The 60948-nt window shown below is 52.1% G+C and overlaps 1 protein-coding gene across 1 annotated transcript; it reads right to left on the bottom strand.

Moving 5' to 3' along the window:
- Positions 1-4427: 4427 nt before the first annotated feature.
- COL1A1 (collagen type I alpha 1 chain) lies at positions 4428-20294 on the bottom strand (the record flags this gene model as incomplete). Its single annotated transcript, XM_084237965.1, has 50 exons — positions 4428-5203; positions 5321-5563; positions 5843-6033; positions 6131-6413; positions 6506-6613; positions 6849-6902; positions 7244-7351; positions 7463-7516; positions 7910-8017; positions 8112-8165; positions 8294-8401; positions 8512-8619; positions 8705-8866; positions 9003-9056; positions 9161-9214; positions 9300-9407; positions 9603-9656; positions 9876-9929; positions 10131-10238; positions 10697-10804; positions 11060-11150; positions 11239-11283; positions 11675-11728; positions 11826-11879; positions 11992-12045; positions 12246-12299; positions 12873-12932; positions 13245-13343; positions 13587-13640; positions 13718-13920; positions 13968-14021; positions 14072-14251; positions 14342-14386; positions 14472-14570; positions 14829-14882; positions 15027-15071; positions 15185-15238; positions 15354-15398; positions 15483-15536; positions 15848-15901; positions 16010-16063; positions 16563-16616; positions 16791-16844; positions 17004-17048; positions 17305-17376; positions 18109-18210; positions 18309-18344; positions 18438-18472; positions 18555-18749; positions 20204-20294. The coding sequence occupies 50 exons, from the start codon at positions 20292-20294 to the stop codon at positions 5057-5059; spliced, it is 4458 nt and encodes a 1485-aa protein (XP_084094091.1). The 3' UTR covers positions 4428-5056.
- Positions 20295-60948: the final 40654 nt, after the last annotated feature.

The raw sequence follows: 60948 nt of genomic DNA, 5'->3' as shown, positions 1-60948 counted from the left end.
CCGCTCCAGCTCCATCCAAACCCAGAACAGGCCCCACTTCCATTGGCCCCCTTCCCGCGGTGCCCGCAGGACCTCCTGGCCCATCCAGCCTCTGTGGGCACAGCCGCGTTCTCCAGAGGCCTGGAGGGGTTGTCCCATGACAGGGAAGTCACCCAGAACTGGAGCACGTGGCCTCCTTGTTCTGATAGGTGCTTTGTTCCCGCTGCACCCCGTCTTCCTCTCCCCCCACTGTCTCACGCAGAGAAAACCCCACACTCTCCAGCACCGGTGGGCACCGAACTCATCTCCCTCGGGCCTTGCCACGCACATCCTCTGCAGAGCATCGAAATCTCCACGCCTGTAAGGGCCGTCACCACCACAGACAAGGGCTTTTCCCTCTGATATCTTTCCTCCTGGATGCAGGAGGCTCTCAGCCCTCCGGGCCTCACACCAGGAAGGGGACACAGAGACACAGCCCCTTCCCAACGCTAGGGCGCCATGGCCCTGGGGCTTTAGGACCATGGTCTCCAGATTTCCCCACAGCTTCCCTGCTCCTCCTGCCCCTACTCACCCTCATTCACAGGAACAGACCCTCCCATGCCCGCTGCCTCCCCATCGTGCCCACAAACATGTATCCCAAATGCTGCAACGTGGCATCTCCCAGCTGCCCTGTGTATGGAAGTTGTCCCCTCTGCCTGCACCCCCACCCCCACACGTGTGCAGGGCCCCTGTCTTCAGGCGTGGGTGAACACACATTCCTCTCACTGGGACAGCTCGCTCACTCACACAGCCCCCCTATGTGTGGCCACCAGGCAGCCCCTCCTGTGGACCCCAGCTCTGCAGCAGCCCCCTGCCCGCCGCCCTGCAGCCGACGTGGCCTTCCCACAGGCTCCAGGCTGCAGCTAGAAGTTCCTCTCTGCTCCCCACTGCTCCCCTCTGCTCTGCTCTCCCCAATCTCACCCTGCTCAGTCTGGGAAGGCCTTGGAGGCATCTGGAAACTTGATAGTTAAGGAGCTGTGGGGAAAAAGGAGGAAAAATCCTCTATATTTTGGTCATGGAAAATCCTGTCAGATGGACTTATCCCACAACAGCAACCCAAGATTCTGAGAGCAACATAAATAAAAGATCCAAAAAGCCTCCTTCCTTGCTAGAGTTTTCTGTCTGGAATGGCTGAAAAATCACTCACAAGAGCGTGGTCAAATGGCTCTGAGAGGACAAAGGTGAGTCCAGAGGAGCAGCGCCAGGCGGCAGGCAGGTCCAGACCACCAAGCTGGGCAGCGGGTGTGGGGATGCAGGCCCGGCAGGCGTTTTTAGGGCAGCTGTGATGTCAGCGGAAGGGAGGGCTTGAGTGGGGACTGCGGTACAATGGCCCCTTTGTCCCCCTCCCCTGCTTTGTGGCACATGCTGAAGCCACGCTCCCGGCCCACCACGTGACTCAGGCCAGGAGCTGCACCTGGGGCACAGCCACTCCAGGCCACCCCCACCGCCCGGTGCGCGTGTCCGTCCCCTCAGGTGTCTCCCATGTGCACCCACGCACCCACATGTGGATGTGGCCCATGCAGTGAGAAGGACGGTCACACCTCTGCCTGCAGCTTGGCCCAGTACCGCAGCCACTAGCCACCTGTGGCTAGTAAAATTCATTGCAATTAGATGCAATTAAAACTGGTGCTGCTCCCCTGCATGGTGGGGCCTCTTGTAGAAAGTGGGGAAGGAAGAGAGGCCACTTTCGTGTGGCAGAAACGTGGGCCTCCAGCCTTCTGAGCCTGCAGCCCCATACCTGGACTGACACTTGTCATTCCTGTTCACGAGCTGCACACTTGCACCCAGGAGGCTGCCTCTCCCTTGCACTCTCTTCAGCCTCCCCTGTACCCAGCCCTGCATTGCAGCCTCAGGCCTTAGCGGCTCTGCTGGCCGGGGAGAATGGCAGGGTGGAGACAGCAAAAATGGCAGCAGTGGCGGGGATTAAGGGCTAGGATGAATTTTGTAGCCTGGGAGAGCTTTGGAAATGACACCACGATTGGGCAGAAGAATGAGAGACCCCATGAGACATTTGGCCTGGTGGGGGCACGCCAGCCGCAGGAAGAGGCACAAAGGCTTGCAGGTGTGGGGGAGTGTGGGCCTCTGCAGGAAATGCGGTCACCCTGTGGGAACGGCAGGTGTGGCCTGGGGAGGCGCACTGAGAGCGGGCAGGTGGAAGTGGCCCACCAGGTCCAGCTTTGGTTGCAGGCTCAAGATGCTTCTGGATTGCCCCTGGGGGGCAAAGAGGGGTTGGGCTCAGACACCCACAGCCAAGCACACCCTGCAGCCAACCCCTGGGAGCTATCTAGGTTGGCATCACCAATCAATCAGCGGCTCTCCTCGTCCCCCGTCACCTAACTTCGGGTGATCTGCCTATGAATAAATCTTCCATCACTCTCTCTAGATTAATTCCCTTTCCACACTGTCCTGAGTGTTAGGATTGCTAGTGAAGTATTAAAGACCCTAATTAATAACCAGAATTGCCTAAGAACAGCCCCTGCGGTAGTGCTGCAGGTGACCTGGCAGACTCATCCATCTCTCCGCAGGCCCCGGGGCAGCCACAGGCCTTTCCTGCCTTGGAGGTTTCGGCCCGAGGTGGGTGGGGAGAGAGCTGCCAACTTCTCCCCATCTCCTGGTCTCTGAGACCGGGTCCACTCCAGGCTCTGGCTCTTTAAATCCTGTGTCCCCACTGACCATATACTACTGCTCCCCTTCCCTGACGTGAGGGGACTGACCAGTCACATGCCCTCTGGGGGCTTCAGGTGGGAGAGCAGGAGTCAGAGAGTGAGAGGAAATGGAAGGGAGAAGAAGGAGGAAGAGGATACAGATTTTTTTTTAAGGATAAGGAATGGCAGAAAGCAGGGGCTGGGCAAAATGCCCTCTGCAGTTCACCCCACACCCAGGGAGTCTCGAGTACTGGGTACTTAGAAGGCCCAAGTGACCCCAGTGGCTTCTCAGCAGGGTCAGGGCACCCCAGTCTTCCTGACAGACATCAGCTGTAAGAACCTTAACTGCCCAGGGCCCCTGAAGGAACTCCCTCCTCTGGAGGCCCCAGAGATTGAGCAGAGGCCTCTTCCTGGTCTCCTCTCAGGCCCCTAAGGAAGGCCCAGTGGCCCCTCCTCCTGTGCAGTGGAGCTCAGAGCGGGCATGGAGGGTGCAGAGGCCAGACCACCTGCAAATCTGCCCAGGAAGAGGCCGGTGCCTCACTAGTCCCACCTCCCCCACCGGGTGGGCCTCCCAGAGTCCCCAACCCCCTGTTGTGCCCCCTGGGTGCCCACAGCGGTAGAGAGAGCAGTGAGAGTTGATGGTGGTGATTTGAGAGTGGGCTTGAGGTTGGGCAGCCTGGGACCTGAAGGGAAGTGTGTGCGTGGGGGTGTATGTGTGGGTGTATGGGGGGGTGTGTGTTGCTGGAAGTCTGGGTTCTCTACCGCACCACAGGGCTCAGGAAACCAGCAAGGAGGACTGCAAGAGGGAGAAAAATCAAAGAGGAAAGAGAAGGGATGGAGGCACGAGAAAGTCAGAGGAAGGAGGGACCATGGGGCGCTAGTGGAAAGCAGGTGGTGTGCAGGAAGGAGACCCCACCCCCCACCCCAAAACTCCCTCCCCCAGCTCTCCCTCCCTCGACTCCAGGAAGGAAATTAGGAGGCCACTGCAGATAAATTTGGGTCATTTCCACATGCTTTATTCCAGCAATCAAAATAATTAAAAACATCTCAAATTATTATACACATACAAAATAGGTACAGAGTCTCTTGCTTCCTCCCACCCTGAGGGGGAAAACTGCTTTGTGCTTTGGGAAGTTGTACTGGGAAACCTGGTGAGAGAGCGGACACAGGACAGACTGAGACAGAGGAGGTGAGGAGGGAGCAGCTGAGGAGGGGGGTTCTGAGGAGGGAGAGTGGGGGGGAGAGGGGCATGAGAAGGCCGAGGGCGTGAGGTGGTGGAGGGGCGGAGGGTAGAAAGTGGGGGTGCTGTCTGGAGCTGCGGACTCTCTCCCCCCCATGTTAAATAGCACCTTTAGAAAATTCACATGAGTCCCCATCCACAAGAAAAAAAACAAAGAATAAAAAGACTTTGAACAAAAAGGAACATTTGTTGGCCTTGGGGGGGGGCATCTCGACTTCCATAGCACCAGTAATTCCCTCCCCACCCCGCCCCATCACAGAGATGTAGCACCTTTGATATAAAATGGGGAGCCCCTGCCCCCCTGCCCCAGCCCCGCCCCCACACAGTTGCCCCGGTGACATAAAGACAAGAACGAGGTAGTCTTTCAGCAACACAATTACATACGCAACAGAGCATCTCTCCCGCCCAGCCCAGTCCTGCGGGAGGGACGCGTGTCCCGAGTCCGGTGTCTCTGGCGTGGCCCCTCCTGACTCTCCTCCAAACCTGGCTGGCTGGCGAGGGGCCCGTGGCGTGGCCCCTGGTGTACCCCCCTCAAAAACGAAGAGGGGCATGTTGCAGGGGCCACGGGGATGCCCGATGGCAAGGCTTCTTTGGCAGTCTGAGAACCCCAGGTCCCCCCAGGACTTGGGGGTGCTGGGTGAGGGGAGTGGGCTGGGAGTATGGGGGCCTCTTGGGTGTGTTAGCATTGCCTTTGGTTGCTGGGCAGACAATGCATTGTTTCCTGTGTCTTTTGGGGAGACTTAGATTTGGGGAGCAATGGAGGCGAGGCCCCAAGGAGGGGTGGAGAAAAGAGCAGAGAGGGCAGCATTGGGGTATCATTAGCCCAATGGGCAGAAAGGGACTTACCCCCACATGGGTCTTCAAGCAAGTGGACCAAGTTTCCTTTTTTAAAAAGTTATTTATTTATTCTTTTTTTTTTTTTTTTTTTGGTAAGGTTGAATGCATTTTTGGTTTTTGGTCATGTTCGGTTGGTCAAAGATAAAAACTAAGGTGGAGAGATGAATGCAAAGGAAAAAAAAATTTTCCAAAGTCCATGTGAAATTGTCTCCCATTTTTTGGCTTTTTGGGGGGTTCACTTTGGGTCGTTTGTCTGTTTCCAGGGTCAGGAGAAGGTGGGTTGGGTGGGAGGGAGCCAGAGAGGGGTGGAGGGAGTTTACAGGAAGCAGACTGGGCCAACGTCGAAGCCGAATTCCTGGTCTGGGGCGCCAACGTCCAAGGGGGCCACATCGATGATGGGCAAACGAGAGGTCTTGGTGGTTTTGTATTCGATCACTGTCTTGCCCCAGGCTCCAGTGTGACTCTGGAGTGAAGGGGAGACAATGGGAGAGGAGCATGATCAAGTGGGAGTGATGGCGTGAGGGGGCGGAAGCCTGCTGGGGGGAAAGCCACAGCCCAGAGTGGGGGCCCCAACACTCACCGTGCAGCCGTCGAAGGTGACGCTGTAGGTGAAGCGGCTGTTGCCCTCGGCCCGGATCTCGATCTCGTTGGAGCCCTGGAGGAGCAGGGCCTTCTTGAGGTTGCCGGTCTGCTGGTCCATATAGGCCACGCTGTTCTTGCAGTGGTAGGTGATGTTCTGGGAGGCCTCGGTGGACATCAGGCGCAGGAAGGTCAGCTGGATGGCCACGTCGGCAGGGTCGGAGCCCTGGCTGCCATACTCGAACTGGAGGGGACAGGGAAGCCAGGAGTGAGGACCCATTGGAGCCTCCAGTCTTGGTCCCCTTCCCAGGAGTCCGCTGAGAGCACCCTTGTCAATCCCAATGTCACAGGGCCATTAGCTACCCCAGGTACCCCATGGCAGCCAGACCCCTGCCTCCCAGCCCAGCTCTGTCCTTCCCACCTAGCAGAAGTCTGGTCTACGCTACACGGCCTCTACTCTACTCTACTCCAGCCCTGGGCCAGCCTGTCTCTTGAGAGCAGCTGCAGAGACCAGCTCCCGAACCTGGAATCCATCGGTCATGCTCTCGCCGAACCAGACGTGTCTCTTGTCCTTGGGGTTCTTGCTGGTGTACCAGTTCTTCTGAGGCACGCTGGGCTGAGTGGGGTACACGCAGGTCTCTCCCGTTTCCATGTTGCAGAAAACCTTGATGGCATCCAGGTTGCAGCCTTGGTTGGGGTCAATCCAGTATTCTCCTGCAGTGGGGTGGGGCAACATGGCGTCAAGGAGGGGGGGTTGGTGCCTGTGGGTGTGGGACGCTACCTGAGAGCAGGAGGAGGAAGTGGGGCTCACCGCTCTTCCAGTCTGAGTGGCACATCTTGAGGTCACGGCAGGTGCGGGCGGGGTTCTTGCGGCTGCCTTCGGGGCTCCGGATGTTCTCGATCTGCTGGCTCAGGCTCTTGAGGGTGGTGTCCACCTCGAGGTCACGGTCACGGACCACGTTGGCATCGTCAGCCCGGTAGTAGCGACCACCATCGTGAGATTTCTCTTGAGGTGGCTGGGGCAGGAAGCTGAAGTCGAAACCACCACTGGGAGGACCAGGGGGACCAGGGGGTCCGGGAGGGCCTGGGGGACCCTGTGCAGAGAGGGAGGAAAGTGAGGATTATGGGGTCCAAGTGCTCTTGGGGCCTGGAGGGCCATGGGCAGACAGGATTGAGGGCTACGTACAACGGGGCCAGCGTCACCAGTGCGACCACGGGGACCAGGGGGGCCGATGGGGCCAGGGAGACCGTTGAGACCATCTTTGCCAGCAGCACCAGCAGACCCGGGAGGCCCCTGCAGGGAGAAAGCTGGTCAGAGGAAGCCCAGTAGGAAACAGCTCTGGTGGAGCAGCCCATCCCCCTCTCCACCCCGCTCTGTCTGGGTAAGACTGTCCAGGGCTCTCCTCTCTCATCCCCTGTCCCTGGACCCTTCTCCAGAGAGGCGAGGGACACCTGTGTCCCTGGCAAAGGGCCCTGAAGTGAGCCTGGGCCTGAGGCCCAGGAAGAGGAGAGACAGAAGGTCGACTTACTCGGGGACCAGCAGGACCAGAAGCTCCAGAGGGCCCTTGTTCACCAGGAGAGCCCTGAGGACAGAAGAGAAGACAATTCAGGCCCACTGTGGGGTGAACGTGGCAGCAACCTGCTCCCCTCATTCTTGTGGAAATCTAGCCCCAGGTGTCCATAGGCTGAGATCCTTTCCACAATTCCTCTTTGCACACCCCTCACCTCTTAGAAGCTCTTTAGAAATGCCCATAAATATTCATAAATGCCCATAAATCCCCAGTTTCCCCCAGGGAGTAGCGAGAAAGACTATCCAGGGGAGGAAACTGAGGCAAACTGTCCCCCCATCATTAAAAGGGCATGGGGAGAGGATGAGAAAAGGCTCAGTGGCAGCAGGGGTTGGGGAGGGGCTGAGCATACTTACAGGGGGGCCAGGGGGACCCTGGAGACCAGAGAAGCCACGGTGACCCTTCATGCCTCTGTCACCCTGTTCACCTGTCTCACCCTTGTCACCACGGGGGCCTTGGGGACCCTAGAAGAGAAGAGGACACAGTTGTCAGATGGAAGGTCATTAGCACTGAGCGGGGTGCAGCCCCCATCTGGACATGTGTGTGGAGGACACGGGCCAGAGCAGGGCACTTACAGCAGGGCCACGGGCACCAGCGGGGCCGGCGGGACCAGCAGGACCAGCAGGACCCTGGGGAAGACCAGAGAGAGCATTAGACCCTGTTAGGGAGGCCTTGGCTGAGGTTTGGCACACCTGCGCTGCAGGATGAAACCACCAGATCCCCCACATCCTTTCCCACCAAGTCCATCTCTCCTGAGCCCTGGATGGACCCTCCACCCCGACCCCGGTCCAGGCTTTATCCGAGCTAGGGCCACATGACAACCCCCTTTCTTGGGGGTATCTGGGTACTATCATCAAGAGGAGCCTCGAGGTTGAGCTACGGCTGTTTCCTAGGGACGCCAAGGGCTCTGGACAGCTTGCAGGACTCCTCTGGGTGAGACCGATGTCCACCTGCAGGCCCTTTGTTGGGCCTGGGACGCCCCCGGCCTGGGTAGAAGATGCAAGCCGAGCCTAGCTACTTACAGTCTCACCACGGTCACCAGCCTTGCCAGCAGGGCCGACGGGGCCAGGGGCACCAGGAGCACCAGGGGCACCAGGGGGTCCAGCAGGGCCAGTCTCACCACGGTCACCCTAGGTGGGGGGAAGGGTGGAATGGGTCAGCTCCAGCTGAAGGGGCAGATGGGAGAGCAGCAGGCAGGACTGGACTGGGGTGCAGCTGTCTTACCTTGGGGCCAGGAGCACCATCTCTTCCAGGGGAGCCTTCAGCACCAGGAGATCCCTGCAGAGAGAGGGTTAGAGGGGAGTCAGTGGCTGGGGGTGGGGGCATGGGGAGGAGAGAGGCTCAGGCAAAGGCCAAAACGGACATGCTGGGGACACTGGCATGGGGCTGGTGATTGCTTTGCTCACCTCACGTCCAGACTCGCCAGGGGGTCCAGCCAATCCAGGGGGGCCCATGGGACCAGGGGGGCCACGTTCACCACTTGCTCCAGAAGGACCTTGTTTTCCAGGTTCACCCTGAGGAAGAAGAAAGCGTCAGGCCTGGGAAGGTGGGGGAGGGCCCTAGGCCCCCAGGGCATGTACCATGGGGTCCCTTCTCAAGGACCCCACAGTGAAGAGGCACTCACAGAGGGGCCAGGAAGACCAGGGAAGCCTCTTTCTCCTCGCTGACCAGGCAGGCCAACCACACCACGCTGTCCAGCAATGCCCTGAGGCCCAGGAGTACCGGGAGAGCCCTGTGGAAGGCAGATGGGGGTGAGATGCCTTACAGTCGTTGGGGACCACATCCCCGCCCTGAACCCCTCTGGAGTTTGCTCTTACAGCAGGGCCGTCAGCACCAGGGGATCCTTTTTCACCAGAGGGGCCAGGGGGACCAGGAGGACCAACTTCGCCAGGACGTCCAGCAGGGCCAGTCTCACCACGGGGGCCTTTGCCACCTTCTTTGCCAACGGGGCCAGGAGGGCCAGGAGGTCCAGCATTTCCCTGGACAGGAAGAGGAAGGGCTGTTAGGTTCTAGTGGATTCAGGAAAGCACTGAGGCCTCAACTGGACCCACCACGCTCCTGACAGCTTGCACCCCCATCTCCCTGAGCAGTGGGGTCTCCCCCATAGATACTTACAGAGGGGCCGGGGGGACCGACTCGGCCAGCAGCACCAGGGAAACCAGTAGCACCCTGGCAGGAGACAAAGAAGCAGTCAGAAAGAGAACAGCCACTCAGCTGGCCCAGCTATTCCCACCTCCAAACGCAGATGGGTGCAGAGACGAGGTGGGACTCACAGGGGGACCAGCACTGCCGCGAGCACCTTTGGGTCCAGGAGCACCAACATTACCCTGAAGAAGAGCAGAGAGGTGTCAGGCTGGGCCAGGCCTGGGGCCAGGTCCTCCAGCAGCGGGGCACAGAGGGGAAGGTGCTCACCATGGGGCCAGGGGGGCCAGCAGGACCAGCAGGGCCAGGGGCACCAGCATCGCCTTTAGCACCAGCATCACCGGGTTCGCCTTTAGCACCAGGTTGGCCATCTGCACCCTGGGGGAGGAGGGAGCACGGTGAGCAGACGGAGTCAGGAGGGAGTCCCAGGGAGTTGGGGATGGAGAAGTGACTCCCAAGGAAGAAGTTTGGCCTTAGCCTTGAGGCCAAGGCTAAAGCCTCAGTTCTCAGTCAGTCACCCAAGGTCTGGGATCCTCCTTGGTAATGGGAAATGAAGGGGGTCTTGGTACTTACAGGGGGGCCAGCGAAGCCAGCAGGGCCGGGGGGACCAGGCTCACCACGGTCTCCCTACAAGAAAAGGAGGCAAACTGGAGAGATGCTCTGAGTGGGGGAGGGAGGGGGAGGCTGGAGTGAGGGGAGGGCCTGCACATTCCCCAGTTTCCCAGGACAGTGGGGGTTGGGGGTTGGAAGTGAAGGCAGAGGAGGGAGGACAGAAGGAGACGGGGGTAGGGCATGAAGGGACAGGAGGACTGAGTCTGGGGCCTCAGCCCTGTCTTCTGTACTTACGGGGGCACCACGAGCTCCAGTGGGACCAGCAGGGCCGCTAGGACCACTTTCACCCTGAGAGGGAAGCACAAGAAGCTCAGGGTCAAGGGCATGTCCTGAATTCTCCTGACAAATGACCCCAGGAGAGCCTCCCCTCCCTCATGGCCCCCCACCTATTCCAGGGGCCAGCCAGGGATGGGCGGCAGGATCTGCTCCCCCAGGGCCATGCCTCGATTTGGCTGTGTTAGGTAAGAAGGTGGGAAGAGAGCCATTTACCTTGTCACCAGGGGCACCTGCGGGGCCAGGAGGACCGATGGGGCCAGTCAGACCACGGACGCCGTCTTTGCCAGGAGAACCATCAGCACCTTTGGGACCAGCATCACCCTAAAGACATGGGAGAGCCTGAGACTTCCAGTGTGGGGACAGGGGGTGACAGCTGGGAGTGGACCACTGTGTCTGGGGCCCTCCCCAGCTCCGCCCGGTGCTGAGCTGAGGATTCAAGATCTTTCTGGGGAAAGGGTGTCTGCCAGGGGATCTGAGGGAACCTCCTTAAGAGGTCCAGACTGTATAGAGGGATGAATAAGCGCCGCCCCCCCCCACCAAGAGCAGGCTCACCTCTTGTTGCCATGGGAACTCATGGGGGAAGAAGGGCCTGCATGCAGGTAGGTAGTGGATGCATCAGCAGAAGCCAGAGGGGAAGAAGGGAGGATTAAGCAGATGGGGGAGAGGTTCCAGGGTGAGGGTAAAGGGACTGATGGATGGAAAGCAGAGAGAGAGAGAGAGAGAGAGAACACACGCGCCCGAGCATACTGCACAGGTTCAGGGGAGGAGGTCAAACTCACTCTGTCACCCTTAGGACCTGGAAGTCCAGCTGCACCTCGTTCACCAGGCATTCCCTGAAGACCAGGGGCACCCTGGCTCCCGGGGGCTCCAGGGGCACCAGCATCACCCTATAGGCAACCAGGAGAACCAGAGTGAGGCTGCAGGTCCCAGGAGTGGCTCACGGTTCTGAGTCCCCTCTTAGTACCCCCAGGCTTGGTTCTGAGGCCAAAGGCAGGTGCCAGCTGAGCAGAAAACTCACAGCCCAGAACCTCGGCTGTGCCTGGGCCCTGCCCCTCCCCACACATAGGTGATTCTGGTCACAGCCAGGAGTCCCCTGCCCCAGGAAGGGCACAGCCTGGTCCAAGCCGCCCTCACCTTAGCACCATCGTTGCCAGGAGCACCATTAGACCCGCGGGGGCCAGCAGGACCGGGGGGCCCTTGCACACCACGCTCGCCGGGGAAACCTCGCTCGCCCTGGAAGGGAAGGACAGGGCATGTGACGCTGCTCCAGAGACAGGCTAGGTGCAGGCAGGCCACGGGGACAGCGGAAGGTTCGACTTACTCTTGCTCCAGAGGGACCAGGGGCACCAAGATCGCCAGGAGCACCCTGCAGGGAGGGAGAGACGGTGAGCAAAACGCAGCAGGACCCTCTGGACTACAGTCCTCCTCATGGGGACCGCCCACAGGCTCTGGGATTAGAACTGGGATTAGCTCTTAACTCCTCCCCTGTGATGTGTCAAACACCACTCCTGCCCCAACTTTGGGCTGGGAGTAAGTCAGAGTATCTCAGCAGCTTGAAAAAGAAGCCATTCAGGCTAGCAGGCCTATAGTTTCTTCCAGATCCTGTGTCCACCTATGTCACTCCCCTCCCAATGGGAAGTTCTTCCTGGTGTCTAGCCTTCATCCCTCTAGCTGCTGGTCATTGATTAGCTAGGCAAGGTGGTCTCTCTCCGTGTCACCTGCATTCCCCACCTCTCTGGTCAGCTGCTACTTCTTACCTGTTCACCAGGTTTGCCTGCTTCACCAGGAGGGCCAGCGGGGCCAGGGAGACCCTGTGGGTGGGAAATGGGGTAGGGAAGGAGGATTTAGAATCTGGAGGTGATCACAGGGTTTGCCCCACAACCCTCCCTCAACACCCAGAGGCCTCACCTGGAATCCGGGAGAGCCAGCGGGGCCTTGTTCGCCCCTCTCACCAGCGGGGCCCTGGCATGAAAGAGAGCTGTGGTCAGGGGGTGGCCAGGAGAGGAAGGTTGGGAGGGGCACCTCCCCATCTCCCCTGGCATCTCCCCCAGGCCCCCCTGTCAGGACCACTTACAGCAGGGCCAGGGGGTCCCTGAGCTCCAGCTTCTCCGTCTTTGCCAGCAGCGCCCTGTTGGGGAGAGAACAAAGCACTCAGGGTGGCGAGAAAGAGGCAGGTGAGGGGCCAGGGGCCAGGGGCCAGGGACAGAGCAGGCCCTGCTGGGGCTCCTGCTGCAGGCCCTGCCCACTCCCTCAGGGCGGGGAGTGCGTCATAGGCGTCCTGGGCAAGGGCAGGAAGGGGACAGGGGCCAAGAGAAGAGGGATACTTACAACAGCACCAGGGGGTCCAGGGACACCTCGCTCTCCAGCTTTGCCAGGCTCTCCCTGGGGGAGAAAGAGTTTGGGTTGGAAGACAGAGCCTCCCGGGTCCCCCCTGTTGACTTTGAGCAGACTTTTTCTTAAGGGGCTTTCTTAGCCCAGCTCCTGCCAGCCCTGGCCCTGGGGAAATGCCCTAGCCCCTCCGGGAGCCCTCGCTCCCCCTCCCCAGACCTTCTCTGTCTACCTCAGCCCCCCTCCCAGCCAGATGCCTGCAATGACCTGAGCTGCAGAAGGCTTCCCTCTCCTCTAGTGTCTCCTTTTGAACCTCAAAAAACCCACCAAGCGTTGGGGGTGATTATCGCATTAAAAGCCTATCCTATCCACACACGTGTGTGTGGGTGGCACCAACGATACTTATTTCTAGGATAGAGCAACGGCAGTAAAGCCAGTCTCTCATTTTATGGACAGGGAGACTGAGGCCCAGAAAGGGCCATTAAGTGGCCTGAGGTCACGCAGCCAGTGAGAGGCAGGCAGGACGTGGAACCCCAGATTCTGGCATGCCCATTCCTGGCTTCATGTGGGCCCTCACTTAATACTCACAGCAGCACCTTTAGGACCAGGGAATCCCATCACACCAGCCTGACCACGGGCACCAGGGGGGCCTGGAGGTCCGGGGCGACCGTCTTGACCAGCGGGACCCTAAGGGTGGCAGGCACAAAAGTGGAGGTGAGGACAGAGGCTGGAAGGTGGGGGGAGTATGAGGGGGCCGGGCAGTGATACTTACAGGGGGGCCAGTTTTGCCATCAGGACCGGGGCTGCCAGGGCTTCCAGTCAGACCCTAAGGGGAAGCAGAGAGGGGTGAGTGGGGTGGGGGAGCAGGGTGTGGAAGAGAAGGAGGCGTGGCGCCCTGGGGTAAAGGGGCTCCCTGGAGGGCCGGTCCTGCTCCAGAGAGCCTTCGCCAGAACCTACACAGGCTGGGCCAGGTCAAGCTGCAGAGGGCTGAAGTCTCACCTTGGCGCCGGGCAGGCCAGCTTCACCGGGGCGACCGGCTTCACCAGGAGAACCTTTGGGGCCAGCGGGGCCAGGAGAACCACGTTCACCAGCGGGACCCTAGTTGCGGGGAATCACAGGAAAGTTAGGATCCCAAGTCTGGGTCTCTTACTCTGGCCAGCATCGTGCTCCAGGTTGGGCTGGGGGCAGGAAGGTCAGGGTGAGGCCCATGTGAAGAGTCAATCTGCAGTCGCAGCAGCTCTAGCGACTGGGGGCGGGGCGGGGGGTGGGGCTGACTGCACATGGAAGAGCATGGGCACTCAGAGGGCAGTGGCACCAACCCCAGCCATGAAGAGGGGTTACCTTGGGGCCAGCAGCACCATCTGCACCAGGGAAACCACGGCTACCAGGTCCCCCCTGTAGGAGAAGAGGAGGCCAGTGAGCTCAGACACAGGCACCAGGCTGGCGCTGGGGGCAGAGCAGGGGGCACTTACACGCTCGCCAGGGGGTCCGGGCAGGCCAGTGGGTCCGGGTTCACCTCGGGCTCCTCGCTTTCCTTCTTCCCCAGCAGGGCCAGGGGGGCCTTGAACGCCAGTGGGGCCCTGGAGTGGGCAGAGAGGAAGGGGCCGCCTGTAGGGGTGCTGCCTGGGGCCAGCTCCAGAACCACCTTGAGTCCGGCTCGTCCCTCCCGGATCTCCTGCAAGAGGCTCCTGGGCAGACAGACTGAGCTGCGGGGGTACTTACGGGCTCTCCCTTGGCGCCAGTGTCTCCTTTGTTGCCAGGAGCGCCAGGTTCACCCTGTGTGGGGGAAAGAGAGGGTGAGCGTAGAGGTGAGGGTGCTCAGCCGCCTGGGTCTGCATGCTCCCCAGACCAGGCTCTCCCTGGGGCCAGCGCCTGGGGTGGGGCGTAAGTGGGAGAGCAGTACTTACACTGTTACCCTTGGGGCCAGGGGGGCCGCTGGGACCCTGGGGTCCAGAGGGGCCTCGGGCACCAGGGAAGCCGGGAGCGCCAGCAATACCAGGAGCACCCTGTGGGAGGCAGAAAAGGTTAACCCCAGGGGAGGTGCAGGGCGAGGCGGGGGCAGGCAGGGGCAGCGCGGGCACCTGCAGGATACTTACATTGGCACCCTTAGCACCAGGCTGTCCATCAGCACCAGGGTTTCCCTGCGGCACAGAGAGAAGAGGGTGAGTGACGGGCAAGGACTCTGAGTTGGGGAGCAGCACAGGAGCACGGAGGGGTGAGACTTACAGCAGGGCCAGCAGCGCCAGCAGGGCCGGGTGGGCCGGGCTCACCACGCACACCCTGGGGACCTTCAGAGCCTCGGGCTCCTTGGGGACCAGCTTCACCCTGGATGAGAAGAAAGGATGCATCAGAGGCCATGCTAGGAGTCCAGGATGGAGTGTGTGTGTGTGTGCGTGTGTGTGTGTGTGTGCGTGCTCAAAGGGCAGGGAGTTGTGGCCAAGAATCGGGGCTCCAAGATCAGAGGAGACTGAGGTCGTGGGTGATGAGGGAATGGGTTTCTCTCTTGCCATTCTGGTTTGGAGAACAGGGAGACCCACACTTTGGCCTGTGGGAGCTGTGCTCAGAGGAGGGTGGGGGTCTCACCTTAGCACCAACAGCACCGGGGAATCCAGGAGGACCAGCGGGACCAGTGGGACCCTGTGAATGCAGTGAAGACATTAGCAAGAAAGAAGGTGGAAGCTGCAGAAGCTGTCCTGGGGTTCAGGCCAACGTGGCCTACCCCCTGTGTTAGGGACTCTCCCCACCCCCACCGCAGGCACCAGGTCTAGGGGCCACACTCACAGGGGGTCCAGCAGCACCAGTAGCACCATCATTTCCACGAGCACCCTGCAAGAGAGAGGGGATACAGCCTATGTCCACTGAGCACACGCCAGTCCAGACAGGTCTTGAGGAACACCCTCCAGAATCCAGGGATTCCCCCAAGGGACCAGGATACTCACAGCAGGGCCAGAGGGTCCAGGGCGACCTCTCTCACCAGGCAGACCACGGGGGCCCTGAAAAGAAGACCCGAAGAAGTCAAATGTGCGACAAGACAGAGACCCTTCCCCCAAGCTCCCGCCTCGATGGCCACCCTGCTGCCCGCCTCCCCATGGAACTGGCCACACTCACCATCTGACCAGGAGCTCCATTTTCACCAGGGCTACCAGGCTCACCCTAGAGGGCAGAGACTAGAGTCAGGAACTTATTCCCAGTGGGATGAAGTGGGGGGGAGGACCACAACCTCACACGGCCTCTTACCCTGGGACCAGCAGGGCCAGCATCTCCCTTGGCACCATCCAGACCACTGAAACCCTAGGAAGGAGGGACTCGGTGAGGCCCCGTGGAGCAGATGGGCTGTCTGATACCTACCAGACCTGCCAAGTAGCCTCAGGAGGTCACTACAGATGCCCCCTGCCTCTGAGCTTGGCTAACCCCCCACTGGGCCAGGATCTCACCCAATCCCTTCATTGGGGTTTCTCTCCCCTGGAGAGAAGTTGTTTGGGAGGTCTACACTCTAGCCCTCCGACTTCAGAGCTGCCTCCCCTTCCAAGCATCCCATACTCCTTTGGGGAAGGGGCTGGAATACAGGGCTTTGAGAGTGTAGTGACTTGAAGGGGACTCACTCTGTGCCCTTTCATTCCAGGGAGGCCAGCTGTTCCAGGCAATCCCCGAGCACCCTGGAGAGAAAAGAAAGGGAGGGTCAAGGCCACGAGAACATAGGACTAGGCTGGACACAGCCCCCAGGAGCAGCGAAGCCCTGGGCCGGGCCTCACACTCCTGCTCACCTGAGGTCCAGGAGGTCCACGCTCACCGGGGCGACCAGGCTTTCCAGCTTCACCCTGAGAGGGAGAGAAGAGGCTGTCGTGACTCTGGCCCCAAGAGCCTGGAAAGCGGAAGTCAGGTTCAGGGCCCATCATCTTATTTCTGAATTTAGAGTTCAGCTTAGCTCTACCGTGAAACCCTTGCTGGCGAGTTCTGATTCCTTCCAGAGGAAGGAATCTGTTTATTCTGTCACCAGCACTTTAAATTTACTATATGGAGCACGTCAGAGGTGCTCAGAGAGGTTAAGCCAGAGGAAGCCATTCACCCCGAGGGATGGGGTGGAGACTGCTGTACAGTGGCCGGGGTGAAGGAGGGACAGTTACCCCTGTTGGGAAGGTGGAGAAACATCCCAGACGGGAAAAGTCACTGCACAAGAGCAAGCTCATGCATCAGAGGGGGCCTCCTTTTCTGGGTATCACCCCCAAAGATAGGGGGATACTGGGGTGGAGATTACAGATGCCTTGCCCATGGAGGCAAGTGGGGGTTGAATGGTATCTCATCACCAGGACTACTCACGTCATCTCCGTTCTTGCCAGGGGGACCAGGGGGACCACGGGGACCCATGGGACCCTAGAGAAAGAGGAAAAGAGATGGTTAGAATCCTCAAGGGAAGGAATAAAGGAGGGGGAGGCTGGGATTGAAGGCAGGAGGCGAGGAAGAGCCCAGGCACGGCCTTCAGTAGGAGAACCCGCGCATCTGGAGAGGGAGCATGTCTGTGTAGAGTGCACAGTTGGAGGCACTTACTGAGGCTCCAGGCTCGCCAGGCTCACCAGGGGGACCTTGGAAACCTTGGGGACCCTGGAGGACAAGGAGAAAGGGGTGGGGTTATAAGACAGTTCCCAGTCAACCTTTCCCCAACCCCCTAAGAGATCTCTGAGCACCTTCCCTACCCTCATCCCAAGCCTCCCTCCAAAAGATCAAAGCCCAAGTGGTGTATGAAGACTCCTGAATACTCACGGGGGCACCAGGGGGGCCAGGGAGACCACGAGGACCAGAAGGACCCTACAGAAGGAAAAGAAAGGGAGGTCACAGTGATCCTCTGTAGGGAAGAGCAGCGTGGGTATCCTCTTGCTATCTCCCATTGGTTTCCACTGGGGCCTCCCACTTGTCCTCCAACTTCTTTGGACTCGGAGATCCCAAAGGTGCTCTTGACTTCTCAAGTCATCGAAGCCACCCTCACAAATGCCTTCATGGGCCCAGCTTGTCTCCAGCCCAATGGCTCCTCTTGTGTCATCTCTACCTCCCCCTGGTGGCTCACCATGGGGCCAGGCACGGAAATTCCTCCAGCTGATTTCTCATCATAACCATAGGACATCTGGGGAGCAAAGTTCTAGAAAAAACAAGAGTGAGTGCATGAGAAAGTGCGATCAGGACAGGGGGTTGAAAGGCAGAAGACATCACCGATAACGGGACAAACTGACATCCTGTGCCTCCCTCCGGAGGGGATGCAACTAAAGACAACATCACTCAGGAGACAGACCTGCCAAAATGCACCCCTTGGATGCGATGCGTTCAACTCAGAGCAGACTCATTGAAGGACAAAATAACCAGCATTTCCAAAAAATGTCAGTGTTGAAAAAGAGAAGGAAAATCTGGGGAATGTTCCAGATAAAGGAAACTAAGGACATGACAGTCCAACACATTTCATGATCCTGGATTGGATCTGAATCAGGGGGATTAAAAACTGGAGTCTGGGCTGCAAATAAGATAACAGTGCTGCAGCAACGCCCCACTTCCGAGTGGGGCCCCCGTGCCTGGGTCCTGTCAGGGAATGCCCTAGTCCGGAGGAAAACCGCACTGAGGAATCTTCCAGCAAAGGGACACAAGAGCTGCCACTGAACCTGCAATGGCTCAGGGAGAGCCGTTATCGCAGGGACACTAGGCAGAGGCTGATGGAGCGACCGTGAAGGGTTCTATGAGCCTCCCTTGCACGCTTCTTGCAACTTTTCACTAGTAAATTATGTCAAACTCTAACACATGCCATCTGCCAAAACTAACAAACAAAAACACGGAGGTGGGGGGGGCACGCCGCGCCCCGGGAGTGTGACGGCTCTCCACTTACTCCTCCGAGGCCAGGGGGTCCGGGGGGGCCTGGGGGTCCGGGGGGTCCGGGAAGTCCAGGCTGTCCGGGGATGCCATCTCGGCCAGGGGTGCCGGGTGGTCCCTGGGTGTGGGGGGAGAGGGCGGGGCCCGTGAGCGCAGGCCGGGGCCGCGCTCCCCTCCTCGCCCCCCCCCGCCCCCCAGCCCGTGAGCGGGGCTTACCTTGGGGCCCCGGGGGCCGGTGTCTCCTTTGGGTCCCTGTGGGGTGGGGGAGAAACAAATCAAGCCGGGTTAGAGAAGGGAGGCGCGCGAGGAGAGGCGGGCGGGGTGGGGAAAGGAGGCAGAGGTTACCTCGACTCCGGTGGCTTCTAGGAACAGAGATGACTCTGGGGGAGAAGAGAGCGGGTTAGACGCCGGGGCGCCGGGTGTCCCGGCCGCAGAGCCGCCCCCGCCCAGCCCGGGCCGTACCGTCGCCGTCGGGGCAGACGGGGCAGCACTCGCCCGGCGGGACCTGGGCGCCGGGGCAGTCCTGGGTGTTCTCGCACATGACGTCATCGCAGAGCACGCTGCCGTTGTCGCACACGCAGATCTGGCAGGGTTCGGGCTTCCATACCTCCCGGTCCAGGTACCTGTTGCCGTTCTGTATGCATGTGACGGGCGGGACTGGGGGGGGGGTGGGAGGGGGCGGTCAGCGGTGCCCGAGCGCCCCCCGCCTCGGGGCGCCAAGGACCCCAAGCCCGTGCGTCCTGCCCCTCGGTCTCAGAGGCGCGTTCAGATTTTCCAATTCCCGCCTCTTCCTTTTTTTTTTTTTTTTTTCCCCTTTTCCTTTCCCCAAATCCCTAAATCTCATCTGCTCCTCATCAGCGCCAGTGACAGCGCCGCGGCGCCCGGCCAGGGCGGCTATAACTCTTTCCAGTTCCCAGGAATTTAAACAAAGCTTTAGGATGGAGTTGCTTCCAATTCTAACCTCAGCCCATGGGCGCGGAAGCCAAGTGAAATAAAAGGCCGTTGGGTGGGGGAGCGGGGCGCGAGGGGCGGGGAGGAGAGAAAGGAGGGGCCCGCAGGAGGAGGGGCTGGAGGAGAGCTGGGGAGCCCGGCCCCCTCTCGGCTCCAATCTCGGGGCAGGTGGGATGGCGTGGGCGGGACTAAGAGGACGGGGCGGGGCCGACGGGCCCGGGGGTCCCTCCCCGAGGCTTGAAAAGTAACCCAAAGACAGGACGCGCTCAGACAGCTCAAAAACCCGCTTTCGGGGACGACCCCCTTCCCCAAAGCCAGCCAGGGCCCCCGGGTCACTCCTTAGCCAAAAGAACCCAAAAGTCCGCAGAGTCGTGCTGGTTCCCCACGCCCACCGCGCCCGCGTCCGCCCGACGGTCATTAGGCGGCGGGCAGTGCTAAGCAGCGGGGAGCCGGCGAGGCCAATTTCTCCAGACTAGCCCCTTCTTTTGGCGACGGGGGCTACCCCATCCCCGGTTTTATTTCCAAGGTCCGGAGGGGGGGTCTGCCCCCAGCCAGAGCCCGCGTCTAGCTTCTCGGGCCGCGCGGGGCAGGGGTGCGGCGCCGGGCGCGGGCAGCAGAGGGCGCAAGGACCCCGCCCTGCCCGGGGCTCGCCAAAGTTTCTCAGGCTCATCCCGCCCACTCTCCGCGCCCCCTCCCCCCTCAGACCAGCACCCCCGCGGCCCCAGAACAGTCTAGCCTGCAGAGAGGGCAAACAATCCTTCCTTATGAATCATCCCGCAGCCCTCCTGATCTCTTTTACATCTTGGACTCCAAATTCCCCGCTCGGAGCCCCCATCCCATCCTTGACGTACTTCCTCCCGACCCGGCTCCAGACGCCCACCTCCCCCGCGGTGCCGCGCAGGGACCGCTCGCGACTCCGGCCGCGGCGCCCTCGCGTCACGCCCCACCCTCCCCACCCACTCCTGGGGGTCGCTCATCTCCCGCACCCCCCAATTTGCGCTTCCTTCTCTCCCAGGGCGCCGAGCAAGAGCCCTGCCATCTCCCTCCCAGCCCTGGGGGTCTGCGGCACCCCGAGTCTCAGCGTAAGTCGCGGACGCCGGGGCCCGAACGCAGGGCGCGATACCAAACAGTCCTGGGCTCCCCAAAAGTTTGGCACTTACTGTCTTCTTCTTGGCCCTGCTCTTGGCCGTGCGTCAGGAGGGCGGTGGCCGCTAAGAGGAGCAGGAGCCGGAGGTCCACAAAGCTGAACATGTCTAGACCCTAGACATGTAGACTCTTTGCGGCTGGGGGGGGTTAGCGTCCGCTCATGCGTGGCCTCTCACTCCGCGTGCCTCCTGCTCTGACCCGGAGGAGAAACTCCCGTCTGCTCCGACGGCTGGACCGGGCCCCTTTTATACTATCCCAATGGAGAGCGGGGAGGAACCCTGCCCCTTGGCGAGGGGGAGCCGGCCACCCGGCCCCCAGCCAATCAGAGCTGCCTGGCCCGGCCCCCAATTTGGGAGTTGGAACAGCCAGGGGGAGGAGGAGGGAAGGAAGGGAAGGGAGTCCACCGCATAGCTCCCCCTTGCTAGCTCTGCCTCCCCAGCCCCCCAGCCCAGCCCGGGCCAGAGATGCTGCCGCTGGGTCCTCAACGTAGCCTGGGCTAAAAGAGTGGGTACGGGCACCCCTTGGGCTTTCTTACTGGGAGCCCCAATCGGGAGCAACTGGATTTGGGGTGCTGGGTGGAGACCTTCAAAGATAGAAAAAGGGGGGTGATTGGGAGAGGGTCCTTCTGACCGCTCCTCATTCACCCTCCTGGCATTCTTGGCGGGAGCTGCAGGATGGGCATGAAGAGGCCAGCTAGGGACCCTCGACCACAGGAGAAACGGGGGATTGGAAAGATGGTTGAGATGGTTGAGAGGTGTCTTCTGGTGTGGCTGAGATATGGGGTTTAGGGATATTTGGGGAACAGGTTAGCGTTTCATTTGCAGACATAGGACTCAGACACTTGGGATGATACTGGCAAGAGAGATTTTATTTTGAGGATGTCAGTGCTTCTGCCACACCCGAGACTCCAGCACAGCTCCGATGCTCTCCCCTGTCCCCAGGCATGATCGGCAGAGAGGAGAAGGGAGGCAGAGGCATTACGTGAGAAATTTGACCATGTGGTTCCTTGAGAAGAAAGTTCTGGTTGAGGGATGGGATGACAGGGTGGTGGAGGGGGGTGGGTTGCCAGGACTCTTCCACCCAAGCGGCAGTGTTTGCAGGGGGAGAGCTGTGGAGGGGTCTTGTGTTAGAGACCCAGCACGGTCAAGCCAGAGAGAGTGCAGGTGGAGGGCACTTGAGCAGAGAGGGCAGTCCTCCAGGAGCCCTATGCAATCCCCTTTCTAGTTATACCTGGACTGAGTTAGGTTAGGGGTGGCAGGGGAATCTGGGTGTCTGGGGGTTACTTGCCTTTGGGGAGTTGGGATGGAGTCGTAGAGGAGCATGGGGTGACCTTATTTTCACGGCTGTTTCCCACTGCCACAACTCTTTCCTAAAAACCCATTGCTCTCTGCCCCTGGAACTGAGAATCATCTGTATCCTGAAAAGGGATCAAGACCCCAGGAACAACAGGCTGTATCTGGAGGTGATTGATAACTCCGGAAGGCAGCGTCCATCCTTCCTCAAGTTCCAACCTCCCAACCGTGCGTTCTCCACCGCCATCCCGGCCTATCCAGTCCCCCATACTGCCAAAGTCAGGGGTCCCAAGAGAAGGTAGTGGGGGGTCCCTTTGCAGGGCCCTGTCCACACCAGTCCCTCCTGTACAGTCCCCCACCCCCATCACTCCAGAGCTGCAAACGTGGAAGCGGGGAGTCCCGCCTCCCCCAAACCATCCAAGATTCCATTGCCCCCCCCACCCTGCCCCTCTCCACACCCTCCCCCAGCTGGTTCTGTGCAACGAAGGCAAAGGAAAAAAAAGACGAGGGAATAGAAGGGGAAGGAGCCACGTCGTCTGCCGTGGGCAGCCAGGATGAGCATGCGGGTGGGGCCGCAGAGGAGCCTGCAGGGGCTATAATTAAAGAGAAAATATAGAGTTTCTAGAGGCAGGGCTGGAGACAGCAATGGAGGGACAGGCCTTCATCAATTATCCCCACTATGTGGCAGCAGCTTGTGGCCCAGGATCTGCCCCCGCCTAGTGCCTGCGATTGCAGGGCAGGGCGTGCTGAGATGGCAGTTCCCGCACCTTCTGCAGGGGGTGGGGGACAAAGGGTGCCCCTTCCTCACACGGAGAAGGTCCCTGTTCCTCAGAGCAGAGTGGGTGTCACGGGCTTGGGGGGAGGATTGGCATGATCTACCCCCCACTGACGGACCCCTGCTGGCAGCCCCTGCCTCGTGGCTGTCCAGGCTGCCACTGGCCACCTTAGAGAACAGATGCAGTCTCAGAGGTGGGGGTCGGCCCCTTGTTCCCTCAGGGGCTTGGGGTTCTGAGGGATGTTTGGGCACCCCTGGGACTGGGGTCGGCTGTGTGTGTGGTGTGTGTGATGGCCACTGCCCTGCCGCCTGGTTTCAGACCTCCCTCCCTGTGGCAGTGGCTTCCGAGCATCCTTTCCACGTGGCACGGAGCTGAGGCCCAGGGCCTCCTCTGCCACTTTTCCGACTTGAAACGCTTGGCGGACGCCCAGCCCAAAGATGTGTCTTTAATTTCTGCAGCATGACAGTGAGAGGAAGAATGTGCTTGGGGTCTCCTCCCAGGCTGGCTGGGCCTCCTTGGCCAGGACTGAGGGCTTGAGACTTGGGGGGGGAGGGGAGGAGAGGGAGCTGGGGCTGGAGAGGGGAGGAGACGCCACCTCATCTTTAGGAAACTCTGAAGCTTGGCTTCTTGTGGAATGTAAAACTGTGTCCGGCTCTTGGAGTGGGGGGAGCAAAAGCCAAAATCTCCTCCTTCCACCCCCAAGAAATGGTAAAGTCATCAGCACTTAGGGAAAAAAATTCCTCAAGAAGAAAAACAGAAAGGAAAGTGCTGAGCTCTGAGCTCTCTCCTCCAAATTTCCCCAAGTGCCCTCTTTCCATGAAGGGGGGCAGCCTATGTTCTCTAGCTCCCCCCTTCCTCTGGAGCCCCTTTAGCCCCCAATCTGGACCCTGTGGTGTGGGGCCAGGGAGAGGTATGCGTGTACCTGGTGGGCAGGTGGGGCAGGCCTCTCCCTCACGCAGTGCCCTGGCCCCCTGCTGAGGCTCCAGTGCCCTCCTCCCAGACCTGACTCTCCAGAGTGCTTCCCTGCCCCACCTGGTGGAGACAGGTAAGGGCTGAGGAGTGAGGAGGGCTGGCCTAAGGGTGAGGGTGCGTGTCCCCATCATGGATTCCGCGTGGTTCCTGTGAGATGCCCTAGGGGCACAGTCCAGGAATTGACCCAGGTGTGTAGGGGTGGTGGTTGGGGGTCGCTCTTTTTCCTTGGCTCAGCATTGCACCATCTGGGCCCTTTGGGTCTTAACTAGGTCCCTTAACTTTCAAGCACAGCTCAGCCCTTTCTGTGCCTCGGCCTTAACCCCAAGTCTCTTGGCCCCAGGCTCACCCCACCATCCTCTCCAGGTGTGCAGGGAAGATGGTGAGCTGTGTGTCTGTGTTGAATGTTTAGTGGCTGTGACACCTCAGGCCAGACACCCTTAGGTGCCTGGCAGTGAAGTTCAGAGAGGCAGATGTGGGACCTCGCAGGATGATGGGATGGATGGTCTTTGAGAAAGCATGGAGGGAGGAGAAGCTTTAAGGGTGGACAGCAGGGAGGAGGCTACACGGAACTCGTGGGAGAAGCAGAAGGGCAAGGAGGAGGCAGGGCAGGTATGTGGAGGGAAGACGGTGCTAGAAGGAGGGAGCAGTATATGCTGCAGAGAGAATTCCTAGGGTGAGGAGTAGAATGGTCACTGAATTTAGCACCGTGGTCACTCGATGCCCTAAGTGTGAGCTGACTTGGCGTGAGGGGCAAGGAGGCAGAGTGGAGAAAGCTGAGGAGTGAGTGGGAGGCCAGGGAATGGGTCAGAGGGCAGACAACTCAGGGGAGGCTTTTGCTTCCAAGGGAAGAGAGTAGAAACCTCACCTTCCCTCCTCTCCTGCCCATCTTTCCTTACACTACCCGCTCCAGGCTTTCTACTCCAGGCCTCCCTCCTCCTGTCTTCCATGGAACTCTGCTTACTCCTCCATTCTTCCTCTCTCTGGAGCTCTCTTCCTGGGCCCCATTTTAGGTGACCTACACCCTCAAATATCCACATCCATGTCCAACCTCCCCCTCATTCTTTCGTAGAGTGAACCCCCGGGTTCTGGAAGAGAAGGCTTTCTAATCCTAGCAGATCCCACCCCACCCCCTGGAACACCCCACCCAATGTCCAAAGGGGAAACTTGGCGGGGGGTGGGGGATTGCGAGGCATGCAGGCAGGAGCTGGGATGAGAGCTGGAGAGAAATGCTTTGGGGCACTGTCCGTAGGTGACACTGGACTATCCTGCTAGTGCTGCTCCCTGGGACTCCCCGTCCAGGCCAGACCTATGGGCTCCAGTCCTTGCTTCGGATCTGCAGCTCACAAGCCAGGCGCAGGCGTTTCCCTGGGGAAGGCTCCCCAGCCCCCCTCCCAGCACGGGGAGGCAGAGCAGATTCTCCTCAAAGGCTGGGCGAGGGAATTAAGTGACCTGTTATTTACCCCTTTGTGGTTTGGTTCACTTTTGTAGTGTTTGACCCCATTCCCCACTTCTTTCCTGTTCTCCTGCCTTTTTATCTCTCCTCCCAACCTTTTCCTCTTTGTGCATTTTTCTTGCTTTTCTTACTTCTTTCCCTTTCTTTCTCTACCTCTGGCTCGTTGTCCCACCCCCTCCACCCATTCATTCCTTCTCCCTCTTTTTCTTTCGCATGGCTTTTGGTATCTCTGGCACCTTGTCCAGGCCTGGGGCCCTCTGCCAGCGGGCTCCTGAAGCATTACTTGTGAGCAGCCTGGGGCGGGCCGAGGGCAAGGCTTGCCTCACGACCAGATGTCTGGTTGAAGTGTTTAGGAGACAGATGCCTAAACATGAGGCTGCCTTTGAAATCTGGATTAACAAACAGGGTGCAGGCAGCCTCTGTAGGCAGTAGCACCTGCCCAGACCCTGATCATCTCCTTTGCCCCCACCCCAGGCCCTTGCAGGTAAGCCTCCACCACAGGCATCTAGGGGCTGAGCTTCCACTTCTGTGTTAGCCACCCCTCGAGATTTCTCCTGACAAATCTAGGTTGCTGGGAACCGGTGATTCCACTTTGCTCAGTTTCACCAGTCCTAGACAGGTGACCCTTTGGGCAGAGTCTGGCCTGGACACAGAAAGGATTCAGAGTTATTCCTTCAACAATATTTATGTGCCAATTCCTGTGCTGGGCACTGGGTAGCACAGGGCCCGTGCCTGCCGTCACGGAGCTTGCGTCCCATGAAGGGAAAGACATGAATAACATCACACACGCAAATGTGCCACTGCAGTGGCAACGGCCAGAAGGCAAGCACAGAGCTCTGAGTGGCAGGCGTCTCAGGGCATAGGCCAACCTGGGAGGCCATGAGACTGCGCTGAATAGGTGGACAGAGGAGAAATAACTTATATAAGGAATTGGTAGCAGGACAGGGGTATGAGGTGGATGTGTGGGTACCACATAAGCAAAGGCACTGCAGCTAGAGAGGTTATGGCAAGCTCTAGATGCCCAGGACTCCAGAGAGGCCAGGATGGCTGGAGCACAGGATGTAAGGCCACGCAGTTCAGAGAACCCACATCAGATGCTTTAGTGTTTCCCCCAGCGCCTTGGGCCCCGGTAGAGGGTGTGAAGCAGGATAGTCACAGCTGGGTCTGCGTTGGTCACAGATCACTACAGTCACATGCTGGAGCAGGTACCGGTAACGGCTACTTTGTATGGTGGCTGCTGTGGGTGTCCAGGTGAGAGCTGATGAGAGCCTGGACCAGGAATGGAAACAAGAAGAGGATGGACTCAAAGCCTTCTGGGAAGCAAATTTACAAGTGCTGGGGTTGGCTCAGATGTGGGAGAGTGATGGTGAGGAGCCTGGATGGCACCTGGTCATCCGACCAGAGAGCCTGGATGGTGTGGCACCAGACATTGGGCACAGACATTGTTTGGGGAAGAAGATCCTGAGTCTGCTGCTTCCCAAACACTAATCAATTCCACTCAATGAATAGTTCCTCGTCATCTCTTGGGGATAGCTCTGCGCTGGGGACATGGGGGTGGCTCTAAGGACAACAGTTCCTGCCCTCAGAGAGTAGGAAGTTGGGAAGGGGAATGAAATAAACACAAAATGTCTCTCACCGTTGTGTGGTTTTGAGTAAGTTGCTTCATGTCTCTCATTTCCCCAGTCTGTGAAATGGAGTAGTAATATGTTATGTTCAATAATTGGGAACTTCCAGATGCAAGGGTAGGGGAGATTGCTAACAGGTCGCTTCACGGATGAGGTTTCTTTTGAGCTGGGGCTAGGAGGGCTGGTGATGTGGTTTGAATGCACGTTGGACTGGGAGGGAGGGCACCACCAAATCTGAGAAAACACACATACACACAGAGAGTGAGTATGTGGCAGAGAGAGTGAGGGAAGGAGGGCGGGAAGGAAGAAGAGAAGGTTTGGGGCAGAGGAGGGTATGTGGAAGATTAGGCTGGGAAGGTAGGCTGGGACCAACTTCTGGAGGCCTGGAATTCTAGAAGAGGAATTTATCATCTCTTTGGCTGTCATCGGAAGCCAGTGGCTGCTTTGGATAAGGCTTGATGTGATCTTTTTGCCAAGGACATGCCCAGAGAACCTTTGCCTCAGTAAGAGCAGAACTCTAGTTGAAAAGTTGGGGCCCTGTGGGGTGAGGAAGATGCAAAGAGAATGGGTGGGACTTGTGTAACTCAGGATCTAGGGGAGGGTACAAAGAGGTAGACCAGATGGCCCCTCCAAATCACGCGTTCAATCTTTACTAGATTTCAGAACTTTACAATTTCGAGGTGAGAGTATCATAGGAAAGGTGTGCAGGTGGAAGGGGGTGTTGAGCTCATTCTTCCCTCCCTTCCTTGCCCCATAAGAAAACCAAGGCTGGGAGAAGAGAAGTGACCTGCCTGAGGTCACCCAGCTGGGACTGAGGGGTGAGAGCAGTTCTGTGCTTCTTTGAGCGGTGGGGGTTGGGCAGCTGGAGAGGCCAGGGAAACAACTGGGAATGGGGGGGCTCACATAACATAGGGATCCCACCTATACCAGTCCAGGCCTGGGGGGACCCGTGAGAGTTGTTCCCCATCTCCCAGCTGAGCCATATGGCCTGGGGGAAGGGAGCCTGGTGGGCAGGGTGGAACTGCCACATGGAAGAGGCTTGATGTGAACCAGCTGGCCTGGGAGGCTGTGGGCTGCAGGGAGGGGAGGAGCAGGAGACGGGAAAGAGGCCATGGTGGGCGGGTGGATGGCGGGTTGGGGCTGGGAGTGGCCTGGCCTGGAGGCCCCTACCTTCCAGACTGCTGCAGCCCAGATGCCTTCACAGCCACCGCCAGGCCCATCCAACCCGCTGACCTCATTCCCAGCTTTCCTCCCTCGCCGGCCCCCCTCTCCCTGCCACGTAGACTGCAGGCTTGAGCTGCATCATCTGTGGGGGGTGGGAGGAAGAGCAGAAGGACACAGGCTGCCCGAGCCCAGTGCCCTGCCATGTTAGGCAGACCCAGGGGGTGCTGTGACCCCTAAGCCCCCAGACCACTCTGGGCCTCAGTTTCCCCTTCCCAAACATGAGATCCAGTGAAGGAAGGGGACTGGGCCATAGGAGGTACGTGACCGTGAAGCAAGCTGGAGTGTGCAAGAACCTAAGGGAGGTCTTGGGAGTCGCCCCCCGGCCCCCTCAGGGCAGGAGGGGGCTATTCTCAGGTCCAGGAAGTGTCTGTAAACCATTGTTTGCAGGAAAGGGAGTTCTGTGAAGGGGCCTGTGAAGGGAGTTCCATTACATCCACCTTCATGGCTCTGCTGCATTGAGGGTGTGACTGGGCTCATGGAAGTGCATGTGTGAGTTGGGGGGTTACATCCCCCCCAACCCTCAAACACCTCTTAGTGACCTTCCCTTCATTTGTCTGTGCTTCCCTGGGCTCTGCTTCTTGACCTTCTGCCTTCCCCTCACCTCCCTGCCCCCTAAGTTCTGGGTCTTCTCTGCTGGGGCAGCCTGAATGGGAAGCGGCCCCATCACCTCCCAATGCATGGGGGCTGGGGGGCTGTGAGTCATCAGGAATGTCTGCTTTGGTTGCAGCTTCCCTCCCCAAGCTGGGGGACCCTCTTTTCCCTCCTCCCCCAAGCTAAAGCAGAGGGTGCCCGCCCAAGTGCCTGTAGAGGAAGGGGAGGGAAGCCCTATGCAAGATTGCAGTGAGGACTTGCTCCCTGACACAGTGAGGTGGGGGCTTGGACGACCCCCCCCCCCACCTTGTCCATTTGTCCTCTACCCTGTGTCCCAGGTGGAGAAACCTACGCGTGGTGAGGAGGGGAAGGACAGAACTTTGGTGGGCTCAGACTCCTCCCCCTTCACTTTAGGGCTCAGCTTAGCCAAGCTGGGAACCTGCCCACGCCTCTTTCTGAGGGCCCTCCCCACATTCTAGGCTGGGTCTGGCAGGAAAGCTGGCACGAGGCCACAGCTACTGCCACAACTCCAAGGATGACACGTCCAGGCTGGGTGGGGAGCCCACGTCTGCAGGAATGGGAGGCCGGGTGCCTGGACCCTGCCCACTGCAGGCTTCTCCCACCCCCGCCCCCTCTCCTGCCTCCCGCGGCCTGGACACTCAGCCCGGGCTGGAGGAGAGATTGAGGAGACAGGAGTCAGGAGCGGGTCCCAAGCCTCTCCTCCCCAGTGTGCCTCCCGTCCCCAGCTCCCATCCCCCCACCCTGCAGTCCCAGATTCCTTGCTAGAGACCCGGAGTCTGGTACCCGACTTGTCTAGTGGCTTCGGGCATTTCACTTCCCAGCTCTGAGCCTCTGTTTCCTCCTCTGTAAAATAGGAGTCTGGCCAGAAAGTGATTCTGTCACTTAGGATTCTCTTCCCAGTCAGACTGACAGACACTCGGGCTCTAGGCCCCACCCTCACTCCCACCACTGACTCACACACTCCCGCATCCACTCACGCTGTGACACTCTCACACGACGTTTGCATGTGCCGTGGCGCTCTGCTCCCATGCAGCAGACTCCCCCGATTTCTGTTTCCCTCTTTCTGACAGCCCCCATTTCTTCGCTCACTCTATCACTTTCCTCCCCCCATCCCCCACAACTGCTCTACATTTTCCTGCTCCTGGTTTTTCCCCCCAAGGTCACTGGCAGGGCAAGGGCAAGGAGGAACAGTGGATGTGACCGTTGAGCCCCACATCTGAGCCTGCTCAAGACCTCTCCCACCACCCTGCCCCCTTGGTTCTTTGTGATGGGGGAGAAGGAAGAGAGCAGAGCAGGCTTGCTCTTCTCCACTCAGCTGCGGACCTGCAGAAGCCAGGCCTTCCACTTCCCTAACCTGAAATTCCTTAGCCTCCACCTTCAAAAGTCTCTCTCACCAGCCTCCTGAGACTGCCATTATGCTAGCGGCTTCCCCGGGCCGCATCGGCCCAGGGCCGGCTTCGAGGAACTTTCTCCTACCCGAGGGAGCTGGAGCTTGCTCCCAGCTCAGAAAGAACTAGTCCAGGGGATGAGCTATCTGTTGGCCACCACAGGGTGGGAACTGGGCAGCAGAGCTCACCCCTCAGACCCAGCCTGAGCGGGAATAACAACAAACATCTGTAGCAGAGCTTGCTACTCCTCACAAGCTCTCCGAGGCTCTTGCTCTTTCTGTCTCTGATTTCTAAGAGGAAAGAGAGGCACAGAGAAGTGAAGTCAGCTGCCAGCAGTCACACAGCTAGGAACCCACACAACTGAGAGTTGAAGCCAGGCTTTTACTGTCATTCAGCCAGTCAGCAACCACTACTGACTGCCTGGTGGTGCCCAGCTCTGTGCCACCCGGGCAGCCAGCGGAAAACCAAGCACAGGTTCTCCCTGCCTCTTCCACCTGCCGTGCCTGTGCGCCCTCACCTTCCTTCCCATAGCGTTTCTCCCTCAGCCAGCTAGGATTGTGGATCTTGGCTCTGGTTCTCTTTTGACACCTAGTGAGAAAAAATATTGAGCCGGTGCCAAAGACTGAAGGGAGGCATAGGGGCACGGAGATGCCAATGGGCTGGGTCGGCAGAGGGGCTCAAGGAGGCAGGGCTGGGTCAGCTGGGGTCCAGGGCTGGGGTGGGGGCATCTCTCTGCTCCTGCCTCCACTTTGGTCCACCCTCATGTCTACTCTGCATCTCCCCTTTGTTGGGAGCCTGCTGACCTAAAGGGAGCTGGAGTTTTTGGAGAATACCTGCTTACTCTGCATACGGAATTCCAAGACGTTAGTTCTGCAAACAGAACTTCTTCCCAGAATTGACTCCTGTTCTCTGAGGACCTGCTGGCTTCTGCGCATGCTCCTTACTAACCAGAAAAACTTGTTTTCAGCAGTAACTTATTAATCTGTATAAGAAAAAACATAATGCGTGCTATTTTCTTGTTCCTTTGTTCATATCTTCAATAAAAGCTTGGGGGTCTCCCCTTTGGTGCAGTGGTTGAGCGCTGGGTTGCAAAGCTGCCCATAACCTCTGCAGTGCCAGTTCGATCCCCGGCCGCCGGGCAAGGGTCCCACATGGCGCGCAGACCTCTCCTGCCGGCCCGCTGCTCCCCTCAGCAGTGAAGTTCATCAGTCTGCCTGCTCTGCTCTCCCCTCTGGCTCTGGTGAATTCTCTCACCCTCCTGCGCTTCTGTCTGTACCCAGTGCTTGTATAAATAAATAAATAAATCTTTAAAAAAAAATAAAAATAAAAAAATAAAAGCTTGGGCTGAGGGAGTGAAAGGCAGAGCTGCTCTCGATGGCACTGTCCCCAGCCTCCCCCCATTTAGACTCAGAGTCTTCATTAATGGCAGAAAACTTCATCGGCCGTCCTGTCTGCAGCACCCCGTCTTGGTTCTCCTGGCATCTCTGGCTGATTCTCTCCGTATCCATCTCTTGTGATGTAGCCATCTGACTCCGACTCCGTCTTTCTCTGACCCTTCCTTCACTGCTTACCGGGTGCTCTCAGCCCCTGTGGGGACATGGGGCAGAGGCCTGGTCACCCATCATCAGAATGAAAGTCTGTGTTGGGGTAGGGGCCACTCCCGGGGAACCCATTTGTTCTGTCCCAGGACCCTTCTTACTGGCCCTCACCCTCTACCCAGGCCACAGTCGTCTCCTCCTCAAGCCTTCTTCCCAGGTACCCCCACCCCTGAATATCAGTGCCTGAAAGTCAGTCTAGAATCACCCATCTGCCTATCTGGGATATGTCTGCCTCCCCCTTCAGACAGGGGACTCCAAGGGCAAGAATTATTTCTACACCATCAGACTGAAAGCTCCCTGGGGCAGGAACTGTGTCTCCTCCACAGTGTGGGGTTCTGTGAGGGTATAGCCTGGGCTTCCCGTTGGCCCAGGCAGGGCCTGTGTCTCCTCCTTCCTCTGGATGTTTCTTATCTGCAGCTGGCTTTGCCTCGGGAAGCACATAGCAGGGATCAAGGGACTGAAGCCACCCCACCCTTCAGATAGCCCCCTGAAGCCTGTGCAAAGTCTCTTTCAGTCCAGGGAATCCAGCTTCAATCTCCTCCTTCCCAGATGGGTCCTTACTTCCCTGGGTAAGGGCCCTGGGTAAGCTGCAGATAAGGAAGGGCAGAGATAGGAACACCCAAGAGTCCATAAAGAAATGTGGGCAGGGCATTGTCCAGTCACCCATACTGAGAAGCTGTCATGGACTAGAAGAGAACATGGAGATGTGCTGACCCAACACATCTCAGTCCTACCCCAGACCCTGCTGAGCTACCCCGGACCTACCCCAGACCCTGCTCAGCTACCCAGGACCTACCCCAGACCCTGATCAGCTACCCCGGACCTACCCCAGATCCTGCTCATCTTCCTCCCGGAAAATTTCCTAGACCCACCTGACTTTCTCCTCAGCGCTGGAAGTATTTACAACTCATCTGCCTGAGGCTTTTCTAATGCTGTTTTCTAAACTAATCTTTTAATTTTGGAAAGTTTTCAGACTTATAAAAAATTTCCAAAGAGTCCAGGAAGTTCCTCAAATTCCCTCTCGTCCAATTCCCCTCATGTTAACTTCCTGTATCACCTGGAGACATTTGCCAAAATGAAGACGCCGACATGGACACATTACCACGAGCTATAAACTCTCCAGACTTTATTCCGATCTCACACATTTTTCTAGCAGTGTCGCTTTTCTGTTCCAGGACCCCATCCAGGGTATCACTTTGCCTTTGGACATCGTGTCTCCTTGTTCTTTTCTGGTTTATGACAGTTTCTCAATATTTACTTGCTTTTTACAACTTTGGTAGTTTTGAGGAGTACTGGTCAGGGATCCTGCAGATATTTCCTGAATGTTATTTTACAGCAGAAAAACCCTTTCTTCAAACAAAAGCCTCTTCAGAGTGCTGGTAGGTGAACAGAGAAGAGGGGAGTTGCTCCTGTCACAGCAGTGACAGGAGGCATGACAGGAGACTCAGTATGAGTCTCTAGAAACCTGTCACAGAACCCAGTTTGAAAACCATTAATTTAGGGCTAGGTCTTCTCAGTGTGTGTTTTGTTTATAAAACACAGGACAGAGGTAAGTGTAGACTCATACTTCCAGTGACAGAACCATCACTACTTTTTGAGAAAGCTGCTCTGATGACTGGAAAGGTCTTTGAAATCGGCCTTTCCCCAGCCTCCATTGTAAGCACACTTGAGGGGTGCTGTCCAGGTACCCCCTGTAAGACTGAGATACCCATTTCACCAGCTGATAGTGTTATGGAGCAGCCCCGATATGAAACAGGTTACCTGGCTGTGGGTCCTTTATGGTGACCAATGCAAGGAAAATTACTTTGGGCTGGTCAACCATGGGTGTAGCTTGGAAACCACATTGGGCGCCAAATTGTTACGGAGCAGCCCCAATATAAAACAGGTTGCCTGGCTGTGGGTCCTCACCCGCGCGCTTATAAGGGACTTATTAATATTCCACTACAGGCACACACAAAAGGTTAATAAAAGGTTTATTTACAAGGGAAAGGGAATTGAGGAAATGTACAACTTGGGGAGAAAATAGGGAAATAAAGTCTTTAATGCGTCCTACCTGATCCGCCGACCTGGAAACCCAAAGGCACTCTCAGAGCTGGCCGGACACTGTGAGCTGGCGGAGAGCCAAAAAGGGAACCCCCAAAGCCCACGTGTCTGGTTTTATATCAAACCTGGCTGCTTAGCACCACCCTCAGTTTCCAGCAACCTTCCCTTTGGTGGTGATGGGATTTGTAGTTCCCAGTGTCTTTTGGCTTTGATCTGGAGCAGGGGTGGAGTCCACAAAGCCTGTATGGAATTAGCTTTAGGACATCCTTTTCCCCCTAACAATAGGAATGAGGGGGCTGCAGGCTCCCTATCCCTCTCCAAGCATCACTCTCAGTCAAAGGGAGTATCTTGGCCCAAGATCAAGCTTGGAGTCAGGAGCAGTCCTCCTGTACTGGTTGCTGTGAAAGTACAAATTCCTTACCCCTTGTCTCAAGGGAGTCAACTCCAAAGAGCTTCCTCAGCTCCCTAGCTCCTCTGGGATGGACAGAGGCCTGTGCTGTGAGTGCATTGCGGATGAGTGCATTGCGGTTACTCCTCGACTTCATTCACTCCCTAACAAATTCCTGCACACACATGTCCATTTCAGAGTCTATTTCCTGGGGACCTGTCCCAAGAGAGTTGATGCCAGGAGTGGTCCAAGGAAGTCAGCCCTACAATAAGAATATGGACCTGAATCACCCACTGATGACCAGCTTTGCATTAAGTAAAGTAGGAATGCTAGAAGTGTCATGGTAGGTGGTAGGAGAAGGGATGGGACCAAAAAGCTTGGGGAGGTGGGAAGTCTAGAGGGGCTATATTATATAAAAACCAAAATTCTCCAGATAACTCCTAGAGGATGACTATGGCCACAAGACCCAGTACTACCCCCATTGTATCAGCTGGGCCAGTAGGAATATCTTTAATAAAACAGATTAACATAGCCAGGTGCTTAGTAAGCAGCTACTGGTCTAGTAAATGAGGTTTTTTTCACCTCTATCAGGAAGGAGGAGCAAAACAAACAATTTGCATTCACTTGAGATGGATGCAGTATGCATTTAAGGTCTTTTCCAAAGACATATTAACTATTCTACTCCCTGTCATAATATAGGAACCTGGATGATCTTGAAATCTGTGGAATATCAGATTGACATATTCTTTTGATGATCTGTAATTCACGTGTATGTTGGGCAAGAGAGTTGAAAGTGGTAGCAGCTTTAGTAAGACGCATGTATCCTAGAGGGTGGGAAGTAGACAGTTTGCAAAGATCTAGGGGTTCATAACATTACTGGAGGTTTTAGGAGTTTAGTTGTCTAGAGCATGCCTTGATATCCCTCCAAAGAAATAGAGAGATTATTGCAATCATCCTGTACCTCCTACCACAAATAAAAAGACATCTGGTAGACCTCTTCTAGCTCCAGAGAAAACAGCCTGCACTTGGGAATTCGGCTCTGACCCATTTACAGGTGATGTGAAAGAACAGAAAATTTGAGTGATGCCTTGAGCAAGAAAGAGCTCTGCAAAAATTTCAGGATTGGCCATTTGCACCATAGGACCCACAGACCTTCTGGTATTAGAGGTGCTATGACACCCTTACAGGAAAATCACAAAGTAGACCCCTAGGGTTTTATAGAAAGACTTTGCCATATATGCATGTATATAGTATACACTCCTTGCATGCTACAGGGCCCTGGTAGAGGCAGGGGTCACCAAATGACCATGTGGCTGGACCTAACCATCATGAACTGGGTTCTAATAAGCCTAGATCTCTCTTGAATGTCTCCTATGTGTCTGTAAATATTACTCCCACTTAACATGTGACTCAGCCAAGAATGTTCTCTTCCAACTGGAGGTGGCCAGTGTCCAGAGTAAGGACACTCCTACTTGCCACTGCATGACTCAGACAGCAGACTTATTGGCTATAGAAGTGTTTCTGAAGAGTGATTCACAGACCTTTGGGGGCCCCTCAAATCCTGCAAGTAGTCCACAGGTGTTGGTGGTAACCAAGGAAAAAAGAATGGATTATTTTACACATAAACTTGAAATTCAAAATTGATTATGATTTTCACAGCGATCCCGTCATGGTCTTAATAACGGTCACATTTGTGGCCTTCCTGATGGCACAAGGGGTTAAGGGTCAGCAGTCAGCACTATGAAGCAATCTGCAGCTACTGCAGCACGAGTTTGATCCCTGGCCAGGGAGGTGACCCACATGGCACAGCACACCTCTTTTCTCTCTCCTGCTGCTCCCATCAGCAGTGTATTTCAGTCAATGCGCCTGTTCTGCTCCCCACTCTGTCTCTGGTGAATCCTCTCACTACCCACACCTCTGGCCTACACCTCAGCTCTTGTAGGCATAAATAAATAAAATCTTTTAAAAAGAACAATTTTTGAATTTGGTTAGTCTATCTTGGCGTCTGTCTTGGGTGACATAATTACCTGTCATTTATGGCATTTTGGTTATTATTTTTGTGACGTGTAATATTCTTAATTCAAATAAGAAGTCAATAGCTCAAAAGTGGCCCATTAAAGCTTAAGAAGTATGATGAAAATAGTAACCCAAATACTCAATTGAAAACAGTGTTAGAAAAGTAAATAGTGAACAAGCATTGTGTTCAAAAAAATGTAAATCTCTAAGAACTGGGACATGTATGATGATTTCACACAAGCAGCTGAAAAAGGAAAGTGTAAATAATGAGTCTGATAGTTAATATCCAACACTGGATTTCATTGGACTGACTATCCATCCCATCGGAATCCCCAGTGTGTTGTGTGTTAAGAAACTTTGTCAAACAGTGGCATAAAGCCATGGAGACTTTCACATCATTTTCAAACAAAGCACACTGACCTTCTGGTAAACCATTAGAATCTTTGTTTTTTTCCCAGAACAAGAGTAAAATAAGCTTTCCAGGACAAAATTGATGGTTTTTTACCCCTCAGTAAAGGCAGGGGAAAAAGCAAAACTACTCCTCTTAGTAAAACACAGACACAAGTAACACTGTCTGAGAAGACTGTAGAATAGCTGTGTTATTGATGACACAGATTTTTCTTGGAGAGAAATTTGCCAGCTCATGGCAAACTTTCTTTATTGAGTGACTGTGATGTGGGCTTCACATAGTATTGAATGTCTTGGCCTCTGAGTAAGCTGTTTAAAGTCTTAAAATTGGTCTCAGGTGGATTAATCAATGACCTGAAGAAATAGTTTTATCTCATCTCTCTTTTGAAAAATTGATGTGATTCCTTATGTGAAGTTGGTTAAAATCAGTGTGGTTCAGAGAAAAACATTCAATAACTTTTCACTTTATCACTAAAAATCTGAGCTCCAGGAAGAAAAGATTCTTTGCTTAAGTGATTATTTTGTGAATTATGATATGAATCAAAAAGATGGTTTGGCAATCACTGCAGAAGCACCAGGAAGAGTGCTTGCCCAAGGAGGAAAGATGTGCCTGAAAGTCAATTCCTATTTACTTCCTCATCTTTTCTTAGCATGTTGGGAGTGTCAACTATTGTCCCCCAATAGCCCTTCTCTCTCATAGAAAACATAGTATTCCTGGGGACTCCCTGGTGGTCTAGGGGTTAAATCTCAGTGTTATCACTGAGAAGGCCTGAATTCAATCCCAGACCAGGGAGTTAACCTACATATGGCCCAGCAGACCTCCCCTGTCTCGCCTGCTGCTCCCCTCAGCAGTGTATTTCAGGAAATCCTCCTGTTCTGCTCTCACCCTGTCTCTGGTGGATCCTCTCACCATCCTCACCCCCACACTTCTGGCCTATACCTTAGTTCTTCTATGCAAAAATATTTTTTTTTTAAAAAAAGAAATCATAGTATTCCCAATTCTTAGTTGCACACATGATCATTCCAAATAAAAACTATATTTCCCACCCCCCTCTCAGCTAAATGTGGTCATATGACAATGTTCTGGCCAGTGGGATGTGAACTGAAGTAGGTAAATGAACTGAAGTATGTAAATGAAGTACACCAGGTCTAATAGGAAGGGCATCAGCCCCATTTTCATCCAATGACTACTTGGAATCTCATGTCATGGTGAACCAGCTTGCAGCATGACAATGAAGACAAGGTCTAAAGGTAGCAGAACAAGAAGATAGAAGGAACCTGGGTCTCTGGACAAACTAATGGAGAACAATCCCTTTTCCAGCCCTTGACTACCTGTCTTTGGGCTATTTGATGAAAGAGAAATAAATTGCTCTCTTGTCTAAATCATGGTTATTTTGGATGTCTGCAATGAATGACCAAACCTAAATCCTACCTAATATAGAATTGCAGAAAATAGTGAAAATTTCCTTCACTGTGATCCAATGGTGACTATGATCCAGTCTCATTCACTGACCATACCTTTCAGCATCTTTTACAAAGATAAGCGCAGCAAGTTCAAGTCCACTTTTCCACCCTGAGATATTATAGCTCTGGAGGGAAAAGTTTCCTACAAGGAGTTTTAAAAAGGAGAACAAGATAAAACAGTTTTTTTCGTGTCATTGATAATGCCCCTCAAGAACACTTCTTAGATGTTAAGCAGCCAGCTCGGATGGCGATATGTTCAATGTCTGTATCGCCCTGATAGCACGAATCTGTCAGGATGCTTACTGTTGTTTATCAACTTAGCAGAACTTCTTGTAACCTTACCATGGTGTGACTGATCCTTTATGAGAGCTTGATTCTTCCTCAACACTGGTGATTTTTGTTTCTGAGCAGGAGAAAGGAATCGATGACATATTATTAAGGTTGTTTTAAAACCACATCCAAGTATTACATCAGAACTTAAAGAATTCTTTCCAGAGTCAGAGTCAACCAGAGTGAGGATTATGGCTCCTTCCTCTCTCTTCCCCCCCACTCTCTGAAATACTCAGCCTTCTAACTTTTGGAAGCTTTGTACCTGTTGATCTAGTGTCCAAAATATTGGAAAACAGTCTTCAGGGAGAAACAGGATTCTTCTTTGGTCTGAATCCATAAGCACCTGACAGAGCCACCAAACATTTGCTGCCATTTCTAATGACCTGTAATTGTGGTTTAGGATTTTCTAATTTAGTGCAAATAAGGAGTAAGAAAAGAAACTGACAGTATACGAAAACTTGATGGCTCCTTATGGGCAAGCAGGGCATAGAAATACTGGTGAAACTTCCAGATACTATCATGTCCCTCGCTGATATGAAACAATTATCCTTCACATTGCTTTTATAAAGTTGCATTTTTATTATTTTAAAGTATAATATTCTTTTTAAATCTGCTTACACTTAATGATTGGTGTGTGAACTCAGTGCCCATTTATTGATGCTAAGTGTGTGAAACATTCTTTGCTGCTGCCTACCATGGCTGCATTCCACAGCAGATAAAGAAATCCCTAAAGGGAATCCAGGGAGGCCCCTAAGATCCTGCAGCCTACGTGTCCAGGGCAAGGCTTGCTCCCCATGCGCCAGTTGGCTGATCCTCCATCGCAACATCTCAGAGCAGATCACGAGCTCCTGCTCATACAATGTCACATCTGCTCCCCTCCAAGTCCGGCGTGGGAGGCATTGGTGTTCTCTTTATACAGATGGGGCCCCAGGGAGCTTCTTCCCAAAGCCACCCAGCTTGTGGAGGTGGGGCTAGGACAAGAGGTCAAGACTTTAATGCCCCCCAAAAGGCTCTTTTCCCCCACACTTAAATGTCTGCAGAACAACTTAAACTACAGAATAGGGAGCCTTATGGTGCATTCCAGACTCACTGAGGACGCTGCCTCACCCTTCACAACAGACATGAAATATACAGACCATTTGTTCCACTTTACAGAGGAGAACACAGAGGCTCAGAGAGGTTAAGTGACTTGCCCTTTGTTGTGCACAGCTGGGAGTGGCTAACTGCCAGCCTGACAGTCAAGAGCTGGCTTTAAAAAAAAAAAAAAAAAAAAACCTTAAAATCTTTAAAGATTTAAAATCTTTTTTTAAATCTTTAAAAAAAAAAAGATTTAGAGGCACGGGAGGGTGGGAGAATTCACCAGAGCCAGAGCGGAGAGTAGAACAGGCAGAGTGACAAAGTACACTGCTGAGGGGAGCAGCAGGCGGCAGGAGAGGCCTGCACGGCATGTGGGACCCTAGCCCAGCAGCCAGGAATCAAACTGGTGCTGCAGAGACTGTGGGCAGCTTCGCAACCCAGCACTCAACCACTGCACCACCGGGGAGGCCCAAGAGCTGGCTTTTAATCCCACCACAAGTGGCTGTCCCACGCACTGGCTGGGAGTATGCCTGTCACATCCCTTATTTTATGGTGTCAGCTCCCAGAAATCTTGCCTCCTGCTGCCCCATTCCCACTCTCCTTAAGTGACTCTGACCCCTTGTCACCTGGCAAAAGCTCACTTGGCAAAGGCTCACTTGGGAACCACCAGTAGGAAGCCTACCCCTTTCAGGCCTCTCCCACAGGGCCTAAACATCTCTCCTGGAGCCCAAGTTGCCTCACTGCTCAGCCTTTCCCTCGTCACCCTCCAGGGGGCAGCTCTGGGAGGACTGGGGTTTTCTGTCAGGCTCACCCTGCCTCCTCCTACAGTGCTTGGCACATAGTGGATCCCCAGGAAAACTGGTAGGAGTGGGGAGCTTCTGAGGACTTGGGCTCTGCACTCACTTCCAACAGTTCAAATCCCAGGCCTTCCTTTTCGAGGTTGTGTGACTTCCAGCAACGTACTTCCCTACGCTGAGTCTCAGTTTCCTCTTTTCTAAAATGGGAATAGCAGGAGATCTGTTTCACAGGGCTGTTGTAAGAACGCAGGACACATAGGACAGCGTTTGACGCGGTGAGCTTGCGCTATGTATTTGGAGATGTGGGTTATTGTTAATCTCGTTTGTGCTGTTACTGTGTGCCATGCCTGCCTCTTCCACTGAACAGCAGGCCCCTGAGATGTGGGGTCTAACCTAACTCTCCCTCAACTCCTGGCTCCCCAGGGCCCTGCCCACAGTGCAGGTCAGGCTGTCTCCTTGGTCCGCCCCTGGAGCGGAGCACTCTTTGGTGGAGCTGGCCCAATCAGCATCCTGGGCCCTGAACGTGTCCCAGCCTTGCTCCTGTCCCAAGGGCTCCTGTGCCTCGAATGCCTGGCCCTCCTCGCCCCACCCAATCAAGGGTAGTCCCAAATCCAAGGGCAAAGGTCCTGTCCTCCACCACACCTCTCCTATCAGGGCAGATGGGCGCCTCGCAGCCCTTTCTCAGAAATTCCAAGACTCTGAGAGCACTAGAAAGACTTCTGGACTGGAGAGAGGAGCTCTGTCTCCCAGTCCTGCTTTGGCAATTCACAGCTGCGTGACTCTTGTCAGATCCTTACTTCCATGCCTGTAAGATGGGAATAATTCCAGCCCCCCTCTGTGATGTTTAACTGCACACAACAGAGACCAGCGGTGCTTTGGAAGCGGAGGCCGTGGGAAGAAACGCAAGGTGTGGCTACCGTGGAGATGGGAGCAGGGCTGGAGATCCGGCCCAGGCGTCTCTGATCAGGCCTGTGCCCAGGGTCCCCACTGTGCTGGGCAGCAAGCCCCTACATGGCGGGGCAGATTGAGGATCAGCCTAAACCCAAACATTGTCCAAAGCCACCCAAGGATTTCTGCTTGCTCAGTTTCTTTGCCACCTGCCCTTATCACTTTTCCTACAGCGCCTTCAAATGCCTCTGAGGGCCCCAAGACTGAAGCCTACTGCCCAGGGCGCTGCCAAGTCTGGCTGTGCGCCAGCTCTCTCCTTCACCCCCCTTGAACTCCAGCCCAGCTGAATCAGGAATTTCCTACCATTAGTCATGTCCTTTCAGTACTAAGTGGCAACTGCCTAACTCTAAGTGGCTTAAGCAGAAAATTAAACATATTTGGCTTATTTAAACCAAAAGTCCAAGCACAGCTAGATCCATGGGCTAAAATGGTAGCAAGAAGGCTCAGTTTCTTTCTTATTTTCATTGTTCTCTGAAATGTCTCTCTCCATGCCCTAAAAGTCTGGCTCCATGCGGTGGTCTCAGGCAGCTCAGGGTTTATTTTCTAAAAGCTAAGCAACCCCAGGAGAAAAACAGAACCTCTTTCACAATAGTTTCAGAAAAAAAAAACTCCCAATGTTGACCTATATTGGGCTAACTTGAGGCCTTCCCTAAAGCAATAACCATGGCCAGACGGATGAAATACGCTGGTTGATCTGGGCACAAGTCCACACTAGTGACACATGGACCAGGAGTGAGGGAGGGACAGTTCCCCAAAATAAAATCTGGATGCTGTTTCTGGAAGAAGGAGGAATGAACCCTGGGGAAAGCAAAACAATGGATGTCAAAATATTCCACCCCTTGACTGCCAGAGGAGGCACACACACACTTTCCCCATATGCTCAAGCCCTATAAGATATTTTGTTGCCATTTTTCTTTTAATATGGAAATAACTTCATGTTTGCAGAAAAATTCCAAGGATGGTGCAAATAACTGTTTTCCCCCTGAAGACTTGAGAGTACATTGCCAACATGTTGTGCCATCACTCCGAATACTTCAGTATAAATCCTCCAATGACATTCTCTCAAATAACCACAACACAACCATCCAAATTATAGATACACGTGTATACTTTATTCATGTTTTAGCATTTGTCCTAAAATATTCTTTGTAGCAAAAAGACCCAGTAACTGTACTGCATTTGGTTGCCACACCTCTTTTTCCATGTGGAACAGATTCTCTGTCTTTCCTTGATGTTTGTGACTTTGTATATTTGGAAGATTTTAGGCCAGGGACTGTGAGAGTGTCCTTTAATTTGGACTTGTCTGATATTTCTTCATGACTGGATTTAAGTAGTTCATTTTGGGTGGGAATAGCACGGAGATGGTGCTGTGTTCTGACTCTTAGCGGGTGGTGTGGGATTTTGACTTGTCTCACCTTCACCATGGGACCTATCTTGCTCTGGCCTACCTAATGACTATAGAGATGAATTGTTTAGGTAAGAAGAAACAGGAAGGGAAAAGGAGAGAAAAGGGGAATTTTTTAAATTGAGGTATAGCAGTTACTATAAAGTGAACAAATCCTAAGCCTTAGTGAACTTGTACAGAGGAGAATATTGCCAGCATCTCAGTAGTCGCCCTCATGCTTTGTCCAGTTATTACCTAGATCGATTAGAAGAAAATCAACTTTTATCACTGTGGAATAATTTTGCTTATTTTTTAACTTAATGTACAGGGAAATATATAGTACATTCTTATGTATGTGACTGACTTATTTGATTCATCTCTGTTAGAGCATGCAGAGATAGTTTGTCCTTTGTCATTGTTGTACGGTATTTCACTGAATGGATATACCACAGTTTATCCACCCATTCTATTACTGATGGTCACTTGGATTCTTCCTCACTTTTTACCATTGTGAGTAACCATGGCTACCAACAAATTTGCAGTTCCTCTTTGGTACATATATATGCACACTTTTCTGTTGGATATTTATTCAAGAGTAGAACTGCTCAGTTTTAGTAGTCATCACCAGATTATTTTTTTTTTAAAGCAATCATACATTTATACTGCTCCCAAGTCTTAGTTTTAGTTTGGTGAATGTCATTATGGAATTAATTTGCATTTTTCTGAACTATGTTGAATACTTTGCCATGTATTAATCAGCTATTTGGATATCCCTTTTTATGAAAACCATGTGAAAAACATTTTAAATTTGCCTAGTTAAAAAAAACCTGAATTGTCTATATTTTCCTCTTATTCTGCGGGATGATTTTAATATTTTCTGGATACAAGCCCTTTGCCAGATACATATATTAAAAATATCTTTCATGCTATGATTTTGTTTTTGTTTTTCTTTTTTTTTAAAGATTTATTTATTTATGCATACAAGAGCTGGGGTACAGGCCAGAGGTGTGGGGGGTGAGAGGATTCACCAGAGACAGAGTGGGGAACAGAACAGGCAGATTGATCTAAGTACACTGCTGAGGGGAGCAGCAGGTGAGTCAGGAAAGGTCTGCTGCGCAATGTGGGTAGCTCCCTGGCTGGCTGGGTATTGAACTCATGATGCAGAGGTTGCGGATTGTTTCATAGGTTGCGTCTTAACCCCTTGAACCACCAGGCAGGCTCCTGATTTGCTCTTTCATTCAATAATGTTTTTTGATAAATAGAATTTTTTAACTTTATCGAAACATGATTTAGTCAGCTTTTCTTCATGACTAGTTGTATGTGTTGTTTAAAGAATTCTTTGCCCAATCCTAAGATCATGGCTTCATTGTCTTTTGTTATTCTTTATTGTTTTCTTCTAGGAGCTTTTTTTTCTGTTACTATTCATGATCTTTTTTTTTTTTTTTTTTTTTTTTTTTGCATAGAAGAGCTAGGGTGCAGGCCAGAGGTACAGGGGGTGAGAGATTTCACCAGAGACAGACTGGGGAGCAGAACAGGCAAAGAGGCAAAGCTACTGAAATACACTGCTGAGGGGAGCAGTGGGCGAGACAGGAAAGGTCTGCTGTGCCATGTGGGTTAGCTCCCTGGTGGGGAGAATGGAACTCAGGCCACTGAGCTGATAGCACTGAGTCTTCACCCTTAGGCCACCAGAGAGGCCCACGATTCATGTTTTTTTAGATGTAAGTTTAAATTTTATCAAAGATATCTAAATACATGGTTTAAGAGACAAAGGAAATCTACAGGGAACATAGAAAAAAGCAGCATCCTCAACCCCTTCATACTTATTTCCTTCTCTCTAGAGTCATTGATTTTCAACTCAATCAACTAAGTTTTGGGAGAGCCTCCCCATTTCCAAGCTTTCATTTTCAATTTATTATTTTTTGTTGTTGCAATCCTTTTCTTTTGACTTCCCAGTGTGGAAGAGGAAGATTTAATTCCTTTCAACTCCTCACCTCTACTACACTCAGTCACATTTCCAGCCCCACCAGCCCCTCAATATGGCTACATGGTAATTTTGGTTAGGCCAATATTCAGTGTTTACCTTAATATGACTATAATTGTTATTTGTGTCTGCGATGGGTAGGGTGCTATGATCATGTTTTCTTTCTGTTCTCCTGGAGTTAATAATTATCTTATTTTTGTTGTTGCTGATGTTAATTTAATTTTCTGTGTAACAACCACTATTTCCACCCCAACTTTCCAAATCCTCCTTCAAGATGTTCTGTCAGTTTCCTCTCCTTGAAACCATTTCTTAAGAAGACTCTGATCTACCCAGATATCGACTAATTGCTTTCTAGTTCTGGTGAACAGCTCTCCTGCTGGAATCTCTTTTACCAACCTCCTTAGAGTTCCCTTTGCCTCTTCCTCACATCTGATACCCATTTACTGAAACCCAACTCTCCATCTTACTTGTTTTACCCTCTTGTTTCCTAGGAGCACATCTTTTGATAGGTTCTTGAGGAGTTATGAAAAGGGAGTGTCACTTCTGAAACACTGAGCATCTGAGAAGATCTTTTACTTATATAAATTTTTGCATAGGAGAACCGGGGTATAGGCCAGAGCCATTGGGGTAAGTGGGTAAGACAGAATGGGGAGCAGAACAGGCAAAGAGGCAAAGTTACTGAAATACACTGCTGAGGGGAGCAGCAGGAGAGAGAAAAGAGGTGTGCTGTGCCGTGTGGGTCAGCTCCCTGGCCAGGGATAGGACTCAGGCCCTAGGGGTAATAATAATGCTGAGACTTAACCTCTAGGCCACCAGAAAGGCCCTGAAAATATCTTTAATATACCCTCACACTTGACTGATAATTTTAGAGTTACAGGTGACAAATATTTTTCTTTCAGAATTTCAAAGGCATATTTCTATTTCCCTTCACATTTGGATTAATGATCCATGAAAACTAATTTTTCTGTCCAATATGGCATAGACACAGTCAAAGTTCATTTTTTCCTACATGGATATTCAGTTTTTCCAGTGTCATTTATTAAAAAAATCACTCTTTCCCCATATCCCCATACTGGGTCATGCAGGTGTGACATGTCTGTTTCTGGACTCTATTGTATTCCATAGTCTATTTGTCTGTAAGTTTGCCAATGCTGTTCTAATGACTGTAATTTTATAATAAGTCTTCCTAACAGGTAGTTTAAGTCCTTCTAACTTTTCACTTCTTTTAGATCTTTATTATTCTTGACTTTTTGTATTTTCATATAATCTTACAATCAACTTGTTATTTTCCACCAAAAAATACTCTAGGAATTTGGGCCTTCCTGGTGGTGCAAGGGGTTGAGTCTCAGCATATGAAGCTATCTGCAGCCACTGCAGACACTGCAGCACAAGTTTGATCCCAGCCAGGGAGCTGGCCCACATAGTGCAGCAGACTTTTCCTGTCTGCCTGCTGTTCCCCTCAGCAGTGGATTTCAGTAGATCCACTGTCTCTGGTGGAAGCCTCTCACCCCTCCCCCTCGAACCTCTGGCCTGCACCCCAGCTCTTGTATGCATAAAATAAATAAATAAACAAACAAATAAATAAATAAATACTCCAGGAATTTTCTACTGAGGTTTAAAAAATAAAAACTTTGAAATTTAACTTATATACCATGCAAATCATCCATTTTAATAATTTTATATTTCAGTAGATTTTAGCATAATCACAGACTTGTGCAAGTATCAGCACAATCAACTTCAGAAACTCTCACCACTCGTCAAGAAAAATACCATTAACAGTTAATGCCCATTAACAGTCATTCTCCATCCTCACCTTCCAACCCTGTTTTTTCATCTTTATTTGCCTATTCTGGACATTTCCTATGAATGGGATCAGACACTATAAGGTCTTCTTTTTTTTTTTTTAAATGACTATTTTTTTTTTTTTAAGATTTATTTATTTATTCATACAAGCACTGGGTACAGTCAGAAGTGCGGGAGGGTGAGAGAATTCACCAGAGCCAGAGCGGGGAGCAGAGCAGGCAGAAGGGCCGAAGTACACTGCTGAGGGGAGCAGCGGGCGGCAGGAGAGGTCTGCGCGCCATGTGGGACCCTCCTCTGGTGGCCGGGGAGCAGCCGGGGATCGAACCGGCACTGTAGAGGCTGCGGGCAGCTTCGCAACCCAGCGCTCAACCGCTGCGCTATCAGGGAGGCCCAAGACACTATAAGGTCTTTATGACTTGCTTCTTTCACTTAGCATGTCTGCAAGGTTCATCCTCATTGTAACTTTAATTCCTTCTGTGACTGAATAATATTCCATTGTGTATATATATATATATATATACACCACATTTTGTTTTTCTAGTCATTAGTTGATGATCATGTGACATGTCCATATTTTGGATATTATGAATAATGCCACCATGAACATTCATGTGCAATTTTTTGTATGGACATTTGTTTTCACTTTTCTTGGGTATACACCTGAGAGTGGCATTACAGGTTCCCATGGGAACATCATATTTATCCTTTGGAAGAACTGCCAAATTATTTTTCAAAAACGTTGTTCCATTTTCCATTTCCACCACAATATGTGAGATTTTATTGAGACCAAATTGAATAGTAAATCAGTTTGGGGGAGAACTGATCACTTTGTGGTATGGGCACTAGCAATGTCTGAACACAGTGTATTCTTTTTCCCTCTCAATAATATTCTGTCATTTTCTGTGATTTATGAATATATTTTGTCATATTTATTCCTAAGTCCTTTTAATTAAAAATTCTATTGTTGGGCCTCCCTGGTGGCGCAAGGGGTTAAGATGCAGACTATGAAACTATCCACAGCCACTGCAGAATGAGTCCAATCCCCGGTCAGGGAGGTGACCCACATGTCGCAGCAGACCTCTCCTGTCTTGCCAGCTGCTCCCCTCAGCAGTGTATTTCATTACCTCTGCTTGTTCTGGTCCCCATTCTGTCTCTGGTGAATCCTCTCACCCCCACACCTCTGGCTTGTACCCCAGTTCTTATATGCATAAATAAATCTTTAAAAAAATTCTATTGTTGATGAGATTTTTTTTCATTTCCTAATTGCTTATTGTCAGCTTGTAGAATATAATTGATTTATATATATTGATCTTGTTTCTAAATACTTACTAATACTTTCTAAATTTACTAATTTCTCTTTTTTTACATTTTTAAAAGGACAGTTTATTAGGAAAAGGAGAAAGAAAATGAGAGGCACCTGCATAATCACAGGCTGGCAGAAGAGCTGCCCTAAATTCATTAATTTTTATAGACCATCTGCAGAGTTACAAAATATTCCAACATACATAATCATGCCATTGATAAATAGCCAGTTTTTTTTTACTTTTCAAATCGTACATCTTTATTTATATTTCTTGCCTTATTGCACCATCCAGGTCTTCCCATGTGATGTTAAATAGTAGTGATGAAGGTAAACATCTTCAATTTATTACAGTCTTAAAAGGCATAGCTTTCAATATTTACCATTAAGTGATAATTGCTGTAGGTTTTTCTTTAAAGAGTTTTATTTTTTTATTTTAAAGATTTATTTTATTCATGCATATAAGAACTGGGGTACAGGCCAGAGGTGCAGTGGGGGGGATGTCTGTGTGAGAGAGGATTCACCAGAGACAGAGTGGGGAACAGAACAGGCAGACTGACTGAAATACACTGCTGAGGGGAGCAGCGGACGAGTCAGGAGAGGTCTGCTGCACGATGTGGGTCATCTCCCTGGCCAGGGATCAAACTCGCACTGCAGTGGCTGTGGATAGCTTCATAGGTTTTGTCTTAACCCCTTGTGCCACCAAGGATGCCCTGCAGTAGGTTTTTTTGGGGAAAAAATCAAAACAAAATAAAACTCTCACCATCTTTTATTATACCCCCCTCTGTCCTTACTCTCACCCTCACATCTGGGAACCTCAGTTCAATTGCCAAGATCCACTAGTTTATCTTTATGTTGTTTTGTTCATTCATCCAATTTTTAAAAAGATTTATTTATTTATACAAGAGCTGGGGTGCAGGCCAGAGATGCAGGAGGGTGAGCGAATTCACTAGAGACAGAGTGGGGAGCAGAACAGGCAGGCGGACCAAAAACACTGCTGAGGGGAGCAGCGGGAGAGCCAGGAGAGGTCTGCCGTGCCATGTGGGTATCTCCCTGGCCAGCCAGGAATCGAATGCATGCTGCAGAGGCTGTGGACAGCTCCACAATGCTATGCTCAACCCGCTGCACACGGAGGAGGCATGAAATTATCCAATTTTTGTCTTTATCATTCTGACTAATTTTGCTTTGCATAATCCACTCAATCTCCTTAATTATATCTGTCCCTACAGCCATGTGGTAATTTTTTTTGTTTGATATAATCAGACTAAGAGAATTCCCTTTTACTCCTAGTTTGCAAAGAATTTTATCAGTTCTATCAAATGATTTTTTCACATGTATTAAACATGACTTCATTCCTTTATACTTTTAAGACAGTGGATTACATAATTGGTTTTCAAATGTGAAGCTAACCTCATATTCCTGGAGTGAATTCAAATTTGTAATGATGCATTATCATCTTTATATAAGACTGTATTGAATTACTATTATTTTTGTTTAGAATCAAAACCAATGCTTTTTCAGAAATTATCATAATTATTCTTTCTTGTAACATCCACATTCAGTTTTAATATCAAGGTTATGCTGCCCTCATCCAAAAAGTTAGGAAGTGTTCTTTTTTCCCTTCTATTCTCTGTTAGAGTTTATTTAAAACTAGCATTATTTCTTTCTCTAAAGTTTGGAAGAATTCAGCAGTGAAGTCATCTGGACTTGGAATTTTCTTTTTGGGGAGATAGTTTAATTACTGACAAAATTTTCCAATAAACATGGGCTATTCTCTATATTGTCTTCTCTGTGATTTGGTAAGTTATGCTTTTCAAAGAATTTTCCCACTTCATCAATATTTTCAATTTTATTTGTATAGAATAATTATAACACCCTCAAAACATTTTAATTGTATGTAGGTTTAACAGTGATGATCTTTCTTTCCTGATGTTGGTAATCGGTGTCCTTACTTCTTTCCCATCTTTATTCCTTCTTTCTTTTCTCTCTTTCTCCCTTTCCTTCTTTTTTCTTTCATTCTTATCATTCTAATCTTTATTATTTATTTTATTTTATTGGGTTTATTTTGCTCTTCTTTACTGATTTCCAACCTTTCTTACTTTCTACGCTATGTGTAGATATTTATAAATTTCCCTCTAAGCATTGTTTAAGTTACTTCTCAAGGTTTTGAATGTATGTCATTAACATTAATTTAAAATATTTTCTTGGGCCTCCCCGGTGGCACAGCGGTTGAGCGCTGGGTTGCGAAGCTGCCCACAGCCTCTGCAGCACCAGTTCGATCCCCGGCTGTTCCCCGGCCACCGGAGGAGGGTCCCACATGGCGCGCAGACCTCTCCTGCCGCCTGCTGCTCCCCTCAGCAGTGTACTTCGGTCCTTCTGCCTGCTCTGCTCCCCGCTCTGGCTCTGGTTAATTCTCTCCCCCTCCCGCGCTTCTGACTGTACCCAGTGCTTGTACAAATAAATAAAATAAAAATAAATAAATAAATAAAAATAAAAAATAAATCTTTAAAAAAATAAAATAAAATAAAAATAAATAAATAAAACGTGGGGTGATTCCAGCCAGGCAAATTTATAGAAGCAGAAAGATGAGTGTTAGCCTAGGGCCAGAGAGGGAATGGGATAGGGAAGGGCTGCAGAGGAATAGGGGTTTGTTTACGGGATTAGAAAATGCTCTAAACTGATTAACATGCACAATTGAATATTATAAAAACCTCTGTATTGTACACATTAAATGAGTGAATTATATGGTATGTAAATGTTATCTCTATAACTTCTTAAATATAAAGGTTAGGTGACATCCTTAAGAATGGCAGAGTAGGCTGCCTGCTCTGCTCCCTGCTCTGGCTCTGGTGAATTCTCTCACCCTCCCGCGCTTCTGACTGTACCCAGTGCTTGTATAAACAAACAAATAAATAAATAAATCTTAAAAAAAATATTTTCTTACTTTGGTGTGATTTCTTCTTTGAACAAGGAGTTATTTAGACATATATTGTTTAGAGTTGAAATATTTGGAGTTTTTCAGTTTATCCTTTTGTTATTGATTTGGAGCCTAATTCCAAGGTTGCCAGAGGCCATACTCAGTATGATTTCCATCTTTTTTTAAAAAAAATATTTATTTATTTATATAAGCACTGGGTACAGTCAGAAGCGCAGGAGGGTGGGAGAATTCACCAGAGCCAGAGCGGGGAGCAGAGCAGGCAGAAGGACCGAAGCACACTGCTGAGGGGAGCAGCGTGCGGCAGGAGAGGTCTGCGCGCCATGTGGGACCCTCCTCTGGTGGCCGAGGAGCAGCCGGGGATCGAATTGGCGCCGCAGAGGCTGCGGGCAGCTTCGCAACCCAGTGCTCAACCACTGCGCCACCGGGGAGGCCCTGATTTCCATCTTTGACATTTCTCAAGACATGCTTTATGATCTAAGATAAAGTCAAGCATATATAAGAATGTATATTTTGAAGTTGTTGGGTACATTGGTGTGTGTGCATATATATCATTTAGATCATATTGGTTTAAATTCTCCATATGCTTACTAATTTATGCTTGCTTTTCTGTCTATTGTTGAGCAAGGTGTGTTGAAATCTCTAACAATAGTGAAGATTTGTCAGTTTCTCCTTTAAGTTCTGTAAGAGAAGTTTTTTTTGCCTTATATATTTTAAGTTTTTGCTTTTCATATGCTATGACTTGTTACATGATTACAGGCATAGAAAGTAACGATTTTTATATTAATATATTTTAGCCTTCTATAAATAAATAATGATTTACTAGTATTACTGGTAATACTTCTTGTCTTAAAGTCTACTTTGTTTATATGAACAAAATATTTAATGTTTATAAGGTATTGTAACTTTTGGATAAAATGGAGAATTTATGTAGCACAACTTTATATATCCCTTAATTTCAATATTTCTGTGTTCTTATACTTAAAGTATGTCTTTCATAGTAGTGAACAGCTAAAATTTTCTCTAAGTCTGTTCTGGCAATCTTTGTTTTTAATCCATTTACATTTAATTTAATAAGTTATATTTGGGTTGGAATCTATCATTATTATTTATTTTTAAATTATCCCACCATTTAAAAATTTTTTCCTTTCTTGCCATCTTTTTGATTAATCAGTATTTTTTTAAAGTTTTTTTTTTTTAATTTAAAGATTTATTTATTTATTTATACATGCACTGGGTATAGTCAGAAGCGCGGGAGAGTGAGAGAATTCACCAGAGACAGAGCGGGGAGCAGAACAGGCAGAAGGACCGAAGTACACTGCTGAGGGGAGCAGCGGGCGGCAGGAGAGGTCTGCGCACCATGTGGGACCCTCCTCCAGTGGCCGGGGAGCAGCCGGGGATCGAACCAGTGCTGCAGAGGCTGTGGGCAGCTTCACAACCCAGCGCTCAACCACTGCGCCACCGAGGAGGGCCCCGATATTTTTTATTTTTTCTTCCATTATCATATGTCCTTCTGGGATCATTTTCCTACTACCTGAAAAGCTTCCTTTAGGATTTTTATTAGGTCTGATAGTGATGAGTTCTTGCAGTATTGATTGGCCTCAAAATATTTTAATTCCCTTCATTTTTTAAATTAAATGTATATATACTTAAATTATAACACCTCAATTACAGAGCAATAATTCAGTATGTGACATATATCAGTACATGAGCTTAGGAACTTAGGAATCTCTCATTTAATTTTCTATTTTCAAGTACAGCATAACATTATAAACACATACACACACTGTCCTAACTATTTGTAAATAATGTTGTAATAAACATTGTAGAGCATATAATTTTTGACTTAATGGTTTCATAGTATTTGGATAGATGACTAAGAATGGGATAGCTGGGTCATATAATATTTTCATTTTCAGTTTTTTTTTCAGGGCAAATCCTGCTCACTTTCCCTAATGACTGCACCAATTTACATTCCCATCAACAGTGTAACAGGGTTCTTTCTCTGCATTGTCTACAGCATTTGTTGTTGGGGGTCTTTTTAATATGTGCCATTTTCAGGGAGACGAGTTGGTATCTCATTGTGGTTTTGACCTGCATCTCCCTTATTAAAAATGATGATGAATGATTTTCCCATGTATCTATTGGCTTTTTTGATATCCTCTTTGGTGATAACCTGTTCAGATCTGCTAGCCTGTCTCTTAATTTGGACTTGATTCATTTTTCCTCATGACTAGATTCAGGTCATGATTTTTTTTTTTAAGATTTTATTTATTTATTTATACAAGCACTGGGTACAGTCAGAAGCGCGGGAAGGTGAGAGAATTCACCAGAGCCAGAGCAGGGAGCAGAACAGGCAGATTGAAGGAAGTACACTGCTGAGGGGAGCAGCAGGCGCGGAAGAAGAGGTCTGTCGCGCCATGTGGGACCCTCGCCGGTGGCTGGGGATCGAACTGGCGCTGCAGAGGCTGCGGGCAGCCTTGCAGCCCAGCGCCCAACTGCTGCACCACCAGAGAGGCCCTCAGGTCATGAATTTTTTACAGAATATTACAGGGAAGGTGCTAGTCTCTTATTACACCCTGTCAGGTAGAGCATGATTTTAGTGTGTCCCATTACTTGTGGTGTTCATTTTGATTGCCTGATTAAAATGGTGTCTGGAGCCATCTCCACTGTAAATTTATTATTTCCCCTTTTAATTAATAAGTATTTTGTGGGGAAGTACTTTAAGAGTATGTAATTATCCCATTTTTCAACAAACTTTCCATGTATTCATTTATTTATATTTATGAGGAATCATGGATTCCAATTTTATTCCATAAATTATAATCTATTAATATTATTATTTTTTCTGATGCACATGTTGTCCAGGTCCAGCCTATGGGGGTCTGTTCTAGCTAGTTTCTGTATTTTTCTGATGTGGTCCATCATTCTTTGAATACTTAAAAAAAAAACAACAGCATTATTATGTATCATTCCCATGCTGTACAATCCATGCATTTAAAATGTACAGTGCAGGGCTTCCCTGGTGGTGCAGGGGTTAAAGTCTCAGCACTATCAAGCTATCACCAGCCACTGCAGCATGAGTTTGATCCCTGGCCAGGGAGCTACCCACATGGCACAGCAGACCTCTCCCAGCAGACCTCGCCTGTCTCACCCACTGCTCCCCTCAGCACTGTATTTCAGATCTACCTGTTCTGCTCCCCAATCTGATTCTGGTGAGTTCTCTCACCCCCCTGCACCTTTGATCTAGACCCAAGTTCTTTATGCATAAATAAACAAATCTTTAAAAAAAATAGTGTACAATGCAATGGTTTATAGTATATTCACAGATATGTGCCAACATTGTCACAGTCAATTTTAGAACATCTTCATTATCTCAAAAGTGAACCTTGTAACCTTTAGCTGTCACCCCTCTGTCCTTCCAACACCACTGCAGCCTCAGTAACTACTAGTCTACTTCCTTTCTCTGTACATTTCCCTGTTTGGGACTTTCATATGAGTGGAATCACAGGAAACACAATATCTGCTGTTTTGTGACTGGCTTTTTTCATTTAGCTAATGTTTTTGAGGCTCATCTAAGTTGTGGTATGCACAATTTATTCCTTTTTATGGCTGACTAATACTCCATTTTATGGAAATGCTACAGTTTATTTATCTGTTCACCAGTTGATGGCATTTGGGTTGTTTCTGCCTTTGGGATATTGTGATTTATGTTGCTATAATATTCAGGTACACATTTTTGTGTGGACATGTGTTTTTATTACTCTTGGATATACTTAGGAATGGAATGTCTGGGTCATACAGTAACTCTGTTTAATAATTTCTGAGCACTGCTTTCTGGCACATGATGATCCAGCCTTATCTTGTTCTTTCTCTGTCTCAGCCTTGTAATGAGCCATTTCTCCAAGGAGCCCTGTTTCCTTTCAGTGGACAGTGGTAACTAGAATAAAGACGGGGGTGCTACTTAATGCTCATTGTCATTAAGATGTCACTGTTGTTAGCCCTCCCAGTGGATGAAGCTGGGAAGTACATGCCTGTAAATACACACACGCATACGCATTGACACATGCACACAATATAAACAGACACACATTTACATCAAAATTTATTTCTCTTTATTTCAAAAATCATGGGCTCTCACCAATACTTCAAATTCCAGTCCATTTCCCTCTTTTTATATTTATTACACCTTTGCGAACAGTGACCAACCTCGTACATTTCCTCAACATATTTATTTACTGGACTGTTCCACTGTGGGTAGTCAATGTCCCACTGCCCTGCTCCCCGCCCCATACGGTCCACCCCATGAGCACCTCCTCATCTGCTTAGTGCCATGATGCCACATGGTCCCCTCCCCACACAGAAGTGCTCCTCACCCCTCCTGGGCTGTGAGGCCACCCCACTCTGGACCTCCCCGCTACTCCTTCCCCCCATGGATATAAACTGCACCTCAACAGGCTGTAACATCCACCCATGTTCCCTCTGGACTCCCTGCCCCCACCCTTTAGGGCCTTCTCACCCCTCCCTTGGACTCCCCTTCCTGGAACCTGGCCACGGTCCGGTCCGTGGTCCTGGTTGGACCCTCGCAGGGATCAATCCCCCTTGCTGAGCTGGACCCACTTGTCCTCCTCCCTCTCTGCTTGGGCTGTACTCCCCATTCCAGTCTGCCTCTGCCTGGGATGGCCTCCTCTCAACTTGAACCCCTAGACCATGTGCTGGGCCTCTGCATTTCTCTACCAACCCCACTCTCTACCATAGGATGCCTACCTGGGTTGGCCCCTCTAGAAGCTTCTGGACTGAATTGTTCTTGAAGGGAAGGGGAGAGAAGTGGGGGGAAAGGGAGGGGATGGGAGAAAAGGGAGAAGAGGAAGAGAGACTTCTGGCACTTTTTTTTTTAAAGATTTATTTATTTAGGGCCTCCCCTGGTGGTGCAGCGGTTGAGCGCTGGGCTGCGAAGCTGCCCACAGCCTCTGCAGCACCAGTTCGATCCCCGGCCCACCAGCGAGGGTCCCACATGGTGCGCAAACCTCTCCTGCCGCCCGCTGCTCCCCTCAGCAGTGTACTTCGGTCCTTCTGCCTGCTCTGCTCCCTGCTCTGGCTCTGGTGAATTCTCTCACCCTCCCGTGCTTCTGACTGTACCCAGTGCTTGTATAAATAAATAAACAAACAAACAAACAAATAAATAAATCTTTAAAAAAATAATATGAGGTTTCTCAAAATACTAAAAATAGTTTTTAAAAAAAGATTTATTTATTTATACAAGAACCAGGGTACAGGCCAGATGTGCAGGAGGGTAAGAGGATTCACCAGAGACAGAGCGGGGAACAGAACAGGCAAACTCACAAAATACACTGCTGGGGGGAGCAGTGGGCGAGACAGGAGAGGTCTGCTGAGCCATATGGGATTCTCGCCAGCCAGCGGGGATCGAACCCGCACTGCAGAGGCTGCGGACAGCTTCACAGCGCAACGCCCAACCGCCTGCGCCACCAGGGAGGTCCCATTCTGGCAATTTTTTTGAAAGGGAGACTAGGGTGACAGCTTGGCTAATGTTGCTTCTTCCACAGAGATCATTTCCTCCTGGCTGCCAGCCAGATAGATTACCTGGCAAGGAGGTCCCTAAGGGGGGGGTGTGGGCAGCATCAGGAGAAGAGGGGCAGGTGGGTTCTGGAGGGGGCCCTGAGTCTGGGGAGGGCAGTGAGGAGAGGAGAAACACACACACACACACACACACACACACACACACACACACACACACACACACACACACACGGCTTTGAAAACACCTGTGTGAGGCTAGAGATAAAGTCACTGCAGAGGGGGAAGGGCAGCCCCCTTGGGAGAGCAGTCAGGGGAGGGGTTACTGGGGAGGAGCTCAGCCAGGGGAGGTGCCCTGGTGGGGAGGGAGCTCGCTGAGAGGGAGGGTCTTACTAAATGGGAGAAGCCCTGGCTCTATGTCTAGACAGGACACCTGGGAGCTGGCACTGTCCTCCCTCTGACACTGGGCCCCGCCCAGAGCCTTGGGGTGGGGAAGTGAGGAGGGGGCCTCTGAGCACCTTCTTTTCCAGGACCCAGGTGGGGAGCAACAGAGCCGCGAGCCCCACACTTTATGCCTATGGTGGGCATGGGGAAGCTGGGGTCCCTCCAGAGCCCTCCCTAGCTGGGCCTTCCCTTTCCCCCCAGGGGCCCGGCTCTCTCTGCCCTTCCTCTCTCCACGGTGCAGACAAGGGCGCAGGAGCCCCAGGCTGGGTTTGTTCCTCATTGTGCTCTTGGCTCTTCTGGTGGAAAAACCGAAGCACACCCCTTGGTACAGCTGAGGGGAGAGGGTGAGCGTGGCTGGGAGGCTGTCCTGCCAGGGAGGCCAAGGGGCAGGCGGGGCTGGGCCTGGAGAGAGGCCCCTTCCCAGCCTTCTGCTTCTACGTGGCTGTGGCTTCTGGGCCCAGGGTGGACGTCCTGGGAGCCTGAGGTGGAGGGGCTGGGCTGGAAGGAGGCAAACAGGGGGTTTGGGTTAGCCTCAGGCCGCCGGCACCCTCTCTCCAGGTTGTCCCCAGAACAGTCTGCAGAGGGGGGCATCTAAAGTTCCTTGGGGTCTTAGCAGGAGCCGCGGGAAAGCCGCAGCAGGTGGTAGGAGTCAGGCAGGAGCCCCTCTCCCCACACAGGGCTATTTCCTAGGGGGAGGCAAGCCCCGTGCTCGGGTTCCGCAGCACCCCAGGACAGTGCCCTGTGTCTTCCATGTCACCTCCAGGAGGTAAGCTCTGCACTGGCCGCCCATCTGTCAGGTGGGGGCCTGGGCTCCAGGGACCAGCACCCACTCAGCGCTGCAGTCTCCAAGTGACAGGGCCAGGATTTGAACCCCGGGGTCTGGCTCTCTCCCCAACACCAGAATCACTCGATAGCCTCCCTCCAGGGTCTGGAGCCCACACAGCAGCTTCCGGGTGGGCTGCCCATCAGGGGGCAAGCCTTGCCAGAACCCAGGAGCGGCTGGGCTGCCCTGCCCGAGGGCTCGCCCTCTGTCCGCAGTTCCTCATTGAGCAGTGGGGTCTTCGGGAGATCTCCCCTCCACGCACCTCTTCTTGTGGACCTCACGCCACCCCCACTCCAACTTTCCAGCCACCCCCAGTCCCTCGCGCTGGCCCCCACTCAGCCTGATGGAAAGAGGAGCCCAGAGAGGAGCCCAACCACTTTCCTTCTGGAATCTGCTGCCTCGGCTTTCGGATGGAGAAACCATCTGGAGCGTATTATGGGCAATGGAGAAAGCGGAGCGCAGGAAAATGTGAGTTGGCCCTGGTGGCTCCCCTCCGCAGGAAGAGGGGGCGCAGTGCTCTTTCGGGGATGGGCTGTAACTGTCCCGGCCACCCCAGTCCCTGGCTAGGCAGAGAAGGGGCGTGCCCAAGAGACAGCGGCCTTGGGAAGGCAGGGCCCAGGCCCAGACACCTGCAGAGCCCAGTCTGAAATGCTCACCTTACCACCCCTCCCGTTTCACAGATGGGCCCGAGGCCCAGAGAGGGAAAGGGACTTCTCCAGGGTCACACAGCAAGTCATGAGGTACGAGAGCAGGGTGGGTGGGAATGCTTCCAGATATATGCTCTTGCCATCGGACGCTGGAGGTCCCCAAAGTCAGGATGGGGAGGGGCACAAGTTGAAGCCCAGGGGCAGGCTAAAAGGCTGAATGGCTTTTCTCTCCTTCAGCTTCAAATGATTCCCTCATGGGAGGCACGTGTTAAGGAGAACAGGAAGGGCCATCTGTCATTCTTTTGGGATCTTCATTCCTTGCCTCCCAATTCCACTCCTACCCCTGTCCCTGGTGCCTGATCCTTGGGGTGACTGGGGTCTGGGGTGGGGACCTTCGGGGCTCCTCCTCTCCTTGCAGGCCCCAGCTCTAGACGTGGCAGCAGGAGTGAGGTTTCTCCACTCCCTCCCAAGTGCTGTGCTGGCGGCTCCCGAAATAAAAACCCAACGCCGGCTTGGCAGAGAGAACTGTGGGGGAAGCAGCCGGCGGCGGCAGCGGCAACAGCAACAGCAGCAAGAGGCAGCAGCGCTGGGGCTTCATTCTTTCCATTGTAACTTCACCTCCTAACCTCTGGCATTTTAATTATTCTCCTACCCGCTAGCTAGTTCTCTCTGGGCCAGAGGGTGAGCTCAGCCTTTCCCCTTGTGTGGGAGGGGGTGGCCACTGCCTGGACCCCCAGCCCCAGGGTGCTCCCTGCAAGCTGGGTGAAGGCCCAGCTGGGGGCCCAGGCCTAGCTGCTCCCTGCCCTGCAGTCTCTGAGGGGCCTGGAGCAGGCCAGGCTCCAAGCCTCCAGCTGGGCACCTCAGGCTCCATGTGTGAATCATTGTCTTCACACCCACTGCTCCACTTAACAGAGGCCACTGTCTTAAGCTCAGGCACCACAGGCTCACTGCCCACATGTGGATGATGCAGCCAGGCCAGGAGTGAGCAGAGCAGGGCCTAGGACCTGGCTTGTGGCTTCTGGCCCCACATTGTTTCCAAACCCAGGAAGAGGCGAGGGCAGCTCAGGCCTATCATTTGCCTCCTTTGCCCAGAGTGGCCATTTTTTCCCAAGTGGTAAGTGATTTAAAGCACTATTTTGATATCCATACACACGCAAGGACATAGTATGGGGCAGGGAGTAAAATGCCTGGGAATTTTTTTTTCACATTTTATTTAAATTTTATTTTATTTTTTATTTTTTTCTATAATAAATTTTATTTTTATATTCCCCATACAATTGTGACCCCCTTATTTTGACCCCAATCCTCCCCTCCCCGCCCGCACCACCCATAGAGTGTTTCTGGTTCATAGTTGTTTGTTGATTTTGATATTTTCTTTCTTATAGTTATTCTTTTTCCTGGTCCCTTATTTAGGTTTTCTAGATTCCTGCTATGAGTGAGACCATCCAGTATTTTTCTTTTTCTTTCTGGCTTTTCGCTGAGCATGATCCCTTCCAGCTCCATCCATGTTGCTGCAAATTGCATGTGTTTATCTTTTTTGAATGCTGAGTAATATTCCATGGTATATATGTACCACATCTTCTTGATCCAGTCATCTATTTTTGGGCATTTGGGTTGTTTCCAAAGCTTAGCTATTGTAAACAGTGCTGCTATAAACATAGGGGTGCAGGTGTTCTTTGGAATTGATGTTTCTGTGTCCTTTGGGTAAATACCTAGGAGTGGAATTGCTGGATCATATGGGAGCTCTATGTTTAGTAGGTCCAGAAATCTCCACACAGCTCTCCACAGTGGTTGGACCAGTTTGCACTCCCACCAACAGTGCAGAAGAGTTCCTTTTTCTCCACACCCTCGCCAACACTTGTTGTTGCTAGTTTTTTTAATATGTGCCATTCTCACTGGTGTGAGATGGTATCTCATGGTAGTTTTGATTTGCAATTCCCTGATTACAAGTGATGTTGAACACTTTTTCATATGCCTGTTGGCCATTTGCATTTCCTCTTCAGAGAAGTTTCTTTTTAGCTCTTCTGCCCATTTTTTGACTGGATTATTTTCTTTGTTGTTGTTGAGTCTCATCAGCTCTTTGTAGATTTTTGTGATTAGTCCTTTATCATTAGTGTTGTGTGCAAAAATGTTCTCCCAGTGGGTGGGGTTTCTCTTTGTTTTTGTTATTGTTTCTTTTGCTGTGGAGAAGCTCTTTAATTTGATGTAGTCCCAGCTGTTTATCTTTGCCTTCACTATCACTGCTTTGGGTGATGCATCTGTAAAGATGTCTTTGATGTGCATATCACATAGTGTTTCGCCTATATTTCTTTCTATGTATTTTATGGTTTCAGGTCTTATGTCTAGTTCTTTAATCCATTTTGAGTTGGTTTTTGTTCATGGTGTGAGGTAGTAGTCAAGCTTCGTTGTTTTGCATGTAGCGACCCAGTTTTCCCAGCTCCATTTATTGAACAAACTTTCTTTGCTCCAATAAATGCCTGGGAAATTTTAAGGAAGAAAACAAGTTCTCAAAGACAATCTCCACTTGGGAATCTCCCTCTCTGGTCCACTGAGTCACCAGTCACTTCTGTTTGTGGTCAGTTTGTTCTGACCCCCAGTTGCTGCTGAGGAGGCTAATAGGTGGCGGCAGACAGCCTCTGTCATCCTGAGTGCAAGGGCTTCTCCCACCTGTGGGCCCAGGGCTGGCGCTCCCTGCCGACTCTGTGTTCCTGGGAGGTCAGCGTCCACAGGACAGGCAGAACCGGCGCTGAGAAGCCTCAACTCTCCCCAGGGCACCACCCCAACCTACCCCAACCAAGGCCTCCTGGAACCTCCGCAAACCCATTGCTTCATAGGCCCAGTCTGGGGGGGAGGGGTGGAGTCAAGGAGAAGGAGGCCTCTGTCTTCTTTCTTGCCCTCTAAGTCTCCCCCGAATGAAAATTCTATCAATACACGATTCCTGGGCATCACTTTGCCTGTACCAGGCATTGGTGTGGGTAGTTATGGCCTCTGCTCTAGCGGAGCCCCCGGAAGTAAAGTGTAAAGTGCTGTTCATGGGGGAGATGCCAGAGGCCATGGCAGCTGCTGGAAGGGACCCTGACCCAAGTTTGGTTAGGAGAGCATCAGGGAGGACTTCCAGGAGCAAGTGATGACTCGGAGGATCCCTGCAGAAGAGCACTTCAGGGAAGCACTGCAGATCAAGAAAACCTGCAAAGGAACTGACCCTGTAAAGACCCAGCACTAAGGGAGAGCCTGGTACACAGCCTGGGGGATAGAGATGCCATGCAGGAGCAGCCCTCACCTGGACAGGGGCAGGAGCACTGGGTGTTAGGCGGTGGAGAACATGATCGCTTGCATGTTCTAGGGAGATTTCTGCACAGATCGAGGAGGTGGGTGACCACTCAGGTGCCGCCAAGTCCAGGTGGGAGGCCATGGTGCCCGCCCAGAGAGGTGGCATCAGGGTGAAGGGTGGTGGCCTTATGGACAGAGACTTTGGAGGCAGAAGTCCCAGGACCTG

Source organism: Talpa europaea, assembly GCF_964194135.1.
Source record: "Talpa europaea genome assembly, chromosome: 7".
Taxonomy (NCBI): Eukaryota; Metazoa; Chordata; class Mammalia; order Eulipotyphla; family Talpidae; genus Talpa; species Talpa europaea.
The sequence above is the reverse complement of the archived record's forward strand: the minus strand, read 5'-3'. Positions and strand labels throughout refer to the sequence as shown.